Source organism: Coloeus monedula (assembly GCF_965178545.1).
Source record: "Coloeus monedula genome assembly, chromosome: 3".
In the NCBI taxonomy this organism is placed as follows: Eukaryota; Metazoa; Chordata; class Aves; order Passeriformes; family Corvidae; genus Coloeus; species Coloeus monedula.
Genome location: NC_138783.1, coordinates 32,379,315 through 32,451,403, shown reverse-complemented (window position 1 = coordinate 32,451,403; position 72,089 = coordinate 32,379,315).

The following is a 72,089-nucleotide window of genomic DNA, read 5'->3' as shown; positions in this document are numbered from 1 at the left end:
AAACCAAAGTGAATACAAGTAATGAGAATCCCACAAAGTCACATCAAAGTTATACAGCATTGCAGGATTCGTAGGATGGGATTAAATCCAAAGAAATCTCAGGAGATCTTGCACTGACAGAGCAATCACACAAGTTCCCACGTATCCCACCCTCAGGTTCAGTGTCCTCCTGACAGAGGAATTCTTATTTAGTATAGCAACATTCTAATGTAACAGCAACTGTTATCACAAATCAGAGCCAAAAAAAAAACAAGGGGGAAAAAAACAAATGGGAACCCAGAAAACCGAGAACAGATAATTGCATTTTGATATGACCAGCTTTTTCCTTTTGTTACCATCATCACAGGTGACCTCTCAGGCTTCAGTTTCACATCAGAGCCAATCTCTGGACCCATTGGCATGGAAGGAGAGTTGTCCTGCTCTCCCCCTCTCCCCCTATCCCAATATCCTCTCTCCCTAGCTCCTGTCCTTTGACTCCTTCAGAATATGTCTGATTATTTATGCCTTTTTGATAAGGGCGTTTAGTGGTAGGACTAGGGGTAATGGTTTAATATAAGAGATGGCAGATTTGGATTAGATATTAGGAAGAAGTTCTTTGCTGTGGGGATAGTGAGACACTGGCACAGGTTGCCCAGAGAAGCTGTGGCAGTCCCATACCTGGAAGTGTTCAAGGCCAGGCTGGATGGGGCTCTGGGCAACCTGGTCTAGTGGGACGTGCCTCTGCACACGGCAGAGGGGGCTGGGAATAGATGATCTTTAAGGTGTCTTCCAACACAGCCCATTCTGTGATTCTATAATTGTACAATTTAATTGATCAACCCAGGACAAAACAAGCTCCATCTTTTCCTTGGGGTTTTGTTTTTTCTGATGACTTAGTGACTTACATTGAGTCAATGTGGTGGAAGCATTTGCCATGGAGAAGAGAGAAAGAAGGGGGTACAAACAGCTTTGTGGAGGTGATGAGGGTTTAGGCTAGTCCCATGACTAGGAGTTTTTTCTAGATTGCCAACTATTTACAGCAGTTTTACTGTACTGATATGAAGTCTAATTTTATTCATGTTAAAATACAGAGTGCACTTTTTCATTACAGTCTTCTATCTTCAGGACAATCTTTTGAACCATCCTGATTAGTAGGCCTTGAAGCAGTTGTCTTCTAACAGTTTGCTGCATTCTTTTTGAACCCATCATATAGTTGTGATTGCCACAAAAAAAAGTTTCAAAATTTAAGATCATGCAATGAGTGAATAAGCCTTCCTGTTTTTCTGCTTTAACCTCTCAATTTGGTAATTTCATTAGATGACTCCTACTTTGTGGGCTATACAGCAAGATATATTCCTTCTACTCTTTGGTTTTGTTTTTGTATTCCACACTGAAAATCCCCATCCTACTTTATCTAGTCAGCAAGTCTTTCCATATTCCTGATAATCTTTGCAGCCTTTTCCTCTGTCTTTGTTAATTCTCTGTATTTTAGAGATGGGTAGACCCAAAATGCATGCAGCATTAAGAGAAATGCATGTTTCCTTATAAAACATCGTCCCATATTATATTTAGTCTGGAGAAAAGGAGGCTCGGGGGAAACCTTATTGCTTCCTACAACTGCCTGAAAGGAGGGTGTAGCCTGGTGGGGGGTCAGTGTCTTATCCCCAGGTACAAGTGACAAGACAGAGGAAATGACCTCAAGTGGCACCAGTTTAGAAAAAGTTTAGATCAGATATTAGGAAAAATTTCTTCAATGAAAGAGGGATCAGGCATTGGAACAGGCTGCCGAGGAAGTAGAGGATTCACCACGCCTGAAAGTGTCCAATAAGTGTGTGGATGGGGTGCTTAGGGACATGGTTTAGTGGTGGGCCTGGCAGTGCTGGGTTAATGGTTAGGCTCAATGATCTCACAGGTCTTTTCCAACATAAATGATTCTATGATGTTTCTCCTTTCATTGTCTATTGTTTCCCTAAGGTATTTCCAAATTTTCCCTGCGCATTTAACTGGCATGAGCAGAGAGTCAGTATTTGTAGAGGACATCCCATGGAGATTCCTCAGCAACTTTCTGTGTGGCACCAGTTAATTTAGAGCCCACATTGTGTATGCATTGTTAGAATTGTTTTTCCCTTTATGCATTACTTTGCTTTTATTGATACTGAATTTCATCTGATGTTTTTATCACCCAGCTTGTTACTCAGTACTGTGAAAGTAGGTTGTAGTGTAATGGTTGGAGGCTTAGTGAGAGAATCAGAAAGCCCAGAAATGAAACAGGCTCTCATTTTGACTTTTATTCTTGTCTTGGGGATAATCTGAACAAAAATATAACCAACAAAATACCTTTTTTATAAAGTAAGAACAACCAGCCTGCCTGTCTTGTGACAGGCATGTGACTGTGAAGTTGTCTGTTGCTCAAATGTTTTTACTTCTCATCGTCAGCATCTAACAGAGTCTTTTTTCTTATACTTCTTTCTAGCCAGTGTTTGCTCTTCCCCAAAACAGCAAATTGTGCCCTTGCTTCCTCTGTACTGGAGTACCAGAATCCTGATACCAAGGGACAACTTAATGATCATCTTTTCACAGCCTGACATGTTTCCCCTGTACCTCCATCTCCTTTCTATCCTAAAATCCCTCTTGCGTTCATGATGCCCTGCAAAGACACCTGGGATTTGGAAACTTGCTACTCTCTTGGTTTTGCTTTTATCTCACAAGAAAGAGTGAGCAGATAAAGCCACCTGCCTGTCACTTAGAGCCCTGCTTGCTGGCAAGTACTTGGTCTACCTGAACAGGGCTTTCTTTAGGGCTTAGCTTTTATGGCTTATTATAGTTGCTGCTGTTCGCTATCTTATTTGGGATTGGAGGGATGCACAAATGACTCGTATAGGAGCTAGAAACCATTGCTTGCAGCCCTGCATACCCCCCATATGCTTTAAAATGTCATCTGTTTGTGGCTTTCTGTGCCAAACGCTACTGATCATGGGCTCTGGAGAGCAACGTTATTGTACACCTGCATCACTTTGGTTTGTATCCTTTTATACCTTCTGCATAATTAATGTTTTGTTGAATTTTATGTATTTATTTATTTTGGCTGATGTCTTCTCCAGAGATTATTAGACACACCAAGGATCTAGTTGAGAATATGGTAACAGAGAAGAAGGGGATATCAGAAGCTGATATTAGGGAAGAAAAGTGGATCTTTTAGGGGGTGAGAAAATGGGGGAACACCAGGAAGAGAGGGACCTCTACCAACTCTTTCATTAGAGCTGGATTCCTGCAGCCGGTGCTCTATTGTGCTCTCTGCACTGAAGACTCTTTTGATTCTTTTTTTCCTTTGTTTTTTTTTTTTCCCGCCCTCCATTTCAGAGCATGAAAGACTAAAAAGTCTGTAACATCTCTGCTGTGCATGACATACATAAATCAATAAAATCAGGATACCCAGCCCCAGCAAAGCTGCCCAATCGAATGTGAGCATGTGGGGGCATATATTCTTCATATGTCTATACTCCTGTTTGTTTCTCTCTCCTTCCCCCTGCTCAAATGAAAACACCTGGAGTTAATTTAACACAGACTATGTGGTAGCTCACCTTGCCATCATGTTTCCTTATTCAGGAATTTCATTAAGGCATTTTTTTGGAATGTGCACTGCCTTGGCAGACTGAAGGTTTGGAAGTGGACACTCCCAGCAACAAAGATTTTTTGGAGATAACAAAAGCCAATCACATTCAATCTTGTTTGAATCCCCAAAGCACCACAATGCTTTAACCTAACCCAGGGCCAGATCCAAGAATCTTTACTGTTAATTCAAAGTCTCCTGTTGGTTTTAATGGTCTCTGGATCAGGCTTTTTCACTCCTGCTGTGGAATAGTGCTGGCTCCCCCAGTGCAGAAGCACAAAATGGCCATGAAAATTGAAGGCTGGTTTGGAAATGGATGTCATTTCCACTGCCGGACTAATTGAGAGTGTGAGGCTGGGAGTGGCATAGGTTTGAGGTTTTCTTGATGTTTCCAAGTAAGTCAAAGTTCCTATAATGAAAACATGTAGAGTGGTGTTTTGTAACTATTTTTATACCTACATCAGACTTGATATTAGTGGCTTTGAATTATTTAATGTTTTTCTTCCTCAGCTGTCATCTCCAGTGAGTCCCCATTGCAGGGCTGCGGGAGTTGCTGTGTAAGGAACAAAGCAGGAGCCTGGCATTGGCTGCTGGGGGGGCTGATGTTGCCTCATTTTGTTTTGTTTCATGTCTTTAATCCTATTTTATCCTTTTTCTTGCTGGTGAGAGGGACATCAGGCCAAGGTATTAAATCATACTGACCGGCGTGGGCTGAAAATGAAGTACATGCCAGCTAAAGACGCAAATGGGGAGTTTTCTGCTTAAACCACCGAGCGCTAATGTCTGTCACATAGGAAGAGCCAACTATTTAACATTCAGTCTATTCAAAAAACATTATTATGTCCCAATGGTAATTTAAAACCACATCTGTTAGAACCATATGTGGGGAAAGTTTACCTTATTTTTTTTAGCCTTTTTTTTTTTAAGTCCCATGTTACCCTGCTTATAGGGTTATCTTCAATGTGGGCCTCTTTCAAAATTTCAGACTGACAGCCATGAAATGCCAGGAACAAAAGAACTAAATGAATTGAACTATTTATCTTTTTTCCTTTGTAATTAATGTGTGTGCTGTAAGTGGATATCTGCAAGTAAACGTCCAGCTTTGAAAGGAAACCTATGTATTGGGGTCATGCCTCATACTTCTGTTGTCTATAACTTGATATTTGTTTTTTCATCTGAGTTGTTGGATACTTCACAGGTTTTTTCCTCACTGTTATTCAAGCTTTCTATTAACAATGCATGTGACCTTTGAATATAGCTCTTCTGGGCAGTCAGACCCTCTAATTTTTACTTTGTGGAATTGCCATTGGATTATTGTGTCCTTACAAATAGAAGATATAGATTTGTTTTCAAAGCATCCCATCATTGTTATCTGACCAGCACTCACTGGCATAAGCTTGAGATCCTTAAAACTAAGCCGTGCTAATAGCATATCTGACATGGTGATGTTGGCTCCATGCAGCACCCAGGTCAAAATATCTGCTACAGGTCCCTCATTATGTGATGGAGAAAAGGCTCTGTCACCTCTACATCAAGTGCAACTTTGCCATGTCTTTGTGTTCCTGTTCATCCCAGCTAAAGGCAAGCACCTGAGTGAATTGCTTTGACAGATGGTAACTGGGGGCAAACAGACAGGCACAGAAGTTAAAGGAGCTCTTCATTCCTTCACCCTGTTACCTGCTCCCTCTGCTTGAGAAGAGTCTTCAATAAAACCTGGACAAAACTGAATTCCCAAGTGGTTTGCAAGCACTGACTCTCTCTCTGTGCTTGGTGAGACCATGCATTGTGTTGTGGTAGGGAACATTTCCATTATGCTGCCCCACTTCGCTGAATTCCAGTTTTGGATGGTGTTAGCAGGAAGAGCTGTGCTTTGGTTATGGTGGTCAGGCTGGAACACCAAATACTGGTGCTCAAGCTGTGACCCCCCGTGGGTAACTAAAATTGTGTGTGTTATGTGATGAATTTAGAACACTCCAGGCCTCAAGCTACCGTTCCAAATATCCCCTCATAATAAACAACAAATAATTGCTCTTCTGAGGCTTTTATATAAGTGTCAAAAGCTTAGCCTTTTGGAGAATCCCACAGAAATCTCAGCCCTTCCTTGAAGTAATGGATTTTCCATTAAGTGCATCCACATCTTTTAGCAGCATCAAGCTTTCTACAGTTTGTCCTTCACAAACAGGCCTAGTACATCAACGAGAAATAATCAAAAAGTAAATAGATAAGCGTGTAAGTAATAATAAAGCCACTGTTCATGAGTTACATCTTTCCAGTGGCATTCACAGCATGGCATATTGTGCATGCCCCTCCAGCTGTGTCTTAAGCACTGAACAATGAATTTCTTAGGTAAACAGGATGTTAGTGATCCTGATGTACAGAGCACCTGATGACCCAAGAGTTAAATATGCAGCTATAAATAGCATGCCTGCTTTGATGGGATGCATTGTATTGTAATTTTAGCACTAATTAAAGTTGGGTTGTGGGCATGAAATATCTCAGTTTTTCAGAAACATGTAAATATCTGAAATTAAGCTGGTTTTTGTTGTCTGAATGTTTTGGCAGATTTGTGCCATTGCATATGAAGTTTTATGAGTAGGAATATAATAAAGATGGGTTTGCATGTCAATGAGCAGCATTTTTGATTCATTTTGGGTTAATCAAGTGCTGGAGTTAAATTGGAATGCATTAATTTGTTCTTGGTTTAAAATGAGACTCCGCTGTGTCCTGTAGTGAGTTTGATGCTCAAAAGGTTTTGTGGGGTTGATTGCTTCCAGATAAGTGGGAAAGTAGCTATGCTGAAAAAAAACACTTTAACTTGAATGATGTGCATGGAAAATGTGGGGGAAAAAATGAAGAAAGCTACAAGAGAAACAACACATTTTTATGTTTTTGGCAAAGCTTACTTCATATTCCTACTCCCTGTCCTTGTGTGATCCCTGAGCACTTGATGGATGAGAAAGATAATTGTTGATCATTTCATGAAGCTCTGCCAGTAACACACACCAAATATAATTAAACCTTCAATTTTGTGCTTTTAAATACATTTTCTCACCAAATATAGCAATTAACCACTTTCTGTCAGAGCAGGAGGAGGTAAGGTGTTTTGGGTCCTATTTCCTAGCTCCCTTTAGTGTGAAATGTGGGGGTTTCATTTTCAAAACAATTCCACATTTCTGTTAGATTATTTCACCTTTGAGGTTCCATGAGAGTCATTCCGGAACTTCAGGAAAATTGCCACAAATGATGCTTTTTCTTGTTAAGCTGCTTTGCATGGTCGAGTTGGACCAGTTCCAGTAATTCCTTGTCTTACTAGGTAAATCACTGCAAGACTCTTGCAGCCGGGACAACGAAAAAGGGAAGTTTAATGTAATTTCATCTCTGTCATTCATCTATTCCTATGGTATAGATTTCAGGCTAATTTCTTGGAGAAAGTATCTTTAAAATGTCTGTTGTCAAGCTGATCCATTTCATCCAAGGTTATTGTTCTTTTGTCTATAATATAGACAAAATATTTGATTATGATCAACTTGGATGCAGCCATGATCCTATTCAAAAGGAGGATAGACGTTGTCCTTTTCTCTAAGTGAGAATACCCAAGAAAGCATCATTTTGGAATGACAGCTCTCAAACAGATGAATCACTTTTAAAGGAAAACAAGGGAAATGGCAGATTGTTAATACCTGGTGGAGTCTTAGAGCATAGCCTGTCCATGGCAGTGGGTCTCCAGCTGTTCAAAGCCCAATTCCACTGGGACAATGCAGCACAATGCATTTTGCTCTCTCCTTGAGCATGAGGGCATGCTCCATTAGCTGACACTTGTTTTCACAGCATATGTGCCAGACAGCTTGGGCAGGAGCGGAACAAGCCCCAGTCTCACAGATCGTGTCCCACAGGGCAAGTCAGATGATTCCCTTTTCTGTTACTGTTTCTTGGTCGTTATAGAGACATTATTTAAAGGACATATTCCCCAGGCCACCTTTTCCAGTTTCCTGGGGGAACTTTAAATTTGAAACATAAATATAAAACAATTCCAGATGTCCTGATCTAGTTACACTGACTAGTTATTGAGAAGACACCTTGACCATAGTAAGTAGTTTAAAGGAGGGGACATGGGGACTTCTGATCCATTTGCAGCTCTCTTTTGTGACCCAGAAGAGCTCACTTGTATTTTTGTCTCAATTAATCTGTCCATAGAAAAAGTTTTCTAATAACTTCCTAGTTATTTCCTCTTTGCCACATCATTTTGGAGTCTTGGAAGCTCTGTCTCATTCTCCCTTCTCTTAATATATTGCTGCAGTGTCCTGGCAGCATTCATTTTAGGCTACAGAAATTCAGTCCATCATTCTTTTCACGAAATTATTGGATGGGAATCACATTTAAAGTCAAAATGGGAAGTAGAAACTTAGCTGACCTGTCTTTTGGGACATTTGGTTTTATTAGGTTCCTACATGTGTTTGCTTTGATCCCATTAATGTTATCGTAGAAGATGATTCCAGGCCAGACTGTAAAAATGTCAGTTTCTTCAAACATGTGAACAAAATCCTTTCTAAATTTGTCAGATCTTTTGAATTACAGGCCTAGTGTTCTGTATGAAACAGAATTGTTACTTTCACTTTGGAAAGATTAGCGATTTAGCTGTCAGGAGCCCACAGGATCCAGCACCGTCTATAACAGGCTGTGTTCGGAATAGGTGCATGCACTCCCAAACCTACATTGTCCCAAATAGCGTATCTAGAAATTATCTGAATTCTGAATCATACCAAAAGAGCTGAATCCTGTGTCACTCTTGCAATAAGTATGTATTTCCTTTCTGCAGATCCCATATTCATGAGAGATTGACAGTTTCAGAGCATGCACTTCAGCTGGAGAGTGTCTTGTCCTTACCCCATCTGGAGTCCCACATTCATCTCTGGGCCTTCAGCACAGGAAGGACATGGACTTGTTGGAGCAGGTCCAACAAAATGAGGGCCACAAAAATGCTCAGAGGGCTGGAGCACCTCTTCTCTGAAGACAGGCTAGGAGAAATGGTGTTGCTCAGCCTGGGGAAGACAAGGCTTAGGGTTGCCTTAGCACAACATTTCATTATGTAAAAGGAGCTTGTAAGAAAGATGAGGACAGACTTTTTAATTGGGCCTCTAGCAATAGGACAAGGAGTAATTAATAGTTTTAAGCTAAAAGAGATTTAGATAAGATGCAAGGAAGAAATTTTTTTACAATGAAGGTGGTGAAACACTGGCACAGGTTGTCCAGAGGAGTCGTAGATGCCCCATTCCTGAAAACATTCAAGCTCAGGCTGGATGGGGCTCTGAACAGCCTGTTCTAGTTGAAGATGTCCCTGCTCATTGCAGGGGAGCTGGTCTAGATAAGAGTTAAAGGTCCCCTTTGATTCAAACCATTCCATGATTCTATGACTGTCTTCTAGGAAAGGGGGGAAAAAAGGTTAAGGGGGAAAGAGGGATGAAAAGCAGACCTGGGTACAAAATCACTCCAAGTTACCACCCTTGGTGATTGAATTTTCTATTTTCTCATCCCAAGCATAGTTTTAAAAGTGGAATAATGTGTCAAAACTATCTCAGATGCAGCATTAGCAGAGTGTTGGATGACAACCCCATTAAATCAGTTTAGATACAGTCCCCTCACATAGGAAGCTGATAGGTGGTAACAATATAGTTAACTTTCCTGCTTGTTTTATCAGCAATGACTCAGTGTTTTCTACCCTGAAAACTGGGGTGGAGACAGAAGATGCCAAGGGAAGCAGACTAGTTGGCATGCAAATAGAGAAAAGATCTGCATTCCTGGAGGAAAGCAAGCTCCTTTGTTGCCTTAATTTTTCCTCATTAGTTTTACAAAAGAACCATGTAAAGAACAAATTAAAACATACAGTTATCTCAACAGTTTGGTCAAGTACCACTTATGTCCAGGCTGCTTTCTGCCTCTCTGAATGAAGGTGTTGGGAGAAGTATGTGACTGGGAGTTGGAGAAAGCCTTCTCTAAGTCTAGAAGATGTCTCTAACTTGTGACTGGTTGGAACAACAGATTTACTTAAGCTACACAAATCAGAAACCTTATAAAAGGGCCATACAGGATGAGTCAGATTAATACATATAAAAAGATCAGATCTTCAAACTGAAACAGACAGAAACATCAGGAAAGGCGGATCCAAAATAAGCTGATGAAGCCTAAATATTTTCAAACCTTCATAACAATTATGGGAGTTCAGACAGCATTTTGAGGGGCCATCCAGAGGAGAGAAAAAGAGTAGGAAAATATTTTTTAGGGAGACTAACACAAGAAACCTCCATCTTCTCTTACAAGCTGCAGTGGGAGATATGATGAAGACAGATAACAAAACTCTGAGGCAAAGATGCCAAAATTTTTTCCAGTATCTGTCCAGTTAAAGCAGCTATTTAGTGAGCCTATCCAAAGCAGATGCTGCTTTTCTCTTTGATAAAGGACAGTGCAGGAGCTCTGGGTAGTAACTTACCTTGTGGTCTCCAAAGAGATGCTTACTAATAGAAATTAAAGTAGCCACCACAGCCCAACTGGTATCAAATCTGTTTTCTCGTCTCCTGTTAACTTACAGTGAACATGGTGAGGAAAGATTCCCTGCCAAGACCCACTGTGCTAAGAGTCAGAAAATCCTGTGGGTTAGGTCCCTTTCTTCTTCAGATCTCCTTGGCAGGAATCTGCATTGGCCAAGGCCCAGGGAATTCTAGCTAATAAATTATTATGTTGGAGGGACTGCTCACCCTGTAGCCATGCTAATTAGGTTCTTACCAGCAAATCAGGTCAGTTTATATTCTTGATTTTAATGTAGTACAGGCATACGGGACCACATGTTGTAGGGGGCTTTTTATTTGCAAAACTAGGCAGAGTCATAGTTTGTAAGAAAACCCCCCTCAAATTCTAGGATTTTCTAAGTTTCTTTGAGGTAAAACTGGTATGTCAGTTACTCCCTGTCATTTCTTGTTATTGGCTCTGTATCTTGATGGTCCTAATTAGAAATTCTTTATGACTGATAAAACAGCTAGCACCTAGGTAAGAAGGTATCAGAATGACACAGATGTCCTTGGTATATATTCTTCACACCCCAACTACTCTTTGAAAAAGTTCCATACGATTATTAATAACTCCAGCTTGAGAAACAGTGACTTAAAGAGATAAAGACAGAGGCATTGTGAAATTATATCTTGCAGGAGGATAATGAGTATATTTCAAAAAAGTAAAAAAACTCCACAAAAATGTTTTATGGTAAAGGGTTTAGTTTTTGGAATCACAACAGGATCTAGTATTGCCAAGGACTTATGATGACAGAAGAGCTGCTTTAGCAATCAAACTATGTAAGAAGAAAGCCCAGAGGTTAAAGGCCCCTCTGTGAGATGAGTAAGTGTATAATGGTTTAAGTATTCCTATTACTTGTCTGTAGTTATCTGCAGGTGTCAGCTGACTCTTAATAACCCCAATACATTAATTCAAAATGGTTTTTATCCTTCATAAAGTATATGGGATACAGCAACACAGATTAACTAATCCCTGTCTGTGTAAGAAGAGCTATTTCTGTCTGAAGTTTTATTCATAAAGGGAATTGTTCAGGTACAGTGTGTAAGTCTCTCTCCATAAGTTGTTATTGATATTTTTAGTTTCTTATGTGTCTTTCCAATTAACTTTTTACAAGATTATAGACTCCATTTCCTAGATTTATGTTGCTGCCCATGTTTATCAGTGACTTGGGATAAAAAATATGGCCATTGCCAATAGTTTGCAGGTGATCTAAAAAGTTGGGGGAGTTAGTAATGGAAGAGTAGGAGATACTGACATAGATCTATGTTTCTTGGTGAGCTGTGTACAGACAAGTGATCTCATCTCTAATGTAATGGAACATAAACCCTTATTTATTGCAAAGAAAAGAAAAAGCAAGACATGCTTTTCATAGGGGATCTCTTTATCCAGGTACTTCAAAACTGTAAAACACTTCTCTGGCATTGAGAATAAATAGGTAAAGGAGGAGCCTTTGGTTTAATGTGAAACTTTACTCAAGTACATGAACAGAGAAGTCTCATGTAGTCAATAGTGAAACCATCTCACTATGTGGCATGGGTTAGCTTCTGTTGAAATACTTCTTTAGTTGGGTACCAGTGGGAAAGACAAGGATGTTTATAAACTAGAGAAAATTTAGAGAAGAGATATGAGAATAATTAAAGGCTTGGTAAGAGATCACACAGTGAACAACAGGGAAAACACCAGTTGTTTAGCTCCTCAAAGTGCAAGTTAAGGACTGATGGGATCATTTTGCCTACTTGCAGAGGCAACAGAAATTCACTGGCAGGGGGCTCTGCTGGACAGATGCAGCAAGAGATATCAGTAAAAAATATCAGGAAACTGACTCTAGAAAAAGTCATCTGAAGCAGAATGTGTATTATTTACTACAAAGGGCACAGCCTGAGGAGGAATGTAACCATTCTCTAGAGGAGGAATATATTTGGGGTTTTGTACTTTTTAGTAAATACTTTTGCTCAAGCTTGAATTACCTACATTCTGCACTATGTATTGCATGAAGAATCTTCCTAGTGGTCTCTCTCATCTGTATAACTTCTGAATACACAATATACATCTATTTTGATATTCAGGACCTCATTCTTGTAATCTCCCATGGTGGATAGTGGTGATCTTTGCCCTGTGCATGTTTAGAAATAATGACAACTATATTTCCTGAGCACAGCTTTGATTTCCAGAACTATTCAGAGGTTTTTTGTTGAGGTTTTTTTTTGCCTGTCAAGAGCTTGCTCAGAGGTACTCACTTGTCCTAAATCTGAATAAAAGAAAACTGAACATGTAAGAAAGCAGGTTTTCTTTTAATCATCTGGATTGATTGCCATTCTTCATATTTTGCACTAATCTGCATATGTACAAAATGAATGCAAATCACTTATAATTTGATAGCAGTTTACATCCCTGTATACCCCATATGTGACAAGAGATAGAGAATGTGAAGCAGCAGAAATTCAAGTGTCTGCTACTGGGTCTAGATTGAACTGGAATTTATGAATAGATACAGAAGTGAAATAAATCTTCTAAAAATGGTCGACTCTGGAAAGAGAAAATGGTTCTTTTCTGATTTTGAGGGGATTGAAGTGGAGAAAGCATGGATATGAATATATAGTACTTATATAATCTGAAATTTGTTATCTGTTGCTCATCCAGAGAGATCTCAGTACAAGCAGATGGGTCCCATTATGCACCACATTTGGTTTTTTGCAGTCTCAAGTTCCCTCTTAGTTTTCTGGTTTGGCCCAGCCTGCAATGCTACTTTCCCATCACACAGAGTTCTGTTTTCTTTTAAGAAGAACACAACAAGAAATCCATTAATCTTATTAGCAAGCAAAGAAAAAAGTAAGGAAAAAGGAAAACTGTGTTCTCTCCTTTCTTCAGTGTTACTGAAATGGAAGCTGAAACTCTGATCTGCTCCTAGCATCGTTCTCTATTGCCTATGTATGTACTTCTTAGTAACTCTGTGACTGCATGGAAGTTGAGATATAAGCACTTGGGAATAGCTGTGAACAAACATGAACAGGTCTGGAGGCAGAGGTGGCTGCTGGCTTCTTAAAACTACTGTGCCTTGCTTGGAGTTGTTCATTTATACATTCCCTCAAACTGAAACCAAATTAAGACAACTTAAAATCAAAATAATATGATTCACCAACAAATTTCTCTACCTTGGATGTTTTCAAACACCTGTAAACTTGATTATTGTGGCCTCTGGATGGAGAAAACCACAGAGTGGTTTGGGTTAGAAGGGACATTAAAGACTGGCTCATTCCAACCCACCTGCCATGGGCAGGGACACCTTCCACTATCCCAGGTTGCTCAGAGCCCCATCCAACCTGGCCTTGAACACTTCCAGGGATGGGACACCCATGGCTTCTCTGGGCAACCTGTGCCAGTTCCTCACCACCCTCATAGTGAAGAATTGTTTCCTAATAGCTAAACTAAACCTACTCACTTTTAGTCTGAAGTCATTCCCCTTTGTCCTATCATTCCCTGTCCTTGTCAAAAATTCTTCTCCAACTCTCTTGTAGCCCCTTTGGGTACTGGAAAGTGCTCTAAGGTCTCCCTGGAGTCTTTTCTTCTCCAGAGTGAGCAATCCCAACTCTTAGCCTGTCTAAGAGTTGGGATTGCTCACTCTGGAGCAGAGCCTGTGTTCCAGTCCTCTGAGCATCTTTTTTTGCCCTCCTTGTTCTTAACTGGCCTTGTATTTTGCAGCTAGTTACACCAGTGCAAGATAAATCCCACAAGAGAATACTAGGGCTAAGTCACTTCATAAAATTCTGGACTACATGGACTAAGACACCTTTTAGTACATAAGATTTAATAAAGAGCAAGCTAAATGAGAAGATTGTGGATGGTGGCATCCATTTGTCCCTTGCTGATTTTGGCCCATGGCTGTTCATACTTTACAGTCAAACAAGAAGAAGAGCAAATCCCAAAAGTCTGGACTATAAAGAAAGAAATACTCCTGTCCAGTTTGTATTTCCAGGTATTCTCATTTCAGTCATCCCAATGAGAGCAGAGATCAGCAATATCTCGTCTGCTGTCAGAAGTGGGGAGAAAATGGGACAAGGACTTTGGCTTTATGGCAATGGACAGGCTTTTTGGGAATGGGGATGGAAGAGGCAAACTCAGCATTACGAAACCACATTATTTGGCTTCCAGATAACTTGCTGGACTCTACAAAATTTAGCAGACTATAGGTTCATCAGCATGACGACAGGTAATGGTAGCTTGTAAAGGCAACAGTGTTCAAGGCCTTATTCCTTTTATTTTAATTTAGTGTTTTGTTTGTCAAACAATAGCTTTCATTGCAGCTTAAAACCCCTGACAACTGATTATTGAACCAATAATTGTGACAACGTAAAATACCTACTCCTTGCATGAAGTCTTGCTTATCACAATTCATGCTTTGCTGACATGGGGCCAATTTAATGTACTTACATTCTTTTAGTTTTTCTTCACTGCATTCCTGTTTTAACTGATAATTCCCAAAGCACTTAAGGAAGTGAAGAATTAATGAAGAATGATATGGAAGTTTCCACCTTTTCTAAGGGACTTTCTCAAACTGGGACCTGAAATGCCTCATATATTGATTTTAGAAACACCCTATTTTTTATAACAGAGGTCCACTGGCAATTTAAAAAGGGGATGGTTAATCTGAAAAGCAATTGCTTCTCTGTGATACCTTTAGCCCTATTTGTCATTGCTTTTATCTTTGTCATTTTCTGTTGTCCCAAGAATTGATTCTTCTACATGAAATTTAGCCTATCCTCCATGTAAAATTTCCCATGAGTAAAACTAATAGTAAAGGCTACTACACAACATAGTACCCGAGGCTGAGGTAGCTATTCTGACAGTCTGTTTTTATTTAATGCTATATATTTATTTATCTTTACCCCTGGGATGGGTTTTCATTCCCATTAGTTTAATTATAGGCTGGTATGACTCAACTGGCATCACTGGGATATGTTCACAATCAGTGGTTTTATCGAGTGGTGAATCCCTATACCCTGGAAATTTGGTTTTGATCCATAGACTCATCCATGTTAAACAATGTAATATAGTCTCTCCCATAGTTATTTATGAGTCTGCTACAGCAAATGAGAAACAGGCTTCAGATTATAGGTGCTCTTTTCATTTCTCCAAGATGATTGAAATGAGAGTTTCATCAAGTACATGTTATCAAGTCACTGACCATCACTGCTCACTGCAGTCTCTGTCCCTTGTTTATAGGCAGATTTGTGAGAAGCAGTTTCTTTGCAGAGTGGCCCTGCCTCGTTGAGATAGAAGACCATTTAGTGCACATGGTATTTATGTTTGGTTAAAGGGAGTCCTTTCATTAGCTCAAAATTTGTACTGTAATGACTATAAGGGTTAAGGTAAGCAATGTTCTGCTGTATGTGGTAGGGCCTACTTAAACAGGAAAAGTAATTTTATCTATCAAGCTGTTGTGTGTTGACTCCAGACAGCAGCTAATGCCCCCCCTAGCTATTCACTCACTCCCTCACAGTGGGACAGGGAAGAGAATCAGAAGAGTAAAAGTGAGAAAACTCATGGATTGAGATAAAGACAATTCAATAGGTAAAGGAAAAGCTGTGTACACAAGCAAAGCAAGTCAAGGAATTCATTCACCCCTTCCCATGGGCTGGCAGGTGTCCAGCCACATGCAGGACAGCAGGGCTCCATCACATTTAATGGTGACTTGGAAAGACAAACATCATGACTCTAAACATCCCTCCTTTCTTCTTCACCCAGCTTTATTTCTAAGTACAACATCATACAGTCCGGGATATCCCTTGGGTCAGTTGGGGTCAGCTGTCCTGACTATGTTCCCTCCCAACTCCTTGTGCACCCCCAGCCTCTTCACTGGTGGGGCAGGGTGAGGAACAGAAAAACCTTTGATTCTGTGTAAGCTGACACTGAAATTAACAGGGTTTCACCCAGTTTGTGGCAAGCAGAGTATGTCCAAAAATGTTTGGCATATTCAGCTCATTTCCAAAATCTCTCAAATATAATGTTGGATCCTCAGAGAAAAGTGCTGGGGCTTGTACCCTTCTTAAGGACCACTGCACATCAGAGAACTGCAAGCAGGAGCCATTGATGCAGAAGCTTGTGCAATATATGTGTGTTTGTGTCACATCAACAGCAGAAGGTCACATTTAATTTTCTCCCAGAAGAGCACCCTCTGAGCTGACACATGGAGATAAAGATACTACTCATTATAGCAGTTGTGATTTTTCTACCCAAATAGCTTGTGTGGGAAGGAGATCAGCCTCCAGTCCCTTGAGTACAAACCAATCTATACAGCAGCCCCTCAGCTTGCTGAGCCAGCAGAGCAGCTCCTGTTTGCTGTCTAATTTCAGATAAGAGTTAAACATAAATAATAATAATACCAAAAAGTCTGATTATCTTGAAAAAAAAAGGTTTAAGTGCTGCTTATAATCTTTGGGGGAAAACATAACTGTAAAAAGACAAAGAGAAAAAAACAAAAACAAAACCAAAAACAAAACCAGATAAAACTCCAAACTGAGTATTTAGTTCCTTGGTACTAAAGTATCCAGAATTCAGTTCTCTTTACATCTAAATTAAATATGTAAAACACAAACCAGGGCATTTTGAAAATATGTTGGACAATGCCCTTTTAGATATATTCTGCTTTTCTATCTGAAGGACAGATCCTGAAGTGGCAGATCCTTGATTATCTTCTGAAAGAAATTATATATTTTTATACCAGTTGAGTATCTCACCTCATTAGAAATCTCTTGACTTTCCTAAATGAGTCGTGCAGTTGTCTCATGGTTTGTCATTAGGACTTCCCCAATGTCTGCTCATTAAGGGCACTTTCCCTTTGTCTGCAAGCTTGGCAATAAATAATTACCTATCAGATTCCCAGCATGAATTCTGGAAGGGTTTTGAAAGGGGAATATAGGTAGGAAGAAGAGAAGAGGGAGTAATTAAATGGGATTATTGTGGAAAAGAAAGACAGAGGACAGAGAAAAATAGGCAAGAGAACAAAAAAAAAAAAAGCTAGGAGAGATGTTTCCATAATCAGGGAACAAATTAGGAGAACACCAGGATGGGAATAATATTTCCTTTATAAGCAGCAGAATCTGGGGGAGAAGAGGTAAGAAGATGGGGAGTGAAAGAGGAGAAGAGACAGATTCCTGGAGGCAGTGAGGAAAACACTCACCACGCAGGGAAAGTGACAGAAAGACAGCTGAGTAGAAAGACAGGGATCCAAAACCAGTGGGGATGGACTGAAGATTGCTCTTCTAAGAAAGTTGCTGTATTCTTGCCTCTGTTCCCTTTCAAACTGAACTGCTTTAATTTGTTTGCTTGTTTTATTTTTAATGGTTTTTCAAGGTGCAGTTTAACTTGAGTTATATGGATGCTATGCTTGTGATAGCAATCACCTGCTTTGAATTTGCACATTTGGTATAAATAGTTCTGTGTCTACTTTCTATTTGCACACAATAAAAATAGTGTTTAAAATGATAAAGTCAATAGATTTGCACTTAGGAAACTTCAGGAAATGAAAGCACAATAATGCGGAATAATTCTACTTTAATCTGTTCTCTGTAGCCTGATATCCTATGGTCTAGGATTGACTATCATGTTCATATGTGATCATGATTGCGATATGTTCATATGTATGCATGATTAAACAAGAAGCAGTGAAGCCTGGAAAATAAGGAAAACCAAAGAAAGATTTGTGTGTGTGTGTGTCTGTGAAGGTCCACAGCAATGGGGAGAGGAGAATTTTTTCAAAACAGGATGTTTCTCAAAGTTTTTTCAGCTCTTGAAAACACAAGGACTGGGAAGGAGAACATTAGTTCAAGAGATAAGAAGACTGGAAAGTGAGAAGGATCAAATCAAAACCACCTTCAGTTTATCTCTCAAGATCATGGAGAGAAGAGATGCTTGTCTAAAAGACAGAAACAGTATTACTAAGCATGAAGAAAAAAACAGCAGAAAACCATCTTTATGGTTTTTTATTTTCCAAGATAGAGCAAATATATGTTGTCTTCCCATTGCAAAAGAGCAATTGAAAGGTATTATCTCCATTTTAATAAGTAGTAATTCCTTGACTCTGAACACATAATATTTAGGAAAAAGAACAAGTAGAGTGAGTCCAAGAAGGGGGAGAACACACTTTTTCATTGTGATTAATATCCTACTGTTGCTTACATATGGTCCATATTGAGTGAATGGACAAAGTACTCAGCCTTGAAACCAGTATGCAAATGTAGACTTAATTAGGTGGTTGGAAGGTCCAATTTGCCTGGCACCTTCTTTTTTCCTGGTTGAACCTTCTTATAAAGTCAAGGGATAATACTAGTAGCGTCAGGTATTTATGCTACATAAATAAATTTTGTCTCTGGTTTTTAACCAGAAAGCAAATAGAGGAACCCAAAGCATATCAGATGATGTCTCAACTGGCTTACTTTGTAATGGTTATAATGTCTTATTTCTGTGGAACAAAGGAAGGTAGCCCTTATTGGTACATGCTGCCCACAGAATATCTGAAGTCCCTCTCTGTTGCTCCTTATTAGCTTTCTTCACAGAAGGAATTCCATAAGGAATGATTCTAAAAGGCCAGGGGTAGGTACTGGGGCAGGGGGGCAATACTTGACAGTGTCACCAGCCTACTTGAAAGAAAAATGTGTCATCTGTATGTCTGCAGGGTACAAATGGGATTTAACTGTGTCTGGTTTGTGTGCACCTCATGTTTACCATAAATCCTATTGCTTCCCTTCATCAGTGAGCTCTGCTAACCCCAGAGACACTTACCCGTGTTTAAGGGTCTCATTGTAGCTCTTTATCTCATCTTTCTTTCCAAGCTCTGTATCCACACATATGGGGAGGACACCCATATTTTATTTCCTCTCCTCTCCTCTCCTCTCCTCTCCTCTCCTCTCCTCTCCTCTCCTCTCCTCTCCTCTCCTCTCCTCTCCTCTCCTCTCCTCTCCTCTCCTCTCCTCTCCTCTCCTCTCCTCTCCTCTCCTCTCCTCTCCTCTCCTCTCCTCTCCTCTCCTCTCCTCTCCTCTCCTCTCCTCTCCTCTCCTCTCCTCTCCTCTCCTCTCCTCTCCTCTCCTCTCCTCTCCTCTCCTCTCCTCTCCTCTCCTCTCCTCTCCTCTCCTCTCCTCTCCTCTCCTCTCCTCTCCTCTCCTCTCCTCTCCTCTCCTCTCCTCTCCTCTCCTCTCCTTGTATGCTAAAAAAAAGAGGGCTAAGGAAAGAACTTGAAAAGGAGGGGAAAAGGAATATATTCCTTCAATTAAATCCATGGTGAAAATGAAATCAGACATACATGTGTGATTCATTCAGACATATTTTTGCTCTGTCTGAATCCTCCTGTTTTCTCATTTATGGGCAGAAAAAATATTCCTTATAGTTCCCAATACTTTTCAAACAGTAAGACTGTAAGTATTGCTTTTCCTTGTTAGCTAGTGTATCTTCTGTAAGGCTTGTTGTTTGACTAATTTTGGTAAAATGAAAAAACAACTCAGAATGTCCTTCTTTTAGGAATGAGGATGGTTTTTTCAAACCTTGTATCATGCTCTTATCTTGTGTTTTTGCACAACAGTGGACAGAATGCACAGAGTTATACCCTCTAGTCTTTAAAAAACAGTAACTAATAATAAGATAATAAGATAAAATAAATAATAAAGCAAAACATTAGTAACAAAATAATAATAATATGGATAAAATTTTTAAAATAGCTTAAAAATTAATAATAAAATAGAAAAGCAAAAGTTAACTCTCACCCATTGACTTCAGACTTTGAGTAACCTACTAGTCTGATTCTGTCTTCTGCAGAGCATCTTCTCTGCAGCACAGTGATGTAAAATAAACTAATTGCCTAAAGAATTTGAGATCACCAGACAAAAAGCACCATGTGAATGTGTCATATCGTGAGACAGGAGAATAATCACAAACAGTCATAATAGCTCAAATAAATCAGTATGGAAAAATAATCCTTTGAGCAGCTAGTCCAGCAAAAAAATAGCTCCAATGACTTGGTGCCTCTTTCATCTTGAGTGATGGAAATTTATAAAGACACAATAAAACATTCACCCCATGGCTTTTTTTCTTTGGAGAACAATGACTTTTTGATGCAATTAAAGTCAGAGGCCTGGAAATTTTGTACTGTGTTTTCATGGGCATGGAGTTTTGTGTCTCTAGTATATCTCCCTCTGCTTAATGAAGTATTCTTTAAAAATATTGTAAAACTGCCTTTTTCATTTTTAAGTAGTCACTAAAAATTGCTAATATTAGTTCCCTCCTAATCACGTGTATTGCAAGGCAAAGCCTGAAAGAAGGTTGAAACATGATATAAAATGTGCTAATTTGATAATGAACAGCAATGCACAATATGTCTTCAGTGCATTTTTCTCATATAATTCCTCTTGATCCCTTGGCATATCAAATGCCAAATGAAGCAGCTGAGTTAATTTTAATTTCCCTCTCTCCTTTTCTTGTGCTATTTTTCCTTTGGTTTTCTCAAAAATTTTAGCTGTGTCTGGTTTTGATACTGTAACAGCAAATGTTTCCTAGTGTCAGGTGTGGATCAGAACAGAAGGAGTGTCTGCATGCACTGTCCAGCCCACCACAAGAAATTTTGGGCCCTGGAGCTTTCAGTGGTGTTTGAGCAAATCATGTAGACTATGTACCCCAGGAGGCAACATTTCCACTTTATTCAACTTCACAAGTATAAGATGAAGGTGGCTGTCAAATGGGGTACTGAAATTCAGTGTCTCCGGCAAATCACCCCTGTACGTCTTAGAGGCAGAGAATGCTCTGTCCTGCTTTTTCTGTCACTATCTGGCTTCCGGCAATCTGTCAGCACTACCCACATTTGGGCACAATTTGGAGTCTGTAGAATAGCTAAAACTCTATAGTAACCAGCTGCAATGAAGTGTAAGTGGAGGCAATCACAGGAAACGTTTTTCTCCACTGCATTTAAGGCTCTATGTTCCTTTCCAGGTTACTTGCATCCCTAGAAATGACTAGCATGGAAGAGGCTCCAAAAATGCAGATGGCCTCCAGACTCTATCTTGTGGAGGGATCTTGAAATAAAAAGTATCAAAAATATGATCTATATAAGCCTTAATGTGGCAAGTTCTTCTTGGGGCAGCTTCTGTCATAGCATGAGAGCTACTTGATAATTGTGCAAATATCATGTGATACCTCTAGTCTCTGACCACTTGTCCCTGAGTACACAGTGGCAATTACTTCTACCATCACTTGGGAGTATGACCTTAAATTCAGTGGAAAAGCATGTCCCTTAGACCAGACTCTTCATCTCATCACCCTGCAAAGTAGATAAAGTCTTACAGACTGGTGGTAGGAATGTGAATACCACACTATTTCCCTGTGGTCCCATGTGCTCATAATGCATTATTGGGAGTTTGTCAGTGAATGTGTGGGAAATTTTTTAGCATGTATAACAGGCAGCCTTATTGTCTGGAAAAATACTTGATTTCACATAAGACTTCACAGAATTTAGAATTACTTGGAAAGGTGATAAGTTCTTCATTGTTAGAATAACAGAAATATGGCACTGTAATTCTTCGCCCAAGAATATGCCTCACAACCATCATCAGGGCATTGTGGATCTTGGAAAGATCAAATCAGCGGCACAGAACTCAGGCATGTGAACTTATGGATGTTTTAGTCAAGCCTGTCAACGGGTTCCTATAAAAGTTCACTAGTTCTCTCTGTGAGGGCAATCTTTCTAATACATGCATTGTAACAGACAAATGGCAAATAAAAGAAGGGCCAACACAGAGAAGGATTTGTGGTGTGGTCTGAGGAGTTGGCAGCAAAGAGTGGGAAGTACCATCCTTTGTTCCCAATTGCACTTCTTAGTTGTGTAGCAAAGTAACTGTAATGAAAAGTCTTGCAAAACAGGCTTGGCAGCAAATTTAATGATTGAGTTTCCGTTCCAAGGAACGAAACTTCAGGACATCCCAAAACCACTGAACATACATAACAGTCAATGCAAAGGAAAGGATCATAGCAATGTTATTTTGTACAGCTGGTACCATTTGGTGATGTATGTAAGCTGTATTTTCTCCCTAAATGTCAAACATACTACAATTTGTTAAAATCTTGGCCTCAGCAGAATCAGACTTTTACCCTCAGGAATGCCTACAAATGTTTCCTAAGAAGAAGCAAAACTTGATGAGAAGTCAAGTGCAAACACTGAAAAAGCAATCAGAATGTGGCCCCAGTGCAAAATAAACAACAATTTTTGTCTGTTATGGAAAAAAGTTGACACCTCTAGTAACCATGGCCTCTGCTAAACAAGTACTGTCCAAACTTCATTACAACCCATCCAAATATTTCAACTTCATATTCTGGTACATCTGGCAGCTTCTCCTATTACCCATTTCACATAAAAAGAAGACTAATGACAGGCCTGAAGACACAAGGGCCAGTGTGCATCAGTGTAGTATATATGCTTTGATGATAAGGATGACAACACAAAGGTTTCATCATTCCCTTTAAAACAGATGTGTAAAGTATGCTAACTTGGTTCAAAACCAACTATAAACCAAAATTATTTGTGTAGGGTAGAAAGGAAAGCACTGAGTAACATTCTGCAGAATCTATCCCTCCATGGTTATTCAAAAGGTAGAGGCAAAGGGAAAACATGGTCTGACCGAGCCCACTTTTCACCTTACGCTTTATTCTTTACACAAGAAAGAATAGATTCACAGAGTGTAATTCTGACTAGTCTGACATCCTTCCCCATAGCTTGTTTCTTTGTTGCATCTTTTCCAAAGTTTCTTTTCCAAAGTTTCATTTTAAATGCGAAATATTTTGTCTTGTGTCTAGATTGCCCTATATTTCAGTAACTACAGATTTTCACTTTGCTTTTTAGCTCTTAGGTCTCCCAGACTGCTTTACCTAAAATGTTTCTGCTGAAGATTTCCTATAATTAGAGGATCGTGTAGGTTGGAAGGGACCTCAGAAGGTCTCTAGCCCAAGGTGCTGCTCACAGCTGGGTCAACATTGAATTGAGAACAGATTAGAGCTTCTTCTAGTTCGGCCTTCAAAATCTCAATGGATGGAGGTCCCACAATTTATTTGGGCTTAAATATCTCATGCTGGATTTTTTTCCCTTTAATCCAGATGGATCCTTCCCTGTCATGCATCTCAACTTGGCTCTGTCTTTTTAACAAACTTGCCCAGAAAGTGCTGTAAGGCAGCTATGAAATCCCTGCTGAGTATCTAGGCTGAACAAACCCAGCTCTCTCAGCCTTTCCTCATACACCATGTGCTCCAACCTCCTCCAACCTCCTGATCACCTTGGTGGCCTGTGCTGGACTCCCTGAAGTTTGTCAACAGCCTTCTTTTGTTGGGGGCCCAGCTGGATGCAGTATTCCAGATGTAGATGGATGAGCACCAAGAAAAGGGAAAAAAGTACTTCTCCTGAAATATTCATTTTCCTCGTATTCCAATAACTTTTTTTCCCCTGGCTTCAAATCTGATTGAGTTTTTGTTTGGTTTTTTTTTGGTGTTTTTTTTTTTTTTTTTTTTTTTGAAAATATCTCCCCAAACAATGCAGTAGACATTTGCCCTACTATGCATGTTTGCTACTATTTACTTTATTTACTTTTTGCATTAAACTTCTCTGATTTCTCCTGCCATTATTTTTCTTCCCTTTTGAATTTTGCATTTTCTTCCCTCTTTGCCAGAGATTTTCTTCTGGGTTTTGTTTTTTGTTATTACTATTATTATGTTTCAAGGGCTTTTCTGTATCAACCTTTGTACCTCTAAAATAGCAAACTTTGGAGTAGTTACATGAACCGTCCTCTGCCTTCCAACAGCCTTGTTTATTTCTGAGTATTTACCCTCTAAGTTTAAATATCCTCAGCATTCTCCAACAAGAAGCATCCAACCCACAGCATTCTCAATATGTTGAGAATATAAACTTGTATTTTCCTCTTCATATCCCTGGATCTCAAACAGTACCTTGTAGAAGGAGTTTCATGTGGAGCTGGCTATGGAAAATGTCAAGTTTCTTGATGAAAGCAGGAGGCTGTCCAGTTAAGGAGAGAGAATTCCAGCTTTCTACTCAGCAGAAGGCTTGGGGACTGCAGTTCCTCAGTAGACATGGGGGTTTGAAGTACTACAATTTCTCCCCACCAAAACACTGCCGAAGCAGGCAGGAAAGTAATTAGGCCTAGTGTGCTTTAATTACTTTTTCCATTTTTTAATTTTTTTAAACTTCAGGGGTGCTGGCAACCAGTGTAATAAAAGGAAGTGTCTTTTTCAGGAACAGATCTTCTTCCATGTGTCCCCACATGGTAAACAGATGAGGAGGTAAACAAATACTTGCTGGGATACGACTCATTATTTTGTTCTTAGCTAAATTAAACACATAATATATTTCCAAAGTTTAGATTAATGGGATTGTGAATGGCCTCAGGGTCAGAAGAATATCCCAGTAAACAAGAAGATTCTTGTATCTGTTATTGTCTTTATAGATATATTTTTAGAATTGCAGCTTGCTAGTAAACGAGACATCTGCAGATAAGAGATGCTTTTTGGTGGCAAAACTGAGTTTTGACCTCTCTATTCCATTATTTGTTTGATCTTAGCTCAACAGGAGTAAGTGGGAACACATTGGGTAGCAAAATGGCAAAACCCAGTGCTGAGTTTTGATTTATGTTTTCCAAACTTTACTTTTGCACATCAGCTTTGAGAGAAGGAGGCTGAAGACCTTTGCACTAGCTACTTTCTGGTCAAGAAATCATGGTCAGTATCTATTATGATAATACTGAATATACGATTGTTAACTGCCTTTGGGTTTGATGAAGGACAGAGCCCGGAAGGAGGCTGTTTGCCCATTCATTATTCTATCACCATGTGTTCTCAAATTCCCTGTCTCTTTCTTTCCCATTTGGAAAACAATGATAAAAACCTTGCCAATTCTTGAGATCTGCAGCTGAAAATCTCTGAATATTGGTTTGATTTTGCCTATCACATCCTGCTGCCAAGGGAATGATCTAAGAAGAGAGGCAGCACCTTTGCATATTCTCTGAACATGTTTTGCTTGAAAAGATTCCCAGTTACTAGTAGTTCATCCCTCTGCCATTTTGTCTCATCTTCCACCATCTTGTCTCACAAAAGGCAATATTAGGAAAGAGAGCCCTGGAGGAGAGAAATGTAGACAGGGAAAGCAAAAAGGTTAATTAACAAGTAAGAAAAGTGAGTGGATGTTTTTGTTGCCTTTTCTCTTTCAAAGTAGGGCACCTGTTGAGCTGTGAAGCTTAACAAGGAGCAAGCAGGGGAAAAAAATAACAGCTCTGTTCCTTTGTACTGGTTCTTTCAGTATTCTGCTTGAAATTCGAGTGGCTGCTGGAAAGAAGCACTTCACTCTGTTCTTCTCTATTTCTTTGTGCCTCTGTTTGTCATCATCAGGGGAAGGGAGAATAAAGACTGAAAGAAAGGATGAAGAGCAATTGGAGATCACAAGGATGAAACCCTCAGACTACACCTGCAGGACCAGATTGTGAGCACTGGTTTCATCTTCCTCACCAGTTTGGGATAACAAAACACATACACAGAGATGGAGTACCGTTATGTGCCTGCAAACCCTTTGATTAAGTTTCTAGTATTTCCTAGCTTAAAACCTGGTTCTTCCCCTTTCTTCCTGCAGTTTCAGCACCTTTGGTTCTAGGTAACTAAAACTGCTGCCAACATGCCGGTATTTTACTTTTTCTGAAAAAAATTTGCCAGTGAAGAACTTCCTGATATATCCTTAAGAAAGGAGCTTGGCAGGGATTACAAAAAAAATGGGCAAAAGAAATGAAAGCATTGGTAAAGACATGTTCTGGAAAAAACATTTTGCAAAGCCTTTTATTGATAGAAAGGGCAATAAACACCTTGAGTCTCAGGCACATGTGGGAACAGGGGCTGTGCATTCATTTCTCCCTGGCCTTCTTCCCCTCCACTTGTCTAGCTCCTCACATACACATTATCAATTTTTCCTACGTCTGCAGGAGAATAACACACAGCTGAATTTTCAGGATCTGAACACAGTGCTTTTTCCTTGCAGAAGCCATAGATATTCTTTTTCATCTCCGTTATATCTTATTAGGGAAAGAGACTCAGCCATTACCAATATTAATGCCACACAAAAGCCTCTGGGAACCTGTGAAGTAAAAAAATACAAGATCCCACCAAAAAGCAGGTCAATGTCAGCACAAATTACTTTTTTTGCAGAGGCTTCAGGAAGAAAGAAGGATCCTCCTAACAAACAAACTGTATTCATTTCATTCCTCTTCTGTAATTGCGCTCTCTTTTTATAGTCTGTCCCAAGCCTTTCAACCAGACAGGTCAGATAATAGTTCAGATTGTTACAAAATTGCCTGTTTTCTTTGCAAACTGTTTCACCCACCTGTTTTTCCAAAGTTTTAGCTCTACTGAGTTATTGACAAAACATCAAACTCAACCCAAATTCTTCTGTAAACTTGGAGAGTGTGTGTAGTAAATTATTCGGCACACTTCTGTTCTCAAGCTGTTCCACTCATGAAGGAGCTGACCATCCTTTTATTCTCTGATTAACAGATGCCTATTTGGAAGATTGCTTATGTGCTGCAGTTAAAACCACAGAATCATTAGGGTTGGAAAAGACCTCTAAGATCACCCAGTCCAACAATTAACCTAACACTAAATGTGTCATCCCCCACTAAACCATGTCCCTAAGCACCACATCTACATGTCTTTTAAACCTCTCCAAGGCTGGTGAATCAACCACTTCCCGGGGCAGTCTGTGCCAGTATATTAGTATTTAGCTCTGCTCCATTAAAAACAAACAAACAAACAAACCCTAATAAAACAGTTTAGCCCCAGTCTCTGCAAATACTCTGTGTCAGATTCCTGTTGGAATGCAATCTGTAGTAGAGAAGGGCTGTATATTGAAGGCCCTTGGAGTGAGTGTTTTAAAGACAGAACTATGAGAATCAAGGGCCCTCTTGTCTTTCCCCACCAGTTTTACATCACTGAAATTTCACTCATTTTGGTGGAACTGTTCATAATTTATGTCACTTAATTAAGAAAAGGATGAGGCCAGTAATTTCTAGTTCTGCACAAGGGTAGGGGCTTCAATGAAGTGTCCTGAATAGCAAAATAAGGTATAGATAGGTACTTCTGGAAGGATAAAATATAGACAGATACCATTATGCTTCCTTATAACTAATAAAAGCCTGATACTTCTGGTAAAATATGCAAATAGCCATTTCCCTCTGAGAAAAGCTTAGTTAAGAAAAATGATCCCTCTTAGCCCCTTGGTCAGATCATCTGGTAGCCCCTGAAGTTCTTGTGATAAGGACATGATTCAGAGAGACACACCTGCCTGTTCTTTTCAGCAGTCATTTCAGCAGAATTGCTAAGTAGCTCAACTGCTTTGCCGGATGGAGCAAGATAAATCAAACCATCAGGTGAGAGATTCTGCTAAATCTAAATGTTCAGGACTGCATAATATTTTCAGGAGATAAAAAAGATATTGCTGCAGCTCAGTTTCAGTTTGAAACTGTCTGTAGCTTTGCATTTAGTGGAGTTAATTTCTAGTTTTCTTTGGTGTAGAGGACCCATGAGGACAGGAAATCTTGCTGACTGTGTCCCATGTAACCCAGTCTTAAACCACAGACATAAGTGGCAATAAAAGATGTTTAGTGGGATGGTGTGAGTGAAGCAACTATAATAGTCTCAGGCTTGCTGATATCTGTATACGGCCTAAAGAGTATGTTATACTGACTCCAAAAATATAATAGCACTCCTCAAGCCTTGAAAAAGGCTTAAAACTTCTATGTGATTAAATGATTATTTCTGCTTTAAAGATGATGCATATAGACTAATTGATTTGTCCAGCAGAGAGGAACACAACCCAGGTGGACCACCTCCATACTCCTGTACTTCAACTACAAGGACACTACATATCTTGCAATTAGATTAGATGATATGCAAAATAGACCCCTTCACAATCTTCTTCAGCTATGTTAGCTTCTTTATGCTGCCATGCCAAACTGTTGGGGTCGCTTATTTCCCAGTCACTAAAAGGGAAAAAAAAAAAAGCACTGACACAGTTTTAATATTCAAAATAAATCATGAGTTTCTGTCATGTGGAAACAAAAACCTAATGATACAGTGAAAGGCTACATTTCCATAACTCTTACTTGCATCTACATATTTCCCATTTGAAAGTCAATGGGAACCGTGTGGCTAAGTGCTATGCGACTCTGAGAAACACAAAGGCAGCCTGCCTCCTCCTTGGCAGCCACAGCTCTGTCCTCCTGCTGAGGAATCACCTATGTGATTTGCCTCTGATTTCCTTGCTAACCTGCAAGAGAACTGGAGCCAAACAGGAGGAGATGCACCAACAGGACCTGAATATTTAGCAGCATGAGAAGGAGGAGTAATTGATTCCCATTTTGGGCATGCTGGTGTAGCTCCTTCTTGCACAGTCAGGAGGGAAATGGAGTTGAGTTAAGCTAATATATTCATCAGCTGTTGGCTTCTCCAGAGGAGACTTTTAACCCTGTAAATATCTTAGAATCATATAATCATAAAATGTTTAGGTTGGAAAAAACCTCTAACACCATCAAGTCCAGACATTAACCTGACACTGCCAAGTCCACCACTAAACCATGTCCTAAAATGCCATATCTGCCAGTCTTTTAAAAATCTCCGGGGATGGTGACTGTACCAATTCTCTGGGCAGCCTGTTCCAGGGCTTGAAAACCCTTTCGAAAAAGAAATTTTTCCTAATAATTACGATCTAATTCTGACGAGCTTCAGGTAAACCCTTAATATATGGAAATCTACTTTTCCATCTATATTAGGCTGACCAAAAGTACAATTCAGCAGTGGGGTGATATTCTCTAATAGTAGATGGTTAAATAATAACATGGCTTCTTGGATGCTTTTCTAGTGCGTATAGCTGGCTTGGTGGCACTGGAGTTCCTTCATCTCTGTGAGGCAGAATAAGAAGATGACCAAATATTCAATGTATAGACAAGCAAACTAATGCCAGAATTTGGTTCTACTCTCTGCAATATCATTTCAAGTAATGTCAAGCTGGCTCTTTGGAGGTGCACTCTCAACTTGTTTATTTTTTTATTCATTAAAGTAAAATCAGTTTCTAACTGCACATGCTTTGTCCTGATTTCTTTAGTACCATTTGATTAAGAAAAAGAGCAAAAGTGTTTAAAGCTTATTTCAGTTCTTTTGAAAGCTCTGAACAGTAAGGGAGAAATACATTAAATCCCTGCTGTTCCAGGGAAGTCTAAACCAGTCACAGGCTTTCCCAATCACTAGAGTCCTCTGCCAAGGACCTCACTAGTCTTATAGTCTATCTGGAAAAAATAAAAAAAAAAAATTACTAAGATTTGTGCAATACACAGATAAAAAACAAAAAAATCTGGGCTTAGGTTTCTTTTTTCAAAAATTAGGTTCATGTAATCTCACTGTTCTCACATGAGTAATGTGGCACTCGTGGACATGGTTTACTAGTGGACTTGGCGGTGTGGGGTTAAGGGTTGGACTTGATGATCTTAGAAATCTTTTCCAACCTAAATGACTCCATGATTCTCTTTCTCTTTTTGTCAATGCCCCTGCTAGCACTTCTCAGTCAAATAACAGTCCCAAAGGTTGTTTGGGTCCTGCAGTGAAGGTGACCCTCTGGACAGTCTAAGCCAGGGGGGCTCAGGAAGAGCTCACCACTTGCAAGAGAGAAGTGTGGAATCTCAGGAGAGGCTGAAAGTGTGACTCCAGCTGGAGTCTGCTTATTTCTACACACACCAATAACTAATTACAGGACACAGTCCCATGGAAAAATATGTGTCTACCAATTTCTATTAAAATCGGCTTTCCTGGCCTTAATGCTGCAGTGGATCTTGAGGCAGGGTACACACAAGCCATTGAGTTTGTTAAGGCTGTGGTTTTAACTTCTGTGAAACACAAACATCTGATTGCTTCCTAGGGTGTTCTGAGTGATGAGAAATTAATTTTTCGTAAATGTTTTGCAATCCCAGGAGTTACACAGATGGGAAACCTTATCATTCATAATGTAGGGCCCCTTGACACAGAAAACTCTTCTGCCATTCTTAATCCATTTGCTAATTCAGCACCATTACAATTTCAAAATCAGCATGCATTTATAAAATAACTTGAGTGACAATCAGGACTGCTATGGACCTTCAGGTTAGCAATTAAGGAACTATTAGCAATGTGGATTTAGTAATTTGTTTGTGGTTAGTGTTGGTTTCATTGGGGGTTTTTCTGTGTTTTAATTCAGCAGATGTAAAACCAACAAGTGTTTAGCCATGAAAAAGGGAATTTGAGGTTCCTGCTTGAAAATGTAACATAGTGGCTTCAGGTCTTACTGACTGATTAAGCTCAGCTGCTGGACGAGGCTGGATTATCATGTCACAGGGCTGCATCTTCTAAGGCTCCTTGTAGGGCCACAAAAGATTAAAAGAAAGCTGAGGAGAGGGCAATTTCACTGCACTTAAACCAGTCTGCTTTATTTGTTATTCAAGTGGCTGTGTTGTCCGTGAAATTTTCAAGTAGTGATTTCCTGGGGAAAAAACATCATTCCGTTTAGCTTTTCAAGCTTATATTTCATTTTAACCTTCTATCCTTATTTCCTTTGATTTTAAAGCATAAATACATGCTTCCTTGCTTCTTTGGGAGTGAAGTGCGCCTTACTCTGAAACACTCCTTTAGTGCATTTACAAGTGATCAGTTTTACCCTAATGCTTCTACTGCTAAAAGGGTCCCTGTCCATGGCAGGGAGGTTGCAAATAGATGGTCTTTAAGGTCCCTTCCAACGTGAACCATTTTGTGATTCTGATTTTATTAATTTTATTTTATCATCGAAGCTCATTGCTGGTGAACAAGGGATGTTAAGCAATCAAGGAAGCTTGCCTTGAGGAGCAGGGGACCTGTCTTCTGAGCCAAGGAGAGAGTCTCCAGAGCAACAAGGACAATATAAATTGCAGCCTTGGGATCTGGATTGGCATAGGTTGGTGGCCTTTGTGACAAGCAATTCATTATTAATTAAAGTGCTATTGTCTATGAAGGTCCTGTGCTACACTCAGACCCTGCCATGGGACAGAATACCCAGCACCAGTGAGAAAGATGTTTGGGGTTGGTTCCCTTGTACACACATGGGGTTCTGTAAGATTTGTCATTGCAGGAATGCCACTCACATAAGGGTTTGGCAGCAAAGGGAAGGCTTTGCCTTTTACTGGTGTGTTCAGAGGACCAGAGAATTCATCTTTCTGATTATTGCACCATCAAAATGTCCTCTTGAGGCTCAAGGGAGAAGGTACACCATGAACTACAGGCATGTCTGCCTCTCACACTCCCTTTGAGCTCTGACAGCTCATTTTACTTCTCTCTGGATTAGCAGCAGGCAGTGAAAAGAGGCTGACTTCCCCTATCACCTTTTTCTTTGATTAATTCCTTTCAGCCTTGAAAGACTTCACCTTTGGGTGAAATGACCAGTGAAAGCATGGAAATATATTTCCATGCTTAGCCTTCATTAGAGTCCAGCAGCTCATCTGTGCATTAAATGAAATTGAGTCTGAGCTTAACATTTATAAGCAAAAAGAAATTGTTGGAGGAAAAGCTACAGGAACACCATTTATTCAGAAGTCCATGACATTCTATAGACTTTATATAAAGAGAAGGCAAAGGTGGTTGGCTGATGCATGGACTTGAGTTCCATGGAGGTGGAGATGCTTGTGGAAGGTTTCTGAGGGGAGGCTCCCCATGAGCCCCGATGCTTCCACATCCTCTGTATAGAGGGAAAACTGGGAGAGCAGAAATCACTGCAAACTCATAGCATTTCCATAGTGGGTGATCTCTCATCCTGCTCAAAGTCAGTACTAATACACACAGATTGCTGCCAAAATCTCAAGAAAAGATGGTGAGATAATGGGAAAGCACAGACTGAGGTCTGTAAGGACTGGAGACTTTCTGAAAGCTTCAACTGGGCTGTTGGGCCCACTTCAGAAGTAATGCATAGGCACATGTTTAAATGTGTGCTGGAATCCCGTGGATATCTTTAAAACCTTAAAGATGCCCCAATATCGAGAGATTTACTTTGAACTCACCATGACCATTTCTTTCTTGCCAAATCAGGACTCAGGCACTTTCTTGTATGCAAGTCTAAAGCAGCAAGGGCAAACGCCACCATTTGCACTTTCCTATTAGAAGTCAGACATTTAAGGGAGAATACTTACTAAGGAAAACCAAAATATTAAGTTACTCTAAAGTGCTTCATAGACTTGCCTTGATTTGTGTCACTCATGCATTTTCTGGTTTTGCAAATCTCAGGAAACACATGGCAATGCTTACAACCCTCCCATCCTCGGGCTGCAGGTCTAATGAGGGAGGTTTTGTTTATATCCACCACTTTTCTTGATATATGCAACCTGCCATGGTAGAAAATATAACCTTGGCTATGGCAATGCTTTATTTAGCATTTGATTATGGGAAGCATTTTTTTTTTAATTTAGAGTATTCCTTTCTTTGCACTGGCAACCACAGGGCTTTATCACCAATCTTTTTAGACAGTCCATAAGAATGTATGTCTACCTTCAGCCCATGATCTCCACAGAGGTTCTCTCAAGCTCATGAGATGGCTTCCAGACCATGAAATGAAGGGAGAAAATATTGCAGAGGGTTATTATTTTATTTCATTTTTTTAAATTTATATTATATATGATGTATATAACATACTATATATGGTATATTACATGTTATATATTATATTCTGAACACAGATGCAGATAGGCCATTATTCCAGCTGTTTTTGAAGGAGCACAGCCAACTAAAATTACACTGAAAACAAGAATTTTTAAAACCTAACTGTAAAAATGCCAGTTGAAACGTTTACTTTCTTTGGTTTTGAGTGAACTTGGAAAAGAAAGATGAAATAAGTAAAAAAGCAATTAGAGAACCCTTTTTTTTGTGCTTCATAATCAACTTATTTTTCAGATTTCTAGAAGTGAGAAACCTGACTTTCTTATATTCCAGGCAAGGACTGCTTAAATAACATCTGTGTATATTTTTCTGGGAGCTTTTGTTCTTTTTCTATTTGAATAATTTATTAATATTACTAAATATGTCAATAAAGGTTTATTGAAACTGAAATTTTCCATTTAGCAGCCCTTCAGAGGAGAACTACACAGAACAGACTGTGTCTAGCAGAGTCTCCTCTCTTATCTTTCCCATTTCACAGAGTTCCCTGTTACAGAAAATTGAAATGAAATTTTGTTATATATAATTTCTTTCAGTGTAGGCATGTTGTAAGATACAAGCAGAAATATGTTCTTTGCTATCTTATTCCCCAGATCTTGTTTACAAGATGGAAACAAAATAATTAGGTGATGAGTCTATTGGTAATCTTTGAAGGGAGAAAATAGAAAAGGTATAAAACCTCTCAGCAATTCTGTGGTTTGGAAAAAACCCAACAATAATCACACACAAACAACGCTAAAGCTAAATTCCTTTTAAATCTTCAAAGATATCCTGAGCGTGTTTCAGACTACAGCCAGAAATGCTGCAGACCAAATCTTCATTGGGCTCGTCTTCATAAAACTTGAGATTGAATACAATTCCCTGAGAAGCTCTGGAGACAACGGCAAAGCAATTCAACAGCAGCACATACATTTTTAGGAGCTTTTTACAGCCCTGGCCATTCTGACCTCTGCAATGGTCTTGCTGTTGTTTAGGAGAGAAGAGGTTTCTTTTTTATTTTCCCTGCCTCACATAGTTGTTTACGCAACATGCTGTTTTCCTCTGCTCTGAATCATCTTGTTCAAAAGGATTTCCTTGGCCCTGCCGAAACTGGGGGGCTGTGAAGGAAGAAAGCTTGGAAAAATCAAGTACAGACACTTTCACAGGTCAGTTAAGTGGGTACCTTCAGCTCACACAGTGGAGATGAGTCCACGTAATTCTTTTGAGGACACAGAAATACTTACTGCTATTATTTCCCCTAGAGTTTTTCCAGGTCAGATTCCAGCCAATGCCAGAGTCTCCAAGAAAAACTCCTTTGCGCATGGATAATGGAAGAGTTTCCTGTTCTCAACACTTTGTGATCTAATAGAGAAAAATGGCACAGGGCTGAAATGACCTGGCAGAGGCTCTACTGGACATCAGTGGCAGAGCATGAAATAAATCCTGCACCTCGAGGCACAGGCTGCTCAGCACTTTTCCTGCTGCCTCTGGTGATGGTCACTGCAAGGGGGATGATAATGTTCATTGGACTAGCCCAGCTCTTCCTAAAACTTCCAGCTGCGCATTGTGGCCTGAGACTTGCCATAACCACTCTGCCTTCCTTGACTTATCTTCACCACTTAAGGATAAACATCTAACAGTAGGTGCAAACGCCTGGAGGCAGGAACCTGTTGTTTTGTGTGGTTAGACTTTAAAGTAGCCTGCATACTTTGGGGTACTATAGCTGAGGTTTTGAGAGATGCCTGTGGCAATTAGTCATCCAGATGCCATTGAAAGTCAATGAGAACTGGGTGAAATCCTGAGAATGGGTGAGCAGCCAAATGCTACCATATGGTCATAAGCTTTTCCTCAGTCTAGCACAGTGATTGGTATAAAATGGCAGGGAAGTGAGGCTTCAGACTGTGAATAGCAATTGAGATAAGCATAATAAGTACAAAAGCAAGAGCCTTGCTGCCTTGCTCTAACTGACGTGTAGCAGACGCTATGACATTAGAAGGCTAATTCACTCCTGAAAGTTGTGAGTTAACCCATACACTGGAGCACAGGAATTTCCTGCATTATTTTTTCCTTGTTTTTGTGGCAGTAAAAAAAAAAAAAAAAAATGACCAAGGTGGCCATATAAGAACACGGATTGTGCTTCATCTTCTTTCTTCTTGGGATCAAGAACCAAATCAAAGCAGAACAATTAGTTTCTCTCCTTTTGTGCTTGGGGGCAAAATTTGCCTTCCATTCAGATGATCCTAGCATTAATTCTATTATACACGCAAAAGCACTGAAAATGAAACCATATGAAATGTTCAAGGCCAGGTTGGATGGCACAGTCTGATCTAGTGGGTGGCATTTGTGCCAACAGCAGGGGGGTTTGAACTGGATGATCTTTAAGCTACCTTCCAACCCAAGCCTTTTTATGATTCTATAGGGAAAAAAAAGGTAACTTGTGCAATTTCCATGTGTATAGAACATAATTCTTCCTGCCCTGTTTATTCAGAGAGCACTTCAGAAAAACCCAGATGGGTTTAAGATGAAGAGGGACTACAGGAGATCTTCTCCTTGCACATACGTCCCACAGCAGGGGAGGGATGCTTCAGTGCTTCATAAACACCTTGGTTTTGTCTTGCACTGTTCCTGTGAGGAGTCACATCATGCCTTTTAAAAGCAATACCACTGGAATTGTGTTGTGCAAGAACAAGAGAAAACAGAAACACAACCCCAAGCTTTAACTGCACGTGTCTGACAGCAGCTTATTAAACCCAGAGCAGTCATCAGAAAAGTGAGAGCAAGAACAGGGATGAAAAAAAGGTTGTTTCTCACAGCATGAAGAAAAAATGTTTTCTACTAAGTGAAAGAAAACAAGGCAGGAAAAACAATTCCTGGGTTGGGGAAGGTTCTTTTTTATGCAGCTCTAGTTTGGGATGTCAGTTGTTAATGTGGTCTCTACAATTTAAATCTCCATCACGATCATCAGCCCAAACATTTGCACATGCTAATTTGTTCAACTGAGGCCCCTTGATCTGTCATATTCCTTGTTTTCTCTTGGCTCATTCTTTGGGACAGCTTGCTTCCTTTTGAATTTGTTATTAAAAGATAATATTGACTTAGTTTCCTTTACACTGAGCAACAACCTTTTCTCCTAAAGCCTGCCTTGACTTGTGGCTAAGTGCGTGTCTGTATGTGAGACAAGCTGCTTTCAAAGACTCATTTCCTGCTGCTCTTAATGACAGGAATAATTAACATCATCTTCCCCGGACTACTCAAAGTCCAGTGTCCCACTGGCACGTCCTGTCTGCCAAGATTTCAGCCTAGACTGGAGCGTCTGCATGAGCTTTAGGGCCTCAATTTCCTTGTATTTCGTCTTCTTCATACCAGGTTCTGCTGGATGCCAGTGAGGGTAACAGGACCCTCAGTGCTAAACCTCATTGCACCACACACCCTCAGCAGGGCAAACACCAGGAATCCCCATGAATCCAGCAAGCCTCTGCCTGCAAGGGTCTGCCTCTGTATCCACCTGTTCCCAGAAACCACAGGTCTGGGGAATGGTACGCCTACCTCTCCTTGATTGCACTCAGCTCTCGTGCTGAAAAATCTCTCCCTGGCTGCCAGAATTGCTGCTGGCTGCTCACTGCCCTTCACAGATCCAATGCTGAGTGCTGCTGCTCTGAATTGTACAAGGCAGCTGTACAAGGGTAGCACCCCAAGAACTGAGCAGCAGGAACCTTTCCCTGTCCTTCTCCCATCATCTGCATACCCAGCGCTGGGCAGTCAGGGAAGGTCATGCCTTAGCTGAGGAGCAGCAGTCTGCTGCTGCTGCCTGTGCTGTGCTCCCACCCTCCCAGACCTTGAAGGCTGTAAATCTGAAGACTGATGAGTAATGACTATTCTGAGGGGTTTTTTTTCCATTTCTACCCTTCTGCTGGTGCACTTAGCACTTGTGTGCTCTCTCTCTCACTGAGATTTCTTTGCATTGTGGTGGAAAGCATTGTAGAGGAAAGATTCAGGATTGCCTCTCCCTCTGGAACTGTGATGATGGATGGCAAGCTTTCCCTCTTTATAAAATACAGGCATACACAGCATACTCTTCTCTACTAGTCCCTGTTGTTGCTGCCTCATGCTTGGTAATGGTACCGGCAGGACCCAGAGAGGGGCAGATAGGGATGTTGGGAGCTTGAGGTATGATAACAAGATTCCTATTTACCTTTATTTTAAATTTCTCCACTTGCTTTACCAATGACTTTAGATAATGTAATCTTTGTTGTGAATTTCCGTGATCTGTTGTGATGTTTAACACTTTTTAAAATTTCATTTCAGCTACTCGGAGCCAAGTTAATTTCAATTCTATTTCTTACTTCCTGTTGCTTACATATGGGAAAATGAAGTAAAATTCTCATCTAGACAATACTATGTGGAACTCTTTTTCTTTCATCTAGGTATGAGGAGGTGGGAATTTTTTCTATTTTTTATTTTCCTGTAATCTTCTTCTGGGACACTGAGGAAAGAACTTAGTTATTTTAGAGAGTAGTCTCAGCCTCCATGTAACCACACAGAGGACTTCAGTTGTCTGATAGGCTCAACCCTCCCTTCACACTCTCCCTCCTCCTGGGGAAACAAGTTGTGTTGTTCATTGACTTAAAAGACAATTCAAAGGAATTGCACAACTTATTTACTTATCAAAGCAATGCAGTGAAGTTCACGCTCCCTTCTCCTCTAGAGCACAAACCCTGAAATTAAGTTGATTGGTCTAGGTAGGAGTGAATTTCATTAAGTAAAACAGCACAGAAATACTTAATAAAAATCAGACCTAGACACTTCATCTAAAACCCACAAATTCAGATAGACAGCTCAGAGACGTTCATATTTACATCTTTTTCTGGGATACTGCAATATGTTTCCCAGTTTGTAGAGATCATCCCCATTCTTCAGCTCTTTTTCCCCTAATCCCAGACTCCGACAGAAAACCAGCCCACAAAACAACAGTACAATTGCTGTGCTTCATTGGATGCAGAAAATAAATAACATGTCTCCTGCACCCATTACTTATCCTTGCTGTGTGTTTTTAGCCTACCTCCTATAAAAAGAAGGAGCTAATTTATAATCATGTTGTTTGTCAGAAGTGTTTGTTCACATCTGTCTGTCGGCAAGTTTTATAAATCAATTAGCCCCAGACAGACACCCTCTGTAGCTTTCTGTGTTCTCACAGATGTCACTCTCCCATCAGCAGAAATAACAGTAGCCTTCGCTGGCTCCTAATTTGGGTGCACAGGAAAAACAATTAAGTATGTCTTCTGCACATGTGTATCAGAAGTGTTCCAGTTACCTGGCAACCAACCAAAAAACTGTGCTGAAAAGCCAAACACCTGAGTACAATACTGTGGCCATTTGCATACATGTGCATATGTAAGCCTGTAAAGATACATGTGGAGTTATTTTAGTATTAAAGAGTAAGGACTTGGGGATTTTATTAAAATAACTGAGTTAGTTTATTACATTTTCTGCAAATGTGAACTTAGGAGTAAGGTGGAGAAAAATAAAGCTGTGTCTGAGATGGGGAGGGATTTTGGGAAGCCACAGTGGTATGCTGTAGTCAAGGGGATTTATGGGAAGCATTGAAGAGGCAGGTAAAGTTTACAAGCACTGCACAGGAGATAATTGCACTCAGCTGGTGCTTTACCAGCCTACTAACTCCTCTAGTTTGCTTGAAGATTCGTAGCAATATATTCTGTTATTGCTCAGTACATAGTGTCTCAAACCCACAGAGAAAAAAAAAACAGTCATAGAATATCCTGGAAGGGACCCACAAGGATCATTGAGTCCAGCTCTTTGCCCTGCACAGGACAGCCCCAAGAAGCACCTTGTGCTTGAGAGCATTGTCCAAATGCTTCTTGAACTCTTGAACACCAAGCTTGGTGTTGTGACCACTTCACTGGGGAGCTTGTTCCAGTGCCCAGCTACTCTCTGGGAGAAGAAGCTTTTCCCAACATCTAACTTAAACTTGCCCCAACACACCTTCATGAGGATTGATCTCTCTTTGGTTGCAAAGCACTTGCAATATATTAAGAGATTAGGCTGGTCAGTCCTTCAGCTTCATCTTCTGCTGGACACAATAGAACAGCAACGAACAGTGTACTGACAGAGATCTCCATCCATGCTAAGCATACAGGGAGGATGATTGGATCAAACCAGTTTTTCTTGAATGTGAACAAGTGTGTGATTTGAGAGAATGGCAAAGAGTGGGATGTGTGATGAAGAGGAGGATGGAGAGAAGGTGAGATAGAACTGAGAGGAGGTACGAAGAGGTGTGGCAGAGAGGGAGGAAGAGGGACATGGGGCTGTGAAGAGAGGAGAGGCTGGACACCAGTAGGTGTGCACCTTCATCTTCTGCAACTCCTGCACTCAGACAAGGTTAAAGAAGAGGAAACAATGTGGAGTGAGTACAGGAACAGATCTCCAGACCAGGCAATACAACCAGGCTGTGAGCCTTGGGCAACTACAGCACATTGTGTGATCAAACAAAACAGATGTAGTGGACATTGCTATGCACTCTTTTCTCTGGTTCTGTAAACCTTCTATTTCCTCACCTTCACTTTACTTTCTTTCCCATAGAACAGAGGAGGGGTTAATCTCTAATACCTTCCAGTAATAAAACTGTTTTAATTAGCATTAGTTTGGAATGACAAGACTACAAGTAATTAAGTTACGCTGGGATCTAGTTGGAATGAAATTGATACCAGGGGATAGCATAAACATAAATCAGCATTTAAATAAACTGAAATAAGATTGCTGTAATTAGAAGAAAAATCCATTGGCGCTAAGACATAAAAGTAACAGATACAGATTTAATAAACATAGCGAAGGAGAGCAAGAGAGCCTGGAAGAACATAAATTGTTCCTTCCCACATACACACTGTCAAAAAAAAGGAAAGAAGATAAGAGATCACTCTTTGGTTAGTATTAAGGAAATACAATTACATTGGCATGGGAGAGAAGTTAGAGAAGATTATGAGTGCCTGTACAGAACGCCATTAACATTAACCTGATGCATTGCAAGTGAGTTCTAGTTATAAAAGTAATTACTGGCTACCAAACCCATCTGGAATCTGCAATCAAAGGACAAAGAGAGAGGAATGAGTCGAGGAGAAAGTGATTATTTCTCCAAAGTTAAGACTGGCATGTGCAGTCAGGAGCCAGCAGCAGGCTGATGCATTTTTTTCACGCCACAGAAAGAGCAAGCCAGCATATGCCTACCAACTTCTCCTGGGTTTTTAGGCTGCTTACCACCATAGGACATGACTTTTTTGTATGATTAAAAATGATTCATTAGCCTCTTGAATTAAGGGAATAATGTATCTCCTTTAAATGTTATGGCAATTAAGATATACTAGATGAAATGCCCTATTTTTTTTTTTTTTTTTTTTTTTTTTTTTTTTTTTTTTTTTTTTTGCAAGACAATAATCTCCTTTCAGGCAAGATAAAGGATTTGGACGAATTGATTCAGGAAGGAAGATTAAAAGAACTCTGTGTGAAGTGATTCCAGTTCTGTTGGGGCCTCTCAGGTAAGAAAACCCTGAGCTGGGAGCAATTCACCAAGGGCACTCGGGCAGATCACAGGGACAGTCGCAACATAGTAAACTTTGCTTTATGCTCTGGGTCTTCAGCTCTTCTACAGACAGGTCTTACCTCTGATGGCAGGGTCACCTAAGATGAAGTTGTAAAGGCCAGTGTGGATCAATGCAGACAGGGAATAGAAGCACAACATTATTTATGCACTATGCAACAGAAAGTGTCAGGCAAGCTTTATAGACAGAGCAAAAGATGTGGCTGTGTTTAGAGCTGTGCTGACTAATGTGAACGTTTTCTCAAGGCTGAACTTTCTCTCTGGGGTATTTTTCATCTGTGCAGGCTTGCTTAGGCCTGCACACATGGAAACACAACCCAACCCACCCATTTCAGAATTGCTGGTCATATCTGGTGGATATGAAAACAGGTTGAGAGAGTTAGGGTTGTTCAGCCTGAAGAAGAGAAGGCTCCAGGAAGACCTGGATTATCATCCACTACCTAAAGGGGCTGTGAGAGTGCTGGAGAGGGACTTCTGAACGAGGGCGTGAAGTGACAGCACAGAAGGGAAAGGATTCAAACTGACAGAGGGCAGGATGACATTTGATATTAGGAAAAAATTCTTTCCTGTGGGGGTGGTGAGACACTGGCACAGGTTGCCCAAAGAAGTTGTGGCTGCCCCATCCCTGGAAGAGTTCAAGGCTGGGAAGGTGTACCTCCCCATGGGCAAGGAGGCTGGAATTATATAGTCTCTAAGACCCCTTCCAACCAAAATATTCCATGATTCTATGCTGTAGGAAATCCATGTGCTATAGGACTGAAGTATTAGGGAGCCTTGAGATCTACCACACCAGTGCTGATGTGTAGATTTGTCAAGTAAGTCTAATATCTACGGTATGCATTAGACTTACTGTTAACGTGTGGGTTGTCCAAAGTATATAAGGAATGGTAGGGACATCCCAGCTGAGTTATGCACCTTGTGCATCCAGCAGTGTCAACTTGCACTTGTGCAGGAGACATTCACTTGGGATTTCCAAATATTTTATAGTCACAGAACAGCTTGACTAGAAAGGGATCTGTGGAGGTGTTTTTCCCCCAAAATTTTTTCTAATTAGACCTTTTTTTCCAGTCAAAAGTGTGGATATTTTGAGTCCCAAATATACATCTTTGAATTACATGTCTTAAAAAAAGATTGGTTGGAAAGAAAAGGCATCTGTCTTTAAATTGTAGAGATTAAGATGAAGAGATTTATTTAAATGGATGTAAAAGCATGAGTGCATGCTCTTATTCTGGGTCAATACTAGCTTTATTTATTTATTGTATTTGAAACAGTATCATGTCAAAGAAGCAGGTGCAATTTCTGACCCAATCTAAGAATCTGAAGCAAAGTTTGTGTTGCTTAAGTAACACGGTACATCTCTGTTGAGCAGCATGGCTCAATGATAGTAAGATGGAGTGACAAAGACAGAAATCTGATTCTTAAAACTGAGGACAGAGAAGATAAAAATTGTAGAAAAGAGTAAATATGGTCTTTGGCAGTGGCACACAGACATTGCCTTACTCACATGTAAAAAATTGTGAAATTAGTGGATTTCTATAAAAAGTGAACACTGCTCATCCTATTGTAGTTACTGGGAGTTCTGCCATTAACTTAATGGGACTGAAGTTCCAGTTCCTGTATTTAATCATTGGAAATATATTTTTATTGAGTAGTAACAGAGCACTATTACACCACGTATTAGATGTTACTTGCACACATCAAAGCTCTTCCTTCCGCAGTGATCCCATTACTTAGCCTAGGATAATTAACATTAATAACAGTGTTGTCATTTGCAGGGAAAGAATCAGGATCAACCAAAAAAATTACCAGAATAACTTTTTGACATAAGTCAAGCAGGCACTATTTGACCTTACTTGACCTCTCATTCACCTCAGACTAAATGAGTGCTTTTAATACACACCTGCCAGTTTAATATCAGAGCATTAGGCCTAAATTGCTCTCTGGAGGTCGGTATTTTTCTAGATACCCCTGGATAGATGGGCACAAAGGACTAGTTTGATGAGGGTCTTCTACTTGTTTTTAAAATGACAACCCATGGAGCCATCAGCTGGAACATGTTAAGTAGGATGGGGAACTGACTGATCATACCCTGGTTATGATGACTGTCATCTCGCACCTGCACAAGCCTGTCTTTACAGACCTGTTTTACAGACAGTGCTGGTTGTAAATGTATCATGTACCCTCTGTAGTGTCTTCACCCTATGGGTGAAACTCAGCACCTGTCTTGACAGCATCCTGCCTCGTTACATGAGAAATCCGGGGACAGAGTAAGAAATTCTCCTACCAAGTGACAATACAGGGAGAACTTATTTAGTTCAGCTGTAACTGCCAAGTCTAACAGGACAGCTAAATGAATATTGTACTTTCACCTGGACTACAGCATATGTGTCCGGAGTCCTCAGTACATGAAGGACATGGAACTGATAGAGCAGGTTCAGAGGAGGCCACAAAGATAATCAGAGGGTTGGAGCAACTCTTCTACAAAGACAGACTGAGAGAATTGGGGCAGTGCAGCCTGTAAAACAGAAGGCTCCAGGGACACCTTAGAGAGTTTTCCAGTGTCTAAAGGTGCTACATGACAGCTGGAGAGGGACTTTTGACAAGGGCATGTAGGGATAGGACAAAGGAGAACAGCTTTAACCATAAAGAGAGCAGGTTTAGATTAGGGATTAGGAAGAAATTATTTACTGTGTGGGTGGTGAGATACCGGTGCAGAGAAGCTGCGGATGCCCCATCCCTGGAAGTGTTCAAGGCCAGGCTGGATGGGCTTCTAAGCAACCTGATCTAATAGGTTGTATCCCTGCCTCTGGTTGGGGGGGTTGAAACTAGATGATCTTTAATGTTGCTACCAACCCAAACCATTGCTTATTTATGACATGAAAAAATGTCCATCAGAAGGACCAAAAATGACATAGGACAGGTCCTCGATTTCTTGTTTCACCTTCTGTTCCTTGCTCATCCCATGTGAACTAAGGCATTAACTCCGGCGTATTCCTCATAGACATCCCTGTTCTTATATAAATCCTTTGTTAAACCAACCATTGTTTTCTTGGGGGTTTTCAGAGGATCATGTCTTGCAATGATAAAGTTGCAAAATTAATGGAGTCATCTTTGCTGTGCTTTTCTAGAACTGAAAAAATCACATGAAACTTTTCTGCTAGGCTACTCCTCCACAAGAGCATCAGACAGATATTTGCTGCAGCACTGTCATCTTGTCTGGACAGAGCTTCTATCTTCCTCCTTGTGTCAGGAGTTAGTAGCACAATTTTATCACTCTTTAGAAGAAGAAGTTGAAGGGAAGAGGCAAGAAGCCAGATTTCATAGCAGAAGCCCCTAGAAAGCTGGAGACCCAGTTACTTGCTGATGCTGCTTTTTTCACAGTTATCAACTCGCCATTCACCATGTGTCTCTTGCTGTTCATTTTTTAAAAAATTCATCTTTAGTCTATCAAAAATATAGAACAAAGCTACCTTCTGAAATCACTTACATTGACAAAGTGTCAGCTATCCTGAAATAGTGTTTTCATCCCCTACTGTGCCAAACAACGGAGTATGTCTAAATACACTGGCAGATCCTGAAGTACACCCTGATGGATAGCAAGGACTTGTTGCATGGAAAAAATAATTTTTTGCTAAAATTGAGACTTGCTCATATGAGAGTGCCCTGCCTTACAATAAATCTAGAAGTTATCATCAAATCATAACTTTTCAGCAATACTAAAATTAGGCAAGTGATCTTGTTTGTCACTGTAGCACAGACTATAACTCTAGGCAACATGAAATATGCGTCAAAACCTGCCTATGGTTTATCTTGACAGATACATAAAATATTGCAAAGGAAGGTGATCATTAGGCTTCAGGTTCAGATGAAGTTTCTGGGGAAATTTTGGGTTTAGGCTTAAAATGAGTACAATGAAGGAATCTAGTCTGAAGGACAGAGAGGATAAAAATCTTCACAGAAGGAGTAACACCAACAAGAAACATAGTAGAGTCAGTTGGCAGTTGGGTAAAACTGGAGAAGAGTAGATGGGATTTGCTATGTTAGATAAAAACAACATGTTCGTGATTTTCAGAACGTCCAACTTGCTTTCTTCTTACTCGAGCTTCTTCAGTGAGATGGGCACACCTTCCTCATTCCCCATTCTCCATTCTCAGCCTGAGGAATGAATACCCCATCCAAGTCTAGTGAAATAAAAAATGGTGTCTCATTGCATTGCATCCAGTGTCTTCAGATAACTCTGTAGGAGTTGTGGAATGAGCAAGAGGACCTCCAAGTATCCCTTGTGTCTCACACGTATGTTGTGAATAAAAGCATTGCAAAAAATATGCAGCTGTTGATGTCAACAAGGTGATGTGGTGATTTCTGAGTGGGATGTTTTTCTTAATGCTGTCTGTTCCACAGGGTTTTGCCACTGCTGCATGATCTTGCTGAAGTCACTTCACTCCAGCATGAACCAGCTGATCAATATTTAATATGGTGCTAACCGTACTTAAAACCTTCTTAAGGTCCCTGACATTCATGGAAGACAAGTGCAATAGGCAGGCTGGGTATTACTCAGCTGTGGTATTATGGTTTCTTATCTCAGGATGATGTATGCATAAACTGTGTTATTGCTCCTGGTTGCCTTCATTGCCTCTTGTAAATGTGATTGGCACTGGGGTCCAGCCCCTGCAATCTTCCTGGGGGTGGCAGAGTTGTATCTGTTGTCATAGAGTTTTGCTGGAGGATTACCATGGCTTTTGGAGAAATCCATGACAAGGAAACACCGTTCTCTCTCCTTCTTTCTGTCTTGCCAAATGCATGAGTTTAACCACAGAGAACAATTTTTTCTTGCATCTTGCAGATGTGTGTGTCCCAATCTGCATATGTGTCTTAAGATGCAAACACAAGGGGGGAGAGTGGGGGCGGATGGCTACGAACATCCAGAGAGATTAGACACAAACAAGGTCAAATGTTGGCAGTAAAAATGATAATTCACTTTTATTGACCATCAAAGAAAAGAGCAAGGAATAACACAGAAAAATAGGAAAAAAGTAAAGAATTACAGAAAGCAAGGAAGGTAATCACCACCAAGAATCTGTCCCGTGAAGACCGCTCCTCTTCCCTCTCGGAGAGGGGTGAGCGCTGTCGGGGCCTGCCGCGCACTCCTGCTTATATAGCGGCTGAGCGGTGCTTTACGGCAGTGACTCGGCAGTTTCACGCCGGCCTAGGTACCATGGCAACCGCAACGGTCGCCACGTGGGCACCGGGGCGTCGGTGTCCGCGAGCGTTCCGTGGCACGCGCAGCTCCGCGCTGAGGGTCGGTCACCTGCCATGGCGGCCGGGCGGCAGAGGTTCGCCGCCCTCATACGGACCATCGTCGCCCATCCTCCATGGACCGGCATGGCCCATTATCGGTACACATCTTAGCAAAGGAGCCAGGCAATGGTGAAACAAGTCACTCTTCAACAGTTCTTTACAGTGTGAGAAGTCCATGCCTCAGTAAGAAAATGGCCAAGCAAGTGCCAACGGCCCTCGCGCAGCAAAATGGGTTCGGTCTCTGTTGTAGAGATAGTACGTGCCAGGGAGAGAGGGAAAAGGGGACTCAGCACCTTTTGGGAAATCAGCTTAAGACTGGATTGAAATATTGAGCTGTTCAAGGAACAGTCTGATTTGGGGGGGGGGGGTGGGAGAAGAGATTCTGGGAGGGATGGAGGGCAGGAATGAGTGAGAATTAAGAAATGATGTATCAGAAAAGCCATTTCAGTCAAGTCGCAGAGTTCCTTTGCCGGGTTGGAAAAATATGAAACCTAGCCTTGCTCTGTTCTTGTAAATCTCTGGCTGTGGAGGCTCTGGTAGAGGATGAAGTGTTGTGCAATGCCGGCTCAGAGTTGAATCAGTTTCTTCAGTGGACTTTTATGTCCAGTAATGTGAAATTGAAAGATTATTTCTTTCAGATTTTGCTTTTCTGGCCCCTTCTCTCAGAATTACTTACAAAACCTAGCACTGCCTCCACGTCCCTTAGCAAGTCCCACCATCAGGTGGATCTGGCTCTGTGCCCAGCTCTCAAGAAGTAAATCTCCCCAGTCAGACCTGCTGACGAGCTCTTGGTTTCTTTTTTCCATGTTGTTGTTTGCTTGTTGATCCGTTCCGTGGGACAGAGCACAATTAAATGAAGAAAAATGAAAACACACTGCTATGCCAGACAGTTTTGCTGCTGTCTTGCTGATTATGAAAGATGAGTGTGTTTCTGGGCAATAAGACAAGAATGGATAATGCTGTGTCCTTGATGTACTTTACCTCAGGCAGCATCTTTGGAGCTCTGGTCCTTCCTCAGGACTTGAGTGCCAGCACTGATGTAAACAGAAGCTGCCCTTGTCCCTGGGCTTGTTTCTTGTAAAGCTTTCACCACCTAAAGTGCATGATTGTTTGGTATTCCTGGACAAGCATGATTTTGAGGTATATATTTTTGTACAGATAGGATAAGGAATAATGGCTTAAAACAGAAAGAAGGTAGGTTCAGATTAGATATTAGGAAGAAATTCTTCTCTATGACGCTGGTGAGGCACTGGCACAGGTTCCCCGTGGAAGTTGTGACTGCCCCGCCCCTGGAAGTTTTCAAGGTCAGGTTGAATGGGAACCTGAGCAACTTGGTCTAGTGGAAAGTGTTCTTGGCAAGAGGGTTGGAATGGAATGATCTTTAAGATCCCTTCCAATTCCAACCATTCTGTGGTTCTATGATATCTTTGTATAGGATGTAAATGTAGTCTGTGCTGAAAAAGCCTGCTGTTACTTTGTACACAAACTTTCCCATCTTAAACCCGCCCATTTTCTTTTACTGAGCCTGAAGTTTGTTACTCCCTCAGCAAACACACAAGCTCTTACATAACATCTGAGTGCTATTATTATCCATTACTGTTTGCACATTTGCTTAAAATTTATTCCCACACCTTTCATTCTTCAAGGTCTCTGTTTTCCCACTATGTAAAGTCAGAGGCTCTACTGCCTCTTTATTTCCCAAACGCTGCCACTAGTACACCTTGTGAGATCACTTCATTCAGCAGCTGTTTTTCTCTGGAAGTTCATTCTTCTGGCTCCCTGTTCTTTCATAGCTACATTACATCCTTAATTTTCCATTCTGAGCCCATCACCCATGCACCACATACCCAGGTTCTGACCTCCTGCTTGCCTGGAGTTCTGTTCCCTGCTGCCCTGAAACCAATATCACTTACTTTTCATCTTGTTTTTGACCCCCATCTTCTTCTGGATGGTTCATTAAGGCTAATGACCACAAGACAATAAATATCTAGTGTAGTTATTCCTGACTGAATGATGTCCTCCTGACATCATTCGAGACAGAGGACTCCTATGGTGAAGCAAGGTTCTGGCAGATCTGCCCTTCCAGAAATATTTGATGCAATGCTTAGCACCTTATTATTACAGGGGAGACTTTTTACAGACCAGACTGGAAAGACTCTTTGGACATGATGTTATCTCACGGGGGTTGAATGTGACTGGTGGACTGTGTGCAACATGCAAAGATCTTGGATGTAGAGTACTATCAGATTTAGAACTAGGTCTGCTGGATACTGTGGTAGGATCTCCAGTTTGTTATTGGGAGATCAAGTCCTTTACATCCTTGAAATACATGAATTCCTTTGCTACAATGGTTAAAAAACATAAGGTGTCTGGATAGGGTTATTGCTTCTGCCAGTTTTCAAATACCTGTACTGTTTAATTAATTTTAGATAACACTTGGAAGCTGACCTTTCCTTCTAGAAGCCTAAGTTCTTTAACCCTGAAAATTATTTAACTCCGAACTCATTTCCTGTGTTCTCAGAGATAGAGAACTCAGAATGCTCATATTATATCAAAGGGAGCCCATGTTATGCTGGTACTAAAATTGGAATAGGACCTTGGATACTTGTCCTAGAACACTGTCTCAATCCAGAATGTCGTTCCTGTCCTTGTAACCCAGAAAAGCCCAGCTCCAACAGCAAACTTCATCCTGCATATGATTTTTAGCCCAAGGAGTCATTTCAGCCAGGTGTTTCTCATGCTTTTGCTGTTGATCTCTGTGCTGGTTTGGGGTCTCAGCAGATTAAGAGCCCATCCTTGTTGTCTTCCCGGAGTGTTCACCTGAAATTTTCATGGAGGCAGATTGTTTACTGAGAATGAGAATAGAGTGCTCATTTTCCTCCTTTCTTGAGATGGTAATCTTTGACTAATTTTGCTTTGCAGTCTTGGTGTTTCTTTGTAGCCTATGACCTGAGAGGTTTTGTGTACCAGAAGGCTCTATAGAAATGACTGCATCCTAAATTATGTAGAGAATAACTTACAAATTCCATTTCCAGCTACAGATTTAGTCTGAAATAAAGAAAACACTGGTGGAGAACCATGTGTGGAGCAGCTTTCTTGTTCGCAGTGATAGCAACACTTGCAAAATGCAGTCAGCCATGAGCAGGATGCCACACACATCCAGCACCTGCTGGGCCTAAGTCTGCTGGAAATACACCCAGAGCAGTCAGTTTTCATTTTCTCACAAGAGAGGAGAGAGACGGATTTCCTTAGTCCTGGGGGGATTAAATGCCCAGTTGAGTTGACTCAATAACAGGGAGGGAACAGGGTCAAAACAACGACTTCAGTTTTCAAGTGATGGGTTTGTCTGCATTGACATGAACAAATTCCCCATTGTATTCACCACAAGCAGACTTTTCTTCCCATATCAGCTTGCAAGAGTTTTTTGTTCCAAGGGGTTTTTTACCTACGATAGAACAAACATATTTGTTGTCAACACTGCACAAAATCCCCCCACTTTCCTTATATCTGAGTTCCCATGTGTCTCTCTTACACTATCCCAGGGCATTAATAGACTAGGATCTTGTTCCAGGCCCTTATCTGGTTTTCATTTCAGTAGCCCTTTTTGAGACTACTCCTATACAGCAACTTACCCGTGTATCTGTCTGACCTTCTGCACCAAAAGCCACTCTGTCTTTTAAGCACTGAAATAGATTTTCCTTCTTTCATCAGCCTGGCAGGCGAAGCCCCAGAATTTGCCCCTAGCCCCACTCCTGCAGAGTTTATATCAACATTGCACGAAATGGATGTTGAGGCAATGGCTTTCCAGGTCTCAGCAGTGATATTATCAGACCATTAACCTGAGGAAGCTGTATCTCTCTACCTGCGTATTTTGACACCTCTGAGGTACTTTGCACTCTCCTGCTGCAGACAGCTGCTTCTTTGTAGCACTAGTTCCACATTTGCCTTTTAGGATGTATAAAGCTTATCTGCTTCTCCTGTGCATGTATTTTGTATTTTCCTTTTTTTTTTTTTTTTTTTTTGCCCTCAAAGTCAGTTTTTCACTTGGTGTAAATACAGGCAGAGAACTGCAGTGAAGTTTACAGTAACCAGCTCCACAGCTCCAGTTTGGAGATCTGTTAACCATTTGCTATTCTTGGGAAACAATTAAGTATTCCAGGTAAAATGCAATAGCATAACACTTAGGGCAAACCATGCATTTAACAGAATGCATTCCTAGTAATGGGTGAATTTTAATAGGATTAAGAAAAAACATTTATTTACGTGTCTGGGCATTTTAATTGCTGGTTTTAGGTAGGTGAGAATATTGTCCCTATGTGTGAGACACTGCATGCAACTGATTTCCTGTGTGTCTCTAGCTTAACCACTGGAGTCTATTATATGTAGACAGGCTGAGAGCTGAGGCTGTTCAGCCTGGAGAAATGAAGGCTTCACAGAGACCTTATACCACATTCCAGTACATTAAGGGGCTGCAAGGGAGCTAGAGAGGGTCCTTTGACACAGGCATGGAGTGACAGTAAAAGGGATATTGGTTTTGACCTTAAGGAGGGTAATTTTAGATTAGATATTAGGAAGAAATTCTTTATTGACAGGGTGGTGAGGCACTGGTAAAGGTTGCCCAGTGAACCTCTGGCAGCCGCATCTCTGGATGTGTTCAAGGTCAGGTTGGGTGGGGCTTTGAGCAACCTGGTCTAGTGGAAGGTGCCCCTGCCCATGACTGTGGGGTTGGAACTAGATGTTCTTTAAAGTCCTTTCCACCCCAAACCATTCTATGATTCTATGGTATTTGATTCTAATATATAGAGAATTTGATACATTTTTCCAAATGGGCTGACTTTTTTAGAGTTAAAGATGACCCATATGAAGCAGCATTTAAGAGTAGTGTGGCTAGCTGTTGCATTTAGTTCTGGTTTTGAATTTTTTTTATAGCTTAAACAGGAATATACTAATTCTTGCTCATAAATCAAGAAGTCATTTAAAATAATTTAAACTTTACTCACTGCAATGAGATCAGAGAGCTTACTATCCATGTTTAATTTGTATGTCACAGTTTCTTTTCTTCGTTCAGCAGATAGGATGAGTTGGGATTTAGATACCTTGAGTAGCAATAATCTGAATTCCTCACTGCTGAGACACTATAGTACTCACAAGAGAGTGGTTCAGAGTAGTTGCTGTATGGACTTTGGCCTCAGTTTTACACATTGAGAAGAACATGAAACTGTCCTCTGTACCGGACAATGTAGGCTCATTAATGGGCAACTTATGTCTTGGTAGGCATTTGTGAAGCGTGGAGCTGGAGGGTTCCCCATGGGCTGCTGGATTGCAGAAATGTTAGCATATAGTGAGGAGGTGTCGTCTTTCACCTCCTGCCGGATGAATGCAAATCCCTCATCATTAGAGTCACGAGTCATTTCTGTCATAGCAGCAGTGTCTCTGGATATATGATGTTACATCTGAAAGGTGACTGCTGTTTGATCTCAGCAGGTACATGGTCGATCTGAAAACATGGACTCTTTGCTCAGACAGGCGTCACTCATCATCTGATGATAAAAACAGGAGAGCTGCTCATTCACCAAGTTAAATTGCAAAGAGCTGCAGGATTATTACAGGGGATATCTTGCTGCAATCTAGCATCTTCATTACTGATGCAATGCTGTGCAGAAAACATTGTAGCACATATCAGGATCAGAAAATCATGGAATCTTGAGGCTTGGAAAAGACTTCTAAGATCGCCAAGTCCAAGCATTAACCCAGCACTGCCAAGTCTATCACTAAACCATGCCCCTAAACCATGTCCCACAACTTCATGCTTGTGTTTCCACCACTTCCCTGAGCAGCCTGTTCCAACGCTTGACCACCATTTTGGTGAAAAGAGCTTTCCTAATATCCAATCTCTCTTCATTTTTGATCATTCTGTAGTTCCAGTACCTTTGTGTTACAAGCCATCTCTTCTTGCAGCTGCAAGGATGCAGGGTAGGATCATGCCCATCACCACTAGCTGATGAACACAACTAAACCAGCTGCTGAGCTGTTTGGTCTAGCAATTATTCTTTTTCCCTGCCAGTGCTTAAACTTTATGGGGTTGCAATACTTCATATACCCTAAAGCTAGGCACTTTCTTTTTAATGTCACTAAATGTTTAAAAACATGTTGATTGAATTCACAAAGGTTGTGTTTCCTAGCTATGGAACAACCGTATTCTTTTATATCAGGCAGAATTTGCTTATATAAAATCAGTTACAACTGCTACAATTATGACATATGACTTCTGTAGCACAAATAATTCTTTAAAAACAGAAAGGCATATTTTCTCCTGCATCCAATTGCAGGTACAGGTTAGAACAGTCTGTGATTTTTTTAACCATATGCCCATTCATTGTGACATTCACACTGGACAGATGAAAGCAGCATTTCCAGCCACCCTGTACTCTGAATTTATGAGCTATATCAGCCAGGCTGCTGCTTGAACATCTGGGAGGGTGGCATCACAACTTTCTGTGGCATTTTATTGTGGCCCAAGTGCAGTAGAGAATATCTGAAATAGAATCCAAACCCTTGGATATTGAGAAAGTATCTGTGAAGGTCTCTCTGTATTGATCTCAAATATGAGGTGTGGTCTGGTTCTCAAATGGCTTTTGAAAGTGATTTGAATATTGTTGATGTGATCCTAATGGCAAAACTCCTTAAAAGAACATCTGTGTTAGCCACTTCGTAGTACCTTTAAAATTTCTTATACAATTATATTGGACAGCTAAAAAACAATTCTATGTAAAAACTGCATTTTTGCCAGTCCACAGGGAATATCCTCAAGCTAAATTTTACTCTTCACTGCATGCTGCAGCAGTCCAGATGTTTTGTCTCAGACAGATGTTGCTTTGCCCAACATCAGTCATCGTCACTCCTGAGCTACTATTTTGTATGTACACAGCATCTGTTCCTGGAGCTGCAAAAGCTGCACGTCAATGATTTTTTCCTCTCATTTTTTTGTCACTTATACCTCCTGCACTCTTCAAATAAGCAGTTGGTTTCCTATTTCAGAAGCACAGTAGTTAAATTATGAGATTTTTAAAAAACTTCTGGGGGATGGAAGTCTTAGACAACAAATGCTCCTTGTTTCATTTTATCAACTTCTGAGTTCCACTGCATAACTACACACTGTGCAGCATGGGTGTGTTCTCATGCTTTGACCCCAGGACACGCACGTACACAAATCCCTTCCCTTTGATTCAGCTGGCCACCTGGCTTCGTTTGCTGTTAGCCAACTCTGTTACTGAAAGGGACCATGAAAACATCCAGGTTGTTATAGTCTCTCTGATCTGCCTCTGGCAAGCTGAAGAACCTCAGTGTATTTAGTTGTTCTTAATGAGCAAGCTTACCTATATTTTTGTGTCCTTAAAATTTCTAGTTTCACATATTTTTGTCATAAAAAGTTCTGCTGTTTGTTAATCTGCATTTTATATGCAAGAATTAGACATACTGGGACTTTATTCAATGATAGAATAATACTTCTATTTCTGTTCTCTGTTTATTCCTTAATTTCCCTGATGTTCTTTGGCTTTTGCCATGTGAATAGCCAAAGGGTGATAGAAATAGTCATTAAAACTCTCAGGCATTTTTTACAAGTTCAAGGCCATCCTTGTGTACATGAAGAGGAGTTCTTCACAGGACAGCTCATATCCTGGTCCAATTTACCCTCTTGAGGGGTTATTTTTTTCCATAGATTCTTGTCCACAAAAGATCCAAGATGGATCTTTGTGTTATATAGGAAGAATCTGGACTACACAGTGTAGTCAAACTGAATTTTTGAAATTAGTAAGGTGTAATGCTTAAAAGTAATGGCTTGTGACATACATGCAGTCACACAAAATGATCTAGCATTCTCTTCTGGGTTTAAATGATGAGTATATGTGATTGCCAGGGTAATTTTTAGACTATGTTTTCAGACCCTGCTTCTGAAAGTGTAGGCTGATATCTAAACCAGCTAGCATCAGTGAAAAGAGCAGTGCCTGAATCGGTGCCAGTCAAAACATGTACTCAGTAGCCACTCTTGGATAACAAAGACTGTTTCTCAGAGAATAAAACTAAAGGGACTGAAAAGACTATCAAGAATTTGACAGCCTCCCCTGTCAAGTCAATACATGACTGTGGGTGTCCTTGAGGGGGTATAAAATTTTCATCCAAAAAAGTTACAGGATTGGTTTACAAATCTACTGCGCCAGCTGCTAGAAGGAAATAAAGATACAGGGAACTTACAAACATAAAGTTCCATGCCAGGAAATAGTGTACACACCTGTCTTATACTTCTCAGGTGAAAGATGCAGAGCTGTGTTGAGTTGTTGTCACAAAGGGGATCAATCCTCAAGAACAAAACTTTCTCTCTAGGAAATATTTAAAGGAAAGTTAACATTGTCACATAATAGGAACAGCAGTACTGTTTGGAAAATATAAGGAATATAAATACTTCCTTTTTCTTATTAGACTTATACATATGTAAAATTTTAATGATTGCTTCCAGTTAACAAAGACTCTTTTCAGTAAATAACAACAACACAAAAAATCCTTGAGGGACATTTATATAGCAATGGCATGTAACTCTTCAGTTTCTAATTCTGTTAGTCACCAATTTTCCAATCCTTAGAGTGATAAGTTCTTTAATTTTAGGGTGTCTTTAGTCTTCTTTTAAATAGTGTAGTAGAAATATTCCCTACAATATTTATGTAAGTAATAATTGTGAAAATTTTATTCTGTAGAAAAGAAGTATCTATTGATATAAAGAAGCCACAAGAACAGAATGGTAGAATCTTTATTAATAATATCACTCCAGCATTTTTGAGTCCTTTTTCATAATATGTTTGTTTTTTTCTGTGGGTCAGTTTTTTTAAATTCTTGAGTTAATGAATGGTTCCTTTTCTCAGATCCTCTTTGATCTTCGGGTCTGTTTCCAAGAGCTAGAAGTCTAAGTGGAGGGTTAGCTGTCATATAAAAAGGAAAACAAAATGGATTTGGTCTTTCATTGAACACATCCAGTGCTGTTTTGAAATGAAAGATTAACAGCTTAATAAAAAATTTAAATATATTAGGAGAATGAAAATGGTTGTTATGTAGTGATATTAGCCAAGGACTTGACTGACTGTACAAAAGTGATCAAAATGACAACTAAACTTCAAACATATGTATAGTGCATTAAAAAGTGAAAGTTTAAAAAAAAGTATGAAATGCATAGTTTTTTTGAAAAACCTTAAATTCATAGAAATTACAAAAGAATAAAAGTCCATTAGGAATCCATAATATCCACTCGAGCTCCCAGAAACCTTCTAGTAACAAATTACCAGGAGTGGGAAGCTCAAACATTGACTTGTGTAAATCTTCTTAGTAGCCTCTGGTGCCTCAGATATTTCAAATCTTCTAACACTCCATTGAGCAGGAAAGACTGCCTGACTCCCTCTTGGAAGCCAGTAGATTATCATTCTCTTAACCATTAGCATTAATTAATCCAGGCAATAAAACACTGCAAACATCTTAGCAGACCAGCTCTCTGCTTGCATGCAGCTACTAATTTACACTGAACCAGTATGGCTTGATTCCAAGCCTGAGCCACAGATTCTTGTCTTTTGTAAACATTAAGTATCATTCATCATATTGGCGAAGCAGCCTTTTCCTACTATTTATTTATAGCTATACATACATAAAAGTGTATGTGTACATAAACATATAAAAAAGCACATAGATTCAATGAGGGGTTTGGAATTCTGTTTTGAAGATAGCCATTTCAGGCTGTGATTTCCAACAAACTGTTTAACAGTTTATAAAGTGTATTTCTTTGAGCAGCTTCTGATCAAATATTTTCACATTAAGGATTGATATGGCACATTTTTGGTTACCTTTTAAATTTTTTCCAGTTTTCTTACAGATCCATAATGCCTTGTACCTTTCCAAGAACTAGAGCTGTGAGATCACAGTTCACAGCCAGAAATGGAATACTGCATCCGCTGCAAATAAAAAGGAGAAATGGCATTCACTTAGGAAAGGTGTGAACATATTGGAGAAGGCTGAGAGGAGGGTTGCAAAAATTATTGGAGGGCTGCAGCACCTCTCCTGTGAGGAAAGGCTGAAAGAGTTGAGGTTATTCAACCTGGAGAACAGAATGCTTCAGGGAGACTTTATTCCAACTTTTCAGTATTTAGAAGGAACTTATAACAAAGACGGACAGACTTTTTATAAGGCCTGTAGCAATAGGATGAGGGGTAACGTTTTTTTAACTAAAAGAGGGTAGATTCAAACTAGATATAAGGAAGAAGTTTTTTACAATAAGCATGGAGAAACACTGACACAGGTTGCCCACAGAAGTGGTGGATGCCCCATCCCTGGAAACATTCTAGACCAGGTTGAATGGAGCTTTGAGTAACATGGTCTGGTGGAAGGTGTCCCTGCCCATAGCAGGAGGGTTGAACTATGTAAGGTTTAAAAGTCCCTTCCAACCCAAACCATTCTGTGATTCCTACAGATCGCAGCTTCTGGGACTCTGTTGTCCATATGAACTACTCAATGGAAGTCAAGAGGCAGTAAAGACTGATGGCAAGCATAGCGTCCTTATTTCACACAAGTGGCGACTTAGGCGGGCTTCATTTTCTTAGTGCTGGACATTTAAAAGTTTAGCTTTGCAAGTTATTGTTGATTAGATTGTGCCATCTTTTACTTTTCTTCTGTTCTTGTCCTACAGTTTATGATGTTGGTCACATTCCAGTGAATGTCCCTTTCTTTATCCCTCAGGCTTTAATAATGACCACGACACTTCCTCTTGGAAGTCTGATTTGTTTTTAATTTTTCTCTCTTGTTGCTTAAATCAAAGGACCTACTCAAAGGTGTTACTTCAGATAACTTGTAAAATTTAAGAATTTATCTCTAAAGTCTCTTTTCCTTCAGAGAGAGTTGAACATTTGCACACACCCTCTCAGAATGTTCTCTTGCCCATACAAGCTAAATATTCTCCAAACTAATTTTTAAGTGCTGGATCGAAACTCTGCCAGGGACCATATAACATATTTTACAGTAGGAACAATCACTAATGCTCTTACTTTCAGCACTCTTTAATTTATCCAGAGTTACTCTTTCTGATGACCAAATTTACAAAGCTACTATCTCAATATAGTTTTGCTGACTTAGATAAAATCCTCTCTGTTAAGTGAGCACCTTATGCACCAGAGTTGTGTACAGTGACCTACCAGTATGCGTGCCACCTTCGGCCTTTTAAATCAGAAATATATCTTCATCTTGCAATGACTCTGAGAAATAAACTGGTCAGTCATCTAGCTCAGTTGCATCACAAAACAGTCAAGTGTTCAGCCTTGTTTGCAAATCCTTTGCCAAAAACCATTTCTGATTTTTGTAGGAATATTGCATCTATTCCCACTTACTCATTTATAATAATGTTTGACATAAAAGGTCAGATCCCAGACACTACTCTGTTTCTTTTGTTCTCATTCATTTGCTTCTTCAATGGCAGGTATTCCCGAGACTATGCATTGGAATTATGGAATTGGCCAGGAGAGAATACACCATCCTTTTAATAGTGACTCTCTTAGACTAGTAAAAGAATGCAGTCAGCACATGCACTGTCAGAATAGAAAATTTCCTCAGGAGCAATCATAGCCTGTTTTTTTATTCTAGGTACTTACAGCTCATTGTTTAGAAAAAAACTAAGATTACCTTTGTTTATGCATAAAATAAGACTGTAGAAGCCAGTTTTGTGGATACCAAAGGTTAAAAAAAATGAGCTTTCATCACCATATGAGCTGCATTTCTCTCTGGAGCTACCTGGACCTCTGCACTTCTCATTCAGATGTTTCATGCCAGTGCTTACAATCCACTGTGAGTCTGTGGCTTGTCTGTCTTGTCCAAGCATGCGGAAAATAAACAGATCAGGGGATCATCACGGAGTTGCTGAAGTGCTTAAAAGAGCAACATTCTGATCCCTGGGCCATCTTTGACATGTGATTTCCTCCGTAGAAGTTCATTAGTAGATTGGGGCAGCTCGTCACTCACAGACACAGCTCACCCAGAAAGTACCACAGATGCACGTTATGTTTTGGTAACTGGGGTAGGGGAATAGTTCTGATTACCAGTCTTTTGTGATTGTAGAATATTCAAGGTTGAAAAAGACCTGTGAGATCACCAAGTCCAACCTTTGACTGAATACCACCATGCCCAAGAAACCAGCTTGCAAAGTGCCACGTCTACTCTTTCTTAACACTTTTAGGGATAGTGACTCCACCACTTCCCTGGGGAGCATCTTCCAATGCTTAGCTACTCTTTCAATGAGGAAATTTTTCCTAATATCCAACAAGAACCTCCCTTGGCTCAACTTGAGGCCTTTCCCCTTGTCCTATTGCTGGTTGCCTGGGAGAGGAGACTGACCCCCACCAGACTACAGCCTCTCTTCAGGTAGTTGCAGAGATTGGTAAAGTCTCTCCTGAGCCTTCTTTTCTCCAGGCTAGACACCCCCAGCTCACTCAGCTGCTTCTCAAAAGACCTCCAGACCCTTCACAAGCTTTATTGCCCTTCTCTGGACAGACACTTTTAATATCAGAAAAATGGAACACTTCTGGGTACACGATATACTTCTCCCTGATAATCTGCATTTTTTTATTTGCCATTCTATTCTTGGTGTTTTGCTATTTCAGCATTTTAAAGTCCACTATGCAGCCTGCTTTTCCTCTTCTATTCTGCCAGTTTGAGCAGTAAAGCACAGTGAGGAAAACCTGCTTTGCAGACACTGTATTCTGTAGGTGATTAAGCAACTTTGATGTGCACTGCACCTTTCCTGCTCCTCTTTTTACTTGTCACAAATTGTGAATTTATCACTACTACCTGCAACTAAGGAGAGTCATCAAATGCAAACAAATTACAAGCTTTTTTCTTCACCAGACGGGTTTCAAGTTTCCTGAGGGCTCTGAGTATTTGTTTGTTCCCCAGAAAGAATGAGACAGTTAATTCCCCAGCATTTCTTGCTGGTCTTTTACATCAGCTTCTTTGAAAAATCATCTGGGACATCACATAATCAAGTGTTGCCATAAAACATTTATACAGATCTATAAACTAGATTACATTGTGTGGGAAATCATTAACCTCCTCTGCTTGAATTGTGCTGTTTGTACTAAAAAAGTGCAGATGAGCGTACATACAGAACACTGGCTTTCACATTTATCCTCTGGTTCAAGAGTTAAACACACTCAACAGCATCATCAGAGACAACATCTGGAAAGAAACACCTGGTGACTCCAAATTGTCTCTTCATTTTGCTGCTGGTGGTGGGGTTTTAATCTCATTTTTCTCTGCCAAGCCCTTGTCTTTTCTCTGTGACAATGGCAGAGTGGTTCTGAATAATTAAAACATTGTGCATTATGGTTTGGCAACTACTTTAATATTCCCAGGCCTTCCTGCACTGGCATAGTCAGGGCATATACTGAAGAATTTTCCCTCTACAGTAGATGTTAGAGCTCATCTCACAGATGAGAATATGAAGACTATATCCAAGAAGTAAATTAAACAGTGTCTGGGAACAGTCCTAGGCACAACAATACAGTAATTTCTGCTCTTGCACTGTCAGAAGCATCTGTGATATGGTGTTTGCCTGTGTCAGCTGGTGCTCTCCCAAGTAATACTTCAGTCTGGATCAGGAACTAGGAAAAAAAAACAGACCTCGTTTCCACCAGTCTCTTTTTATGCATCTGTGTTGTTTTGGAGACTAAGAAAGGTTGCTGGCATAGGCACCCACTGTTCTGTGACAGTTGGCCTCAGTGCTTGTGGATGGTTTTTGTGTATTTAAGTTACCACTCTAGGTGAAGCTGAATTTAGCCCAGCCCTTGTGAGAACATCATCCTTGGGATGAGTCCTCACAAGTGTAATAAGCTCAGATGTCGCCCTTCTCTATCAGTACAGACGCGGCAAAACCTTGGGCATATCTTCCCAGCCTCATAGCATAGTTAACATCACACAGGGGAACAAACAGGGGTTAGGTTCAACCCTATTTTACACCTGTTTTGCAGCTGTTTCTGGTGGAATGCTTTGCAGTGTGTTCATCTACTTTATTTGATAAATAACGTCTCCATCCTTTGGTTTTACACTGCTATTGATAACTGTAACAATTTCTCCATCATACCAATGCAAAGTCTTGACTGATGGAAAACTACAGTTGCATGAGTCTTATAAATGTCTAGTGCACACTCTCAAAAAAATCCTTCCAACATAACATGAAGTTTGCTCAGAGCACAGGCATGGCCTCTACCCCTCACTTCACCGACTTCAGTAAATCAAATAACAGCAAAATAAAATCAGTTACACAGAAAAATCAATCAACCATCAAAACCACAAATCAAAGCAGGAGAAAAAATGGAAAACTCTGCCTTCTAAAACCTAAGAATTATTACCAAAGAGAAAAGCCATAGCAGCACCAAGAAGTCCCAGAAATTTTCTATTGCTCTCGGTCACTCATGAAATATTATATGGTTTGGTTCTTTTTCAGATGCTGTGGTGATGGAGAATAGTATAATGTTTTAAAAAAAGACAGATTATTGCTATGTTGAATCAAACCATTAATATTTATGTTCTTCATGAATAATTTCATGTACTTGTTTGAAAACTTTACAAACATTCACCACCCTGTGGAAGAAACAGCTGGTTTCCTCATTTAATAGCAGGGAAATGGGGAGAAAGACTGTGCCTTTCTCTTTGTCTCAAGTTTAGAGTGGAAGGGGCTGTCTCCCAATTCTGCATGCTGAAAGGCTCTGGTTGAGCTTCTTGATAGATGGCAGAATAACAGTGTAGCACAGCACCCCTTTTGATGTCAGATCTGCATGGAAATACTGGCCCATAGAAAGTGAAACATGATTTTGTTTATATAATAAAATATTTCACAGGTGTGACATATGGGTAAGTGCAGAGCAAGGCTGACAGTTTATATCCACATGTGGAATATAAAGATAGGATTGTACATTCACAACCACAAACAACTGCTACTGGAATTGTGTTTCCAAGTAGATTGGTTGTTTATCCCCATTCCTGTGCAACTTGCATTGGGAAAATGTCATTCTTTCTCTTGCAGGTTGTCCTGCAGCCAGTCTCTCTGCAACACCTAACATAGAAAGCTCTCAAATTTTTGAGTATAATTTTTCCATATATATTTTAATGGAGATCTGAAATTTAAATAAAAACCTGTCAGCTATTTATTTGAATTATCATTTCGTAATAAAAAAAGAAAATACAAAAGTCAGTTGTTCCTTCACAAAGAACTCCTGGGCCGCTGGAGTTCATATCATCAGCACCATTATCTGCTCCCTTAGATCATGTGGCTTTTGTGGAACTGGGAAATTATTAATCTGAACATTCAGTTCATTTTTACTACTGAGTATTTTCACTTTTTAAAAAGTAGGATTTTTTGTGTCTGCTTTTCTGATTTCATGATTATGGCATGAGGTAGATTAGGTGGGGGTACTAAACTTGCATAAGATGTTTTCAGAAGCACAGTGGCTGATATCCTAGAGGAAATCCTGTCTTGCAAGAGGAATAATCAGATTGCCGTCTGCTTAATTTTTGAGTGGTATCTGTGTCAATTATGTTAAAGCTTAGTTGTTCTGGATTGTCTTTTTAGCCAGTGAACAGAAGCACCTTTATCTATCAATAAATTATTTCCATTCCACAAAAGGATAATACTTTTAATTTAGCAGGTCAGTTAACTGTTCGAAGTCAGGGTGAGAGGAATCTGTCCCCCTAAATCTTCCAGTGCTAAGCTTTAGCTGGATGTTGAGTTACTCATTTTGGTAAATCACGTGGAACCACCTGGAAGGGTCTTCAAGTGCGCAGAAAGCCTCTGAAGTACGTTAACCTCATCCCTGAGATGGAAGAGCTCCACAGCCTGTGAGCTTATTATGATTTTCCTGCTCAGCTGATGTAGACTGTGCAGGCTGGAACATTTTCAGGTGATGGAACGGAATGTTTGTGTACCAGCATATACAGAATCATAGAATCACTTAGGTTGGAAAACACTGCAGAGATCATTGAATCCAACTGATAAACCAGCACTGTTAAGTCAACCACTAAACCATGCCCCTCCAACATAAGTGAATCTCCTGCAGCGGGTCATAAAGTGTGATGGCATTCCTCACCTGGAAGATGCTTGGTCATTTCCAATGGAATGCGGGCACCACTCTGTTCCTGGGATTTCTCAATGCAAATTTGTCCCCTCATGCTTGACTGTAATAGGGCTATTTCTCATTCTACCCAAAGTACAAGTTTTCCCAGTAATGATGCCTTCACTGTTCTTTCCCTTTTACACACAGACATTTGCTGTTCATGGAGTATGGGAAGGAGTGGATGAGAACCCATAATGCCACCATCCATCCAGGCTTTCAAGGGTGATTATATTGTCCACAGGGCATAATGCTCTTGCCGTTTTCAGTGTCTGAGTTGTCAGCAGGGTAAATAGTCACCTTTCTTCATAAATAAGTAGTGGCTTTGTATCAGACCTCAGTCCAGCCATAGACCAGTAAAGCTCTAAATAACAGTGGAACAGAACAACTGTGTGAATGTAAGAAGCTCATGCAATTTCTTCTGATTAAGTTTCACTTTGACATTGTTTACCCATCCTTAAACACAAACAGGGAAGATCTATTATTTGATCAGACCTGACTCTCAAACAGAGATCTCATTATAGTGGCTTTCAACAGCACAATTTTGTTTTCAAGCTTTGAGCGGTGCAGCAGCTCTTCATTATTACTAAAATGGGGGGGAGAGAAAGAAATGGATGTTCATTTCTCTAACAGCTGAACCCCCTTTTTTCATGAATCTGTGTATCAGGATTCTCTTTGGAATTAATAAAGAGTGAGGGCATCTGGCACTATAGTGAGCCAAAAATCTAAAGTCACAAACACCACTGATATTTCCCTGGTACTGCCTTAATTTTGTAATCCATCATATATAAATTCTCCCCTCACAGACAAAATCTTTCTTTCTTTTCTACTCTTTTTTCTTTTCCTCCATTCCTAGTTCACCTTTGCAGATGAGATTGGGGTCTTTGGGAATAGAATCTCATTTGAATTCCAAAACTAACTTTTAAGACTAACTCACTACATCTAGTGAGACAACATCTGATCTGTCCAATCTCTAATCGATTTAACAGGGGTAAGGGCATGGGCAGGCAGGTCTTAGGATTTTCCTTCTTATTTCCACAGAGTCCTTCTGGGTATTTCAAAAAGCTGCTAAAGTTCACATTCCAGGACAAGGTAAAATGTCTTTGAGGCATTGAGTAGCACACATTTAATGAAGATAGAAAGCCAATCACTTAACATCAGATGAAGAACAGCAATTTCCTTCAGTCTGGCACTTTGTGTATTGAACAAAATTGCATGAGAGCTTTGAGCACTAGGAGAGCTGTCAAGCGGCCGTTTGTCTGGGAGCTGGAGCAGTCCCCTTGGAAACAGCTTAAACCTTTTAAATGAAAGCATTACAAAATGTACATCTGTGTGTAATATATTGGCCATACCCTCAACAGTCAGGGGTCAGGCAACACAATGTTGATATATATTTTTGCCTGATAGTAATTTTCATGCTTTCACATGTAAACACAGCCTCCTTTAAGATTGTAGAGTACTTGGCTGCTTGATCAGCAAGCATCACACAAAATGTTTTCCTTAAAACTGGTTCAGCTGGATTATCTGACCACATAACATTTAACTCAAAGTTTTTGATACTGTCTGGACCTCTCTATTACAAATACATTGAGACTTCTTGTTAGATAAGGCAAAATGAGAAATTTGACAGTTACTACATTGAGACAAGAATTGCAGGTTTGGAGGGAACACATGCTAATAAACATACTTGTTGCCATATGTCATCACCTATATATAATATTAATCCAAATTCTGAACTTAGTTATTATACCATCATAAGAGATCTGTGAATGTGATCTCTGAGGAAATGTTTATTTTATTCCTTTTTTTATTATTATGAAACAATATATTTGCTCATTTTTTTTTCCTGGAAATTAAAAAAAAAAGAAAATGGCTAAAAAAAAGTGCCAGATAAAAGAATACATGTATGGTAGGTATTATAAAATGCATTCCCTGGGAACGCAATTGGCCTTGTGATCATACACTACTGAAAATGTGGGGCTAGTTGTTCTGAAATCAGCTGAGTTTTAACATGTAAAACTGCTTCAAGTGAGAGGAAAATCAAGCCTGCATTTTCCTAGTCCTCTTTCACTCTGAGATTTCCTTGATCCTCTCCCTGCTCCTCTTCTGCTCCAAAGCCTGCTTGCAACTTGTACTCCCAGCAGCCACTTTCTTTAATGAAAGGTAATGCTGAGCACTGAGCAGATTCCACTTCAGCTCTGACACTGGGAAGTGGATTTAAGCTGTCTGACAGAACTGGGAACTAGAGCTGATTGGGCATTTTGGCAGTTTAAAACTATTGCTTTTCTTTTTTTTTTTTTTTTGCCTTTGGCATCTGACTTTTTTCCTCCTCACTACTCCCATCTATTACTTTTAGTCTCCACAGTATGCCTTATCCTCTTGATTAGGTCACCAGCTTCCCCCAGGAATATTCAGTAACAGGTATTCTTGGTCTTCAACACTGAGACCCTCTCCATGCCCTACTTAGAGTCCATCCCACCAAGCATGAATTTGGCCAAAGGGATTCTAAGTCAACAACACCACAAGATCAGCTTCAACCTTCATGATATGGTTTAGTTGGTATAGGGTATTTGTTGAAAGTTGGACACCTTGGAGGTCTTTTCCAACCCTGAGGATCCTATGATTCTATTTACAAATGAGAAAACCGGTTGAGAAGCATCTTGTTAAACAGAGTACAACGGAGAGCTCGTCTTCTGTTGTAAACACAAGGGCATGTTTTCTATTGATTTATGTTGAACTCATGTGAAATAATACAGGGAAAAAAGAAGTTCCTTAAAGAAAATTCCATTTGAGCTCTCTTCTCCCAGAATAATAATAGGAAATGCATGTAAGAGATTAAAGTTGTGATCTCCATCATGAAATTTTGAGTGCTCTTGTGACTAAAAAACCAACCCTCCTCTCATTATCCAGGAAGGCTTTCCAATTGTTTTTTTCTACGATCAGAGGGAAAGTGATGCTGAATTTGGGAGCAAGTACAATGAGGATTGGTCCAGAAGTTCACAGAAGGACAGAAGAGGTGTACTGCTGTTTTCCAAGAAGTTTTGTGATGATAGATGGGATTGTGGTTGCTGCTTCGAAGATATTACTCATGCCATGGCAGTGATCCATTATGATCAAAATAAACCCAAAGCAACAAAATAAACAAGCATAAAACAGTCCTATTGTAAGGGAGTGTGAGAGAAAATAGTAGTTATATGACCACTGGGTAGATTTTAGAAGTTGAAAATTGGGAAAGACTCCAGCCCATTATTTAAAAGACAGCTACTGCATAGAATGGGAATTTATAGATCAGCAGAACAAGCTATCAATTCTCAATAAAATACTAGGAGTAGTTTAATGCGATCAACCTCCTGGCAAATGTGGTGGGCCAAGTCCAGAGGTGCATTTGGAACAGAGTCCTGGCTCCAAGCCACACCTGGGAAGTATGGTTATTTGCTGGTAGAAAGGAACCCTTTTCATTCCTCTTATCCCTCAATTCCTCCTCCAGCCTTAAATTTTCATAGAATTATAGAATATTTTGTGTTGGAAGAGACCTTAAAGGTCATCTAGTTCCAATCCCCTGCTATGGGAAAGGGACTCTTTCCACTAGACCAGGTTGTTCAAAACCCCATCCAATCTGGTCTTGAACACTTCCAGGGATGGGACATCCACAACATCTCTGGGCCGTGATTTTCAGATATTCTGCTTTCCCTGCAAGTAATCTGACCGCTTGATTCAGTCTCCCCCACGTAGATAACCCCAGCCTCCTTAATAGTGTTCAGGCTGACAGTTATTGTAACATCATAGCTTTCTTCTCCTACAGAAAAAAAGAAGGGGCAGTACAATGCCACGAGAAGTAAAAATAGAAATTGCTGCAAAACAGCAATAAAATACAGGGTTTACAGACTGAGCTGCTTCTTTAGTAATTGTAGACATCTGCAGATTACTTACCTAGCTGGTTGTGCATGTTTCAAACAACTTCATGGAGAAACATCCTTTGAAAGCAATTATTCATAGCATTTTTATCTCTGACTGAAGACCTCCTGAGTCACAATGTACTGGGGTCTGGGAGAATATTCACCAGACATAGCTCTCAATATCCTTATCTGTTCTTGGACAGTTTCCACGAAAGTTCGTGTTGGTCACTTGAGTTGATGAGTCACTGGTCCAACCCGGTATAGTCATTCCTAGAGGAATCATCTAGACATCTTGGTATCACTATTGGAGAGAAAGAAAAACATTTTCTGGAGGTGGTTCTCAGTGCTCAAGTATAGAAGCAGGTCAGTGACTAACAGCACAAGAAATCTATCTCTGAGAAAGTTATGTCTGTCCCTGTCATGAAAAAGAGGTGTTAAGTGGAGAACCTCTTCAGATGTTGGGAGCTGGCAGCTGATGAAGGACTAGAGTAAAAGAGATTAGGAATGAGTTTCTGAGAGCTGTGATCATTTCACTTGTAGATTGTAAAGTCTTTTTAACATCAAGTTTTCCAGGGGTGTAAGTTTGTAAGTTTTCAAGCAAGTGATTGCGTTCTTTTAGATCCTGCCACAATAGAATGGGGGGAAAAAAAGCTAATAGAATGTGGTATAAGATTAAGAGTGTGAGCATTTCTTTATTATTTGCATTGTAGCGACAATAACATTGCATTGCAGGGATGACAAGCCCCAGTTAGAGTTAGACCTCACTTGGAGAGATTTAAGACTGCAAGAGACTCAAGAGAAAGTGAAATTGCTGAGGTGATCCAAAAAAGATTACAAAGGAATTCAGTGGCAGAGCTGGGAAAACAGCTTCTGACTCCCAGGCCACTGCTTACAGCAAGAGACTGTTGTGCTATCAACAAAGACCATGATTTATTCTTTCTGTGCAGGACCATTTATTATTGAACAGCTGTTGTCAGTCCTTTAGTCTATTTGAAAAAATCTGAAGAGAGGAAAGATCTATTCTTCCCTGAGAAATAGTTTACAGTTTTCTGGATATGACTACTTTAACTGCCTATACTTTTTCCTTTTCTAATTTTACTCCATCACATTTAATTCTCTATCTTCAGCAACCCTAAATAATTCCTACATGAACTACTGTTCAGTAATCTAAAAAGACAGTAAAGTGTGCCTTGACATCCTAACCAAGATAGTAAATATTTAATATAATGCACTTTATGACAAGCAAAGTGCAATTAAATGAAAAGTCAGATAAAATGAGCTTAAATGCAATAAATACCAGTTACTATTCAGTGCCGAGAAGTTGCATGTGTATTTGTTTCCTCTCAGCACTATTGGCAGCCGACTTTTTGTGGTTTTGAAATGGCAACAGACACCCACTTGCAAGCCTGCTTCATCTTGTCTCCTAAAATAATTATTGATATTATTTGCTTTATTGTTTGGCATCCCATTTTTTTTCAACAGCAAAAATCTGTGTTGCTGGATTAACGGGGTTTTTTTCCATTTTTGGTATTGCCTGAAGAAAAGCCATAGAAAATTTGCAATAAATATTGAAAAATTGCTCATTTTTATAAAATAGATTTGGAAAAGAAAATGCAGATTTGATCCAATACTACTTTTAGCCTGCAAGGTGGAAGAATTCAAACAGAAGCAAAAACTGTTCTTATGCTTTCATGTCCACCTTGAACTGGTTATAGTACTCTTTCTTTATTGTCCCATACTTTTATGTTCTCACCAAATGCTGTGCTCCCTCCAGAACTACCTATGCTTTTCCACCTCATTTAGGGATAATGAATTCTTTTTTGTCTATTTATCATCTAAAAGCTGAGAAACCATTGCTTTGAAGAATAATTTTTTTTTATAGTATATGGACAGGCAATGCTAGTTAAGATCCAAATTAATCCAAGTTAAGGATGTCTTCAAAGCTTCCTAAACAACTCATGAAGATTACTGCAAGCTTCTAGTCTTGAGTTTTCTAGAATTTTTGCTGATCTTGACTATGCAAGATCAAATGTATTTAGATTTTGTACTTGAAGGAAAAATATTGTCTACAGGTACATGCATTTTTTAACCAGAATTTACAAATCGTGAGTGTGTCTTGCTGTCCAATAAAAGAATACAAGTAGAATCATAGAACTGTGGAATGGTTTGTGTTAAAAGGGACCTTAAAGATCATCTTGTTCCACCTCCTCTCCCATGGGCAGGGACACCTTTCATTAAAACAGCCCTGTGCAACCTGACCTTGAACACTTCCAGGAACGGGAAAGTACATTAAGTGCGCTAGTTAGTTAGAAGCACTGAAACATTCCCATCTTTTTTGCTTTGTTCTGAAACAATTGCTTGAAAACTGCTAGCTTCTTGTATCAGAAATTTAATCCAAATTGTGTTTTTCTGTGGGATGATGTAGAATCATAGAATCATTAAGGTTGGGAAAGATCTCCAACATGACCAAATCCAACCTTTGATGAAATACCGCTTTCCGCGTCTAACTATAGCACAAAGTGCCATATCTACTCAGTTTTGTGAATGCTTTCAGGGATGGTGATTCTACTACTTCCCTGGGGAGCCTGTTCCTGATATCTCACACATCATGCTTGTGATGTTTGGAGTTTCAGTTGCACAAGAGCAGGTTATAAACACATTCCCTGGTGTGTATGCTTTTCATGGATCCAGACTGTTTCTTAGTTCTCGGGGACATGATAGGCCTTATTTCACTCTCCAGTGATGATGGATCCTTGTGAAAAAGCCAAAATTTGGAAAAACTTGTCCCTTTAATAAAATTCTCATATGGCTAGCTGACTGATCTGAGCATGAACCAACAGAGTGACCAGGTGGCCAAGAAGCTCAGTGCCATCCTGGCCTGTATCAGCAATAGTGTGGCCAGCAGGACCAGGGCAGTGATTGTCCCCATGTACTCAGCGCTGGTGAGGCCGCACCTCGAATCCTGCGTTCAGTTTGGGGCCCCTCAGTACAAGAAAGACACTGAGGGGCCTGAGTGTGTCCGGAGAAGGGCAATGGATCTGGGAAGGGCTGGAACACAGGTCTGGTGAGGAGAAGCTGAAGGAGCTGGGGGTGTTTAGCCTGGAGGAAAGGAGGCTCAGGGACAAACTTATCACTATACAACTGCCTAGAGGAGGATGTAACCAGTGGGGTGTCATTCTATTCTCCTGGTAACAAGTAACAGGACAAGAGGAGATGGCCTCAGGCTGTGCCAGGGGAGGTTTAGATTGAATATTAGGAGAAAATATTTCACAGAATATCCACTTTCTATGGAGACACCCTTGTCCCTGGAAGATATACGTCTGTCCATGCATGGGACATGGCTCTATGGTGTACATGGCAGTGGTGCTAGGATGGGGATTGGACTTGATGAGCTCGAAGGTCCTTTCCAACCTTAATGACTCTATGATTCTATTCTATGGCTGCCCATGCCATCCAAAATACACCGTTAATGCTGATATTCTGGAATTCACTCTCACACAGAGTATTTTAAACTCTTAGTTTCATACAAAGTGGTCACTTCTAGTAATAAAATCACCATTCCTAAGATACCATCAGTATTTATACTGTTAATTAATTCGAGGATATGTGCTGACCTGCATCCAGATGCCGTGGACTGTCATTGAAATTGTTTTGTAGTTACAATTAAATACACAGAATGGACATGGCTGCTTTCACTTAGTTCTGCACCCTTTATTTTGAAAGTCATTCTGTCATAGTCATACAGTGGCCTTGTTTTTCAAACCTGACAAGGTGTCTCACAGTCAAACAGGATTTTTCTGACATTTCTGAATGAGATATGCTTAAAAAGAATAATTTTTTCCCCTGATTATCTTCCTCTTGAGATGATGTACTCATCAGTAGATATTCAACCCCAATACTGCAGACTGGTGTATAATAAACTTGGAGTGTAATAAAGAGTTATTTTGAGGAGGTACATAGAGGAATGGAGTTTTCTTTGCATTCATGTTGGAACTGCAGGCACAGCTTTACGATAAAGGTTACAACTGAAATCAATAGGAACATGGTAAAAGAGGAGGGAATAAACGTGCTGAATAAGGCATTGTTACTGCATAGTCATCGTTCATTGTAGCACCACATATTAATAAGTTATTTGTTGCTATCACTGCAACAAATAACTGTTTTTGTTTTCTAGAAAAACATTTCAGGTATTACAAAGATACACAGCTTATGTCATAAGCATATATTTTTGAGACTAGTAAGAAAATAGGAGCTCACTGGCTTAAAAAGCTACTTCATACATTGAATTTGGCTCATTCTAAAAAGTGGGGGAAATAGCAATGAATAGCAGAAGACCCCTTCTAGGAACAGAAAAAAAAGTGTTTAATATGCTATTCCAATGAATTCCCTGGAGGATTAGGTAGAGGAGTGTAATTAAGGTTTCAGATCTTTATGGAATGTTCCATGTTGTTAAACAAACAGTAAAATTCAGAGTTATTCCTGTAATAAAACTTAAAGAGATTTCCCTTGTTGAAATAAAGTTAATGTACAGTATCATATGGGGGGCAAGTATCTTCATATTTGGTAGGTTTAATGGGTTTCAGGGACTATGTCATGGCAGAGCTTGAGAAGCCAGGTTATAATCAGAATTTCACCTTCAACTCTTCAGTTTGTAATAGATTAATGAAGTTAAAAATTTGTGGAACTGTTGGCTGCTGCAGTTACAGTTTGGTAAACTGTCTGAACTTTTCCTAGTAAAATGATGCAAGAAACACTTGAAGTTTCTTCTGTGTGCCATCGAGAGAAATACATCCTACATAAGTTTTTAAAGCAGTAAATGTATGAGAGGGGTGGTTTGTTTTTTGTACTACTTCATTTATTTTTTTATATTACCACTATACACTGAAATAATGAATATCATATTTGTAACAGCACTGAGATACAATTTGATAATGAATTGCAGAAAGTGGAATACTTCCAATTAAATTACAAAGATGAAAGACATCACTAGGTATCTGTCACAGGCCTTGAAATGAAAAAAAATCTTTAGAGCAATTATTCAAAAACTGGATAAAGGATATAGTACTCAAGTACTACTTTAACTGCCTAGAAATATGCTGGGTAAAACTCACTGTTAAACATGGATCATCAAAAATGCTCCTAAGTTACACAGATGAAAAAATTTATGATGTGGAAAAACAAGAACTAAATCTAAAGTTTTTATGCTTTTATATTTTAGTTGATAGAAAAAAATGAAAGAGTAAATCAAGAAGCCAATCAAAGATGTCTACAATGATCTGCAGTTTTCTGTTGCTGTTATGTATCTACAGCCGGGTCTACTGGACTCGCTCTATGTCTACTGAAATGAAACAAACATTTCCAGGGTGTAGCTTTTTAAACTTGGTTCTGATGCATATTTAGAGGTGAGACTAGCTGTAACCTGAACATGTCCATTTTTAAATTCCTTTGACTGTGGAAGAACTTAGACTTGTTCAGGAGTGAATTGTCTACAATTAGCAAGATGGTAGCATTTTTCTTTCTGAATAACATGCAAGGATAAGAGAGACCTCCAGGGCTGCCTTTTGGCACTTTACAGTCAGTCACACTGACAAACAAGTGAGTGTCCCAGTAGTGAACATGGGTGTAGTGCCCAAAGGAATCAGTGCAAGCATTAAAGGACTGAAAAACTCGAATCCTACCCAAATATTAATAAGGATCTTCCAACTTCCGCCTCAAAATATCAAACTATGTTTAATTACTAGGAAACAGTGCAAGGAGAATGAGACATGGCATAAAGATGTGCTTCAATTAAGAGAATGAGATCTGACCTAGAAAAATGTAGGCTAATAAATCTGAGAGGGAAATAATCTAAGCACAGTTATTAAGTCAGACAAAGATACCTGGAAATCAGAAATGTCAAAGGAGACCTTGGGGTTTTAGGAGACAGCAAATTATATATCTGCATGCTGCAATGCTAGAGGATTACAAAAGGGATGTTGTGACTTCGGTCTGTATGTGCAGCATCATCATTCCTTTGTCCATAGGGAGGTGATTTTCTTGCTATACAGCAGTGATGGGATTGCACCTTGAATATAGTGATGGATGTTGACAAATTGAAGGGAATTCCAAGAACAGCAGCAAAAATCATTAAGGGGCTGAACAACCTGTCTTGGTAGGAAACAGAAAGTCATGCTCTCAGAGGATAAAGGGAAAAGATTGTTTTT